Source organism: Nerophis lumbriciformis, linkage group LG01, assembly GCF_033978685.3.
Source record: "Nerophis lumbriciformis linkage group LG01, RoL_Nlum_v2.1, whole genome shotgun sequence".
NCBI classification, from domain to species: domain Eukaryota; kingdom Metazoa; phylum Chordata; class Actinopteri; order Syngnathiformes; family Syngnathidae; genus Nerophis; species Nerophis lumbriciformis.
In genome coordinates this window covers 60,237,378-60,309,466 of record NC_084548.2, presented here as the reverse complement: position 1 = coordinate 60,309,466, position 72,089 = coordinate 60,237,378, and the positions used below count along the sequence as shown (strand labels likewise).

At 41.0% G+C, this 72,089-nt stretch overlaps 4 protein-coding genes and 6 non-coding genes across 11 annotated transcripts in view; 3 read left to right on the top strand and 7 right to left on the bottom strand.

Moving 5' to 3' along the window:
* Positions 1-3,352, bottom strand: part of LOC140676654 (uncharacterized) — an 11,035-nt gene extending 7,683 nt beyond the window's left edge. For both annotated transcript variants that reach the window (XM_072914134.1, XM_072914135.1), the window contains exon 1: positions 2,896-3,352. In XM_072914134.1, the coding sequence (XP_072770235.1) occupies positions 2,896-3,016 (121 nt within the window). In that variant the 5' untranslated portion in view covers positions 3,017-3,352. The remainder of the gene's footprint in view (positions 1-2,895) is intronic.
* A 9,715-nt stretch (positions 3,353-13,067) lies between these two features.
* Positions 13,068-24,610, top strand: LOC133570516 (uncharacterized). Its single transcript, XM_061923200.2, has 4 exons — positions 13,068-13,165; positions 16,297-16,407; positions 16,501-16,527; positions 22,152-24,610. The coding sequence occupies exons 3-4, from the start codon at positions 16,503-16,505 to the stop codon at positions 23,726-23,728; spliced, it is 1,602 nt and encodes a 533-aa protein (XP_061779184.2). The 5' UTR covers positions 13,068-13,165; positions 16,297-16,407; positions 16,501-16,502; the 3' UTR covers positions 23,729-24,610.
* Positions 24,611-28,867: 4,257 nt separating this feature from the next.
* On the bottom strand, positions 28,868-37,367 carry LOC133570485 (uncharacterized). Its single transcript, XM_061923162.2, has 2 exons — positions 37,224-37,367; positions 28,868-30,194 (listed from the first exon to the last, which is right to left on the bottom strand). Exon 2 carries the CDS (start codon positions 30,142-30,144, stop codon positions 29,116-29,118), a length of 1,029 nt encoding a protein of 342 aa, XP_061779146.2. The 5' UTR covers positions 30,145-30,194; positions 37,224-37,367; the 3' UTR covers positions 28,868-29,115.
* Positions 37,317-44,936, top strand: LOC140679189 (uncharacterized). Its single transcript, XM_072914187.1, has 2 exons — positions 37,317-37,636; positions 42,880-44,936. The coding sequence occupies exon 2, from the start codon at positions 42,930-42,932 to the stop codon at positions 44,241-44,243; it is 1,314 nt and encodes a 437-aa protein (XP_072770288.1). The 5' UTR covers positions 37,317-37,636; positions 42,880-42,929; the 3' UTR covers positions 44,244-44,936.
* Positions 44,937-58,201: 13,265 nt separating this feature from the next.
* Positions 58,202-58,283, bottom strand: trnas-gcu (transfer RNA serine (anticodon GCU)). The gene has a single exon. It is a non-coding gene; the product is annotated as a tRNA-Ser (tRNA).
* A 1,552-nt stretch (positions 58,284-59,835) lies between these two features.
* trnas-gcu (transfer RNA serine (anticodon GCU)) lies at positions 59,836-59,917 on the bottom strand. The gene has a single exon. It is a non-coding gene; the product is annotated as a tRNA-Ser (tRNA).
* A 1,560-nt stretch (positions 59,918-61,477) lies between these two features.
* trnas-gcu (transfer RNA serine (anticodon GCU)) lies at positions 61,478-61,559 on the bottom strand. The gene has a single exon. It is a non-coding gene; the product is annotated as a tRNA-Ser (tRNA).
* A 6,895-nt stretch (positions 61,560-68,454) lies between these two features.
* On the bottom strand, positions 68,455-68,536 carry trnas-gcu (transfer RNA serine (anticodon GCU)). Its single transcript has one exon. It is a non-coding gene; the product is annotated as a tRNA-Ser (tRNA).
* A 1,237-nt stretch (positions 68,537-69,773) lies between these two features.
* trnaa-ugc (transfer RNA alanine (anticodon UGC)) lies at positions 69,774-69,846 on the top strand. The gene has a single exon. It is a non-coding gene; the product is annotated as a tRNA-Ala (tRNA).
* Positions 69,847-70,089: 243 nt separating this feature from the next.
* On the bottom strand, positions 70,090-70,171 carry trnas-gcu (transfer RNA serine (anticodon GCU)). Its single transcript has one exon. It is a non-coding gene; the product is annotated as a tRNA-Ser (tRNA).
* Positions 70,172-72,089: the final 1,918 nt, after the last annotated feature.

Genomic DNA, 72,089 nt, shown 5'->3' with positions numbered 1-72,089 from the left:
AGTTCTTTACTGACCCTGTAAACACAATGGGATGATTGGTGTTTTCATATGTGTTGTGTTAAATGTGTGTAACTAAACATCCAATAAAAACAAGGGAAAGAGTTGATTTTGTCCTAGCCACAAGTAGGGATGTCCCGATCCAGGTTTTTGCACTTCCGATCCGATACCGATATTGTTTTTGCATTTCCGATCCGATACCGATACTGACCGATACCGATACAGACCGATACTGGCCTATCCGAGCATGTATTAAAGTTTAAAGTTATTTAGCTTACTTAGTTGTCAGAATCATGTTGAAAAGGGTTTTAGTACTCTTGATAACAACTAGCCAGCTGAATTAGGGGAGTTTGAATAATACACAATGGTTGGTAACAAGAAACTGACCTGTTTATTCAAGGATAAACACAAAATAGACAAAATTATACATGACAAACAGAAATGGCATCATTGAACTAGGGCTGGGCGATATGGCCTTTTTTTAATATTGCGATATTTTAAGGCCATATTGCGATACACAATATATATCTCGATATTTTGCCTTAGCCTTGAATGAACACTTGATGCATATAATCACAGCAGTATGATGATTCTATGTGTTTTGATTGATTGATTGAGACTTTTATTAGTAGGTTGCACAGTGAAGTACATATTCCGTACAATTGACCACTAAATGGTAACACCCCAATAAGTTTTTCAACTTGTTTAAGCCGGTGTCCACTTAAATTGATTCATGATACAGATATATACTATCAGATATATACTATCATCATAATACAGTCATCACACAAGATAATCACATTGAATTATTTACATTATTTATAATCCAGGGTGTGGAGGGGAGCGCCGGATGTAAGTGTCAAAAAGACAGCCAAAAGAGTTTGCTATGAGAATAAATCTAAAGTTAAAATATAGGGTAGAAATGCACCCATTTGCAGGAAATGTAGTCTTGATTTTCAAAATTTTCTTTCAAGGCTTGCATGTCTACATTAAAACATTCTTCTTCATACTGCATTAATATATGCAACTTTTAAACTTTCATGCAGAGAAGGAAATCACAACTAAAAAAATCACTAATTTATTCATAAGGTGTTGATGTGGAAATTTTTGCCTTGCATTTTGATGGTGTGGACGTGTGGCACCGAATGGAGATAAGCGTCTCGACAGACGTCACAATATTTGAACAATGATGACGAAAACTGTTTTCTCTGTCGTGTCCGTGTGTCGGAAATTGTTATGCGCTTATTTTTTTATTTGATTTTGTGCGTGGCATAGATTTGCCGTGCGCAGAGGACGCTTGAGCAGGCGCGCACCTTAGCGGCTGCGCTAGCATCACAGCTAATGTTAGCCATGCCGCTACCTCGCTCTCTGCTGGGAGAGGACGTATACGTATGTGACGTATGACGTGACAGTATGTGACGTATGACGTGACAGTATGTGACGTGTTTAAGAAGGTGCGCTTGCTGTCTGTAAGAGGGAGACACAGGAAAGAGTGAGAAGAGCCTGTCGTGTAATGCCAGCAGCTAAAAGCAACTGTGTGAGAATTGTGGATGTGTTGAAGGTGTGCTGGAAAATGCGGAACGGAAATTACGGAGCAGCAGAAAAGTGGAATGTATTATTTAAATAGGTGCGTTGGAAAACACGGACCGGAGTTTTTTTTAAAACTGGATCTGGATCGGCATTTTCCCATGCTTTGCCGATACGCAATTTTTTAGCAAATATCGGCAGCCGATCCGATCCAAATATCGGATCGGGACATCCGTAGCCACAAGCAATTTTAAGGACGGGTCAGCATTGATCAAAATATTCCTAAAAACACTAATTACAACTTTATAAACCAAAGGTGTAAAGTGAGTAACCATTTTTTTCTGTATACATGTCAACTTTAACTTTGTAATGGTATAGTCCTAACCCAGACGTCCCCAAACCACGGATACAGATACGGTCCGCCAGTGTCCAAAATCCGGCCCGTGGGTAGTCCCGAGTAGAAAAAATACAGTTTTATTTATTTTTTTATTATCTTTTTAATCTGTCCTTTCTAGCCCATCCATCAATCCATTTTCTACTCTCGGTGTCTCCTAGCCGCTGAGGAAAATTATCCCTCCATTTTCTACCGCTTGTCTCTTTCAGGGTCGCGGGGGGTGCTGGAGCCTATCTCAGAAACATATTGTCAAAAAATGTATTTTCCCATCGATAACGCAAACCGGCAAGTGCGTGCTCTTTCAGTCAATTAGTGCACGAGGGCCTGGCCACATTTTTTTTAACCCAATGTGCCGCCCCCGAGTCAAAAAGTTTGGGGACCCCTGTCCTAACCATTAGTTAAATAGCACTGAAAAAACATCTAAAAAATGCTTAAAAACATTCATAAAATGTTTTTAAGTGATTTTGGTGGCTGGGCAAAAAGTGTACTATGTGGTGTTTTTATGAAGTATCTCCATCAACAGTTCTTCTTTAGAGCACAGCTCCCACATTCACTTGGAGACCACCTACGACACGCTGGAGGAAAGTCAGTCACCTTTATGTTCTTTTAATAAATCAAGTGTTGACTACTTATTGAAAGATGATTGACAATAAATGTTTACTTTCACTTCTTGATGCATGTAGGTCAGATATTAGTGAAATTAGCCATACAACTAAGAATTTACAATTTACAATGTAAAATATATTTGGTGTCAGTGTGAGTTTTGCGTAAACATGTTGATACACATTGTTATAAACTGAGAGGAACATCAACTTCTCATAAATGTTTTGTGTCTGAATTGAAACTGTCGTTTTTATGACCAATATACAAACAAAGCAGTGAATCATCCTCACAATAAAATGCGTCTTCCTAAGAACAATCTATTAAATAAATAAATATAAAGTTAGTAAACATGTGAGAGTAAGAAGTAAACAAACCTGTTCTGTGTAACACAACTTTAAGTTTCTTGAAAACAGCGGCCAGTGGATGTTGTCTCTTGTTCTCCTCTTTTGTTGGAGAAAGGTCCTCCTCGTACTCTGCTATTGTTCTTTCGCACATTTTCACACAATCACAACACTTTACACTCACACTTGATCTCTGCTTAGCGATGTGTTGATCACTTCCGCGTCTCTTTGTTAGCAGCTAAAGAGCTAAGCTAACTAGCAAGTTAAACGCGCACGGAAAGCGTAATTGATTGTAATTAGTGCACTTAGACTAAAGCATCCGACAAAAACAAACATTAACGATGTTTACTTAAAGAAACAGCATACATTTGCACATGTACATGCTGATGAAGAAAACAGAACAATATTAACCACAATAACGTATTCTGCGCCAGACGCCATCTTAATTTTTCTTTGTCCTATGTTGTTCACGCGCAGTGTCGTCAGATCTCGCGAGAGAAACAAACGTCAAATGTTCTCTCCATGAGACATCTTATAAGTAGACACAGCATTGGCTGCTGTGACGCGAGAATTTCGGCCGCCATCTTGAGGTGGTGAGAGGAGCCGGCGAGCAGCCTAAACTGACAGTTGACAGGTAGAAAACAAAGATGCAGGGATGGTGTTCAGCGTTTTCTGAGCGGACTGTTGAAAATAGGAATCGGGGGATTACTTTTCACAAGTAAGATTTAACATTAACGTACTATTGGTTGTATTTTGTGAAAAGAATATTACCACAGAGTTGAGAAGGAGCAAAGATCTTCAATAGTACTGAAATCGTAGCCGCTAGCAAACAAGAGTATGACCATAATAGAATTGCTTGTCAATGAAATTATTAAATTTAAAAATGACATACTTGAATAACATAAAGTTGAAATAAATGATTAGGATAAAGATTGTAAAAGTCAACAGGGGTAAACATACGACATACATAAAAATACATATAAAACAATCACTGTGAACATTATCATTTAAGGGAAGAATGTAACACAAAATAATGTATTAAAGCAGTGAACAATGTTTGTTGTGTATTATACGAGGTAAATACTATGAATACTAATATGTATTAAAGCAGTGAACAATGTTTTTGTGTGTAATACAATGTAAATACCACAAAATGTTAAACTAAGTCATTAAAGAATACTTTAAATGTTACGTACAGTGGGGGAAAGAGACGACACAATGGCAGAAATTAGTTCAACAGGTTTATTGAACTTGATTATGTGTTGGGGTGTGTATGCTAGTCCGGAGGGAAGTCCAAGGGAACGAGGTGCACAGCTCGATCACTGGATACGGAGGGAAAACTGCGGGGAACACAGAGGACATAGACGACACGGGCAGAGGGAAAGCACAGAGAGCAGGTACGAGGAGGGAAGCCAGAGACGGGATGCTTACTACGGAGAGTGAACTACGTTCCGGCACTGGATCTTCGGGTCCGCCGGTCTTTGTCGTCTGCCCTCATCAAATCCAGGTGCGTGGATTGACGATTGCCTACAGCTGTGCAGGCGCATGGCTTTGATGCGGGAAGAGCGAGCAGAGGAGTGTCCCGGGGTGCTCCTAGCGAAGCTGCCTGTGGCGCTTGCTGCTGATGGCATGAGGGATTGTGCATGCGCCGTGACATTAAAGTCTTTCAACAACTTCAGATCAAACCATAAACAAAGTTTGTCAGAAATGCTACTGAGAGTTTGGTCATGTTTGGGTTTTCTTGTGTTTGAATTCATGTCCAGTGTTTTTTGTGGTTTCTAACAAGTGCTCTTGTTTTGTCAGTATTTCCTGTTTGGTCTCTGTGTTTTGAAGCACCTTTACTTTCTGTTTCATGTCTTGTCAGCAGACCTGTTTCTCGTTCATTAGTTCTGTTTAGTTCCACCTGGGTCCCTCCTTCGGTGCTGGATCATTGTACTTTTGAGACTGATGCTTCCTGTGCTGTTTTTGTTTGTTCCATGCTTCCTGAACTATTAAATTAGTTTTACTTGCAAGCCGTCCGCTATTTCTGCATCCTTAGGGTCACGCTACAAGCAACGCTTACCAGATTCCTGACACAAAGTGAATATTTCCTTTATAGATTCTTTAATGTTTTTATGATGTGTCTGTCATCTGCAGTGGGCTTTCTGTATCATCGTAAAGTAGGCCTGGGTTTTGATAAATTATAATGATTTTGTAATCATCACACGCAACACTAATATAATTCTAAACACAATCCCACTACTCATCTTTATTGTCTTACAAATGTACATTTAAATTTTGCTGACTCCTCCCGTTCCCTGTTAAAAAAAGATTAAAAGGATTAAAAACCCATAAAATAAAGATGCAATGTAAATGTCTTGCTAATGTTCCATGATTAATTAAAATGGACACTAAAACAATAGTAAACTAGAGAGCCGATTATGAACTGTTGTTTTCGGGACCCTCAAAATAAAAAAAATATTGCCATAACTGATTTGAGGACTTTTTGTTCATGTTAAGGGCCTCAAAATAGTAACAATAACAAACATAGCAAATGCAATAGGGCCCTTGCGGTGCATTGCATCGTACCTGTGGTGGTTGCTCCACTGCCCTAATATTGTGCGATGCCAAGCAGTGCAAAAGTCCCAATTTAAAAGTAAGCCAGTTGAAATGTGCAAACAGCAAAACTGATCTACGATGTGCTTTGATGAGGTAGTTATGTAGGATGGAACGAACTAAAAGAGAGTCTTTGTATATTGTGCCCACGTGCAGTGTGTATGGGCGTCTTACAGTCCTAAACGGGGAGCAAAGGGAGGCAGGGGGGTGGGGTGGGCTCTAGAATGGAAGCTGTTCCTCAGCCTGTTAGTGGTGGATCGCATGGTTCTGAAGCGCTTGCTGATTGGTAGTGGTTCAAAGAGGGGGTTACCAAGGTGTGTGGAGTCTATGGATATTTTGTTGGCCTTCTTCCTCAGTCTGCTGGTGTAAAGTGTGTCCAGACCAATTATGTGCTGTGCTGCCTTGACCACTGTGCAGGGCCGTCCTTTCAGCCACTGCCAATATGCAACTTGCAAACCACACAATGATTTAGTTGGTGAGGATGCTATCAATAGTGCGCCGACAAAAATTGAGCATTACATTAGTGTCTGGGGAAGTTGGGCCTGCTTGAGCTTCCTGAGAAAGAACAGTCTCTGTTGAGCTTTCCGGACCAGGTTTAAGGTGTAAGCAGTCTCAAGACATCTAGCTGGAAACACCAACTAATAGGAATTTCAGGCACTCCACAATTTCCACAGCTTCTCTGTGGAGGTCTCTGTCATTTGTTCTTTGAAAGTCCATGATTATTTCCTTGGTTTTGGAGGTGTTGATTATTCTCACACCAATCAGCCAATCACCAATCAGATGTAGCGACGAACTGTAGTTACTGACAGTGGTTTTCTGAAGTGTTCCCGAGCCCATGTGGTGATATCCTTTACACACTGATGTCGCTTTTTGATGCAGTATGATCGAAGGTCCGTAATATAATTGCTTACATGCAGTGATTTCTCCAGATTCTCCGAACCTTTTGATGATATTACGCACCGTGGATGGTGAAATCCCTAAAACCCTTGCAATAGCTCGTTGAAAAATTTTGTTCTTAAACTGTTAGAGAATTCGCTCATGCATTTGTTCACAAAGTGGTGACCCTCGCCCGATCAATCAATCAATCATCAATCAATCAATGTTTATTTATATAGCCCTAAATCACAAGTGTCTCAAAGGGCCGATCCCTGTTTTTGAATGACTGAGCATTTCTTGGAAGCTGTTTTTATACCCAACCATGGTACTCACCTGTTCCCAATTAGCCTGATCCCCTGTGGGATTGTCGAAATAAGTGTTTGATAAGCATTCCTCAATTTTCTCAGTCTTTTTTGCCACTTGTGCCAGCTTTTTTCAAACATGTTGCAGGCATCAACTTCCAAATAAGCTATTATTTGCAAAAAATAACAAACGTTAAGTATTGTGTCTTTGCAGTCTATTCAATTGAATATAAGTTAAAAAGGATTTGCAAATCATTGTATTCTGTTTTTATTTACGATTTACACAACGTGCCAACTTCAATGGTTTTGGGTTTTGTACATCAATGAATGCTTTAACATTTTACTTGGAAAACAAGATGCAAAACTGTTGCGCGACCAGTCTTCCTGGCAGGGAATAACACTGGTAAATCCCAAGTTCTTTTTGATGACATATACTGTATGTTGAGTGAAGAGAACCACCGAGGTAGAACAGTATTTAGCCACGTTTTACTGATGCTTCAGGGGACCAGCCCTTCCAATGCGACAATAGCATCAGCAAAAAGTGGTCTAAATCCAAACAAAAATAGTCAGTTTATGTAAAGTGAAAACAGTCCCTATCGCCCAGAAAGGAGCACAGCTGCTTCTTCAAAACAGATAAGAAACTGGCCAAAACAGCTCTGTGGGCCGACAAACGGGGGGCCCTTAAGACAAAACAAAGCGTTTACTAGCCTACATAAGATAAAAGCAAGGAGGTCACGAGAAGATGCACTACATGGGAAAATACTAGCTGATTTAAACATGACTATGGATAAAGAAGGAACACTTAAAAACATATCATTCTCACAAACACTACCACTTTGTTTTGTCAGGGTTGATGTTGCACATTGCATCAACATAATCTGCAACTGGGGCTGCCTAAAGAAGAAAACAAACACAGGATTAAAGATTTTTGTAAGGTCTGTAGTGAAGCTTCATAAATCACAGTCAGTGAAGCATGCCAAATAACTATTATGTGTTATCACTACTCTGGCGTCAAGTGAAGCCAAAGGTAATGATAGTTCTGGAGTCCCTTTATCATCAGAAAGGTGTGAGAAATACCTGAAAGAACAACTTGCAGAAGAGTGTATCGCCTTTCCAGATGACAAGGGTGAGGAATATGAACAAGTGGATACATGTGTTCAGATCCACACTGACGTCCGACAGTGGGTAACAGAAATATGTGAGGGGAGCAGGTCACTTGCCATGGCTGATGGCGATCGCGATAACATCCACTTCCTCCCAGAGATTATTCCCTATATAATTCCACTTGCAAGTTACTTTACCACTCTGGACAGGAATGACAGTCTCACTTTTCCACAACACCAGCATCACTGCAAGTTTAGCCGCAGTTGAAGCAGAGTTCAAAAATATAAAACAAGGTATTTTCAAACATCAAAACTAACCTATAGAGCAGACCTGGGCAAATTAAGGCCCGGGGGCCACATGCGGCCCGTTAAGCTTTTCAGTCAGGCCCACCGGACATTCCCAAATAATTTTTTTAGATCTTTAAGATGGAAACTGTAGCTGCCATTATGATGTGCAGTTTTGTTTTCTAATGACCGTAAGTCTTGAACTATACAAAGTATTTCAATGGTTGGAATCTGCGCTTATGGATGATATACCAGTTACTATGGTAATCTAATTAGTTACTATGGTTATCTAATTAGTTACTATGGTAATCTACGTCACAGCAGCTCAGACAAGGCACCAAACAGTGTGGGCGGAAAGCGTTTCCACAGACGTGGAAAGAGCTTTTCACAACCAAGTTCTAAAGCTTAGTGATATATCAGATTGTAGGTGGGTTTATTTTGTACCCTTCGCGTTCATATTTCACTGTTTGTTGCATTTTTGTTGCGTTTCACTTGATTGTAAAATATGTCGATCGAAAGGGGGTGTGACATTCATATTTTGTCAATATTCAATGTTTTATCGTTCATAGAAAAATGTCAAATTCCATTACATTTTTTAAGGCGGTCTGTCATAACGTTTTTAGCATTCAATCAGACATTATTGTGAAGTTTTGTATTAGTGTCCCTAAAAATAGATATACCGGCCCCCAGACACAGTTTTTTTCTCTAAATGTGGCCCCCGAGTCAAAATAATTGCCCAGGCCTGCTATAGAGTGTGGATCGTTTTATTGCTCGCCATCTTTCCTTCGTCGAAGGAAACATGCGGATTTGCTCTGCTAAAAAATAAAATGGTGATGCTGCCATTGACCCTGCATCTACTGTGGAAGAGAAGCGACAAAAGGATATTTACTCCTGTGAGGAGTCTGATGCTGCCACAAACACACACCCAACAGATGAAGATGCCGTGGAAAACTGGAGAGGCCAAGTGGTTCCATGCAAAAAAAGGAAGATGAGTTCTCTCCTTGTCCAGAATGGCTGCAGGCAGTTCCATCTGCAGCCTCTTAAAGTCGACAAATCAAAAGTCTCCGTGCTAAACATTTGTGCATTTGATGCTTTTTGTCAGAGCTTATGTAATTCTTTCTGTGACAGTATTTATTTTGAAAATGTTGCAAGTTGCAATGAACACAGACTTAGACTTAGACTTCCTTTTTATTGTCATTCAAATTTTAACTTTACAGTACAGATAAGAACGAAATTGTGTTGCATTAGCTCATGGTAGTGCAGGATAAAAAAGCAATAAGGTGCAGATATAAATAAATAGATTACTGTACAGATAAATATATTGCACTTTTGCATATGCATCTACGTTTATGGATGTATGTTATATTGTCTTTATATTCCAGCGAGTTAATCCATTTTTGGGGGGAATTGAGGGGATTATTATGATGCGTTCAAGAGTCTTACGGCCTGAGGGAAGAAGCTGTTACAGAACCTGGAGGTTCTGCTACGGAGGCTGCGGAACCTCTTTCTAGAGTCCAGCAGGGAAAACAGTCCTTGGTGGGGGCGGGATGAGTCTCTGCAGATTTTCCCTGGTCAGGCAGCAGCTTTTTTGCAATCTCCTGGATAGGAGAAAGAGGAGTCCTGATGATCTTTTCCGTCGTCCTCTCCGCTCTCTGGAGAGACTTCCAGTATGATGCACTGCAGGCTCCAGTCCAGACAAAGATGCAGTTGGTCAGTAGGCTCTCTATAGTGCCTCTGTAGAATGTGGTGAGAATGGGGGGAGGGAGCTGTGCTTTTTTCATCCGACGCAAAAAGTGAATGCGCTGCTGAGCTCTTTTTACAAGAGCTCCGGTGTGCAGGGACCAGGTCATATTGTCAGTTATCTGCACCCCCAGGAACTTGGTGCTACCATCTCCACCCTTGTGCCGTTGATGGAGAGTGGAGCGTGGCTGGACTGGTGCTTCCTGAAGTCGACGATGATCTCCTTGGTCTTGTCGACATTCAGGACCAGGTTGTTGGTTCTGCACCAGTCAACCAGATGTTTCACCTCTTCCCTGTAGTTCATGTCGTTGTTGTCACGGATGAGGCCCACTAATGTCGTGTCATCCGCATACTTCACAATGTGGTTAGTAGTGGACCTGGCGCAGCAGTCATGGGTCATAAACGTGAACAGCAGGGGACTCAGGACGCATCCCTGGGGGGAGCCGGTGTTCAGGGAGATGGCACTGGAGGTGTTGTCGCCCACTCTCACAGACTGGGGTCTGTCTGTGAGGAAGTCAAGCAGCCAGTTGCATAGGGGGCTACTGAATCCAAGGAGGGCCAGTTTGCTCACCAAGTGCTGCGGGATGATGGTGTTGAACGCCGAGCTGAAGTCCAGATTAGAAACAACATCTGCACGTGTGTGTCCTCGCAACCAGTTCCTTGAACTGGTAAAAGCCATCGCCACACAGGGTGTGACCCAAGAGGTCAATGTAGAGAGGGCAAGACTGCCAAAGAAAATTTTGGAGAAGTGGGTAGGAGTGAGGTGTGATCTGGGGTGGAGGTCTAGAAGTAATCTGACTAGCTTGTTCTGGGATGTTTGGAGTCTAGATTTGAGGGTTTTGGAGGTGCTAGGGTACCAGGAGGTGCATTCGTAATCGAAAAAGGGTTGAACGAGAGTTCCCGCCAGAATCTTCATGGTGCTTTTGTTGACCAGAGAGGAGATTCTATAGAGAAATCTCGTTGGTTGGTTGACCTTTTTGATTACCTTGGTTGCCATTTTATCACAGGAAAGATTAGCCTCTAGAATGGAACCTAGGTAGGTGACCTCATCCTTCCTGGCGATAACAATGTCACCCACTTTTATAGTGAAGTCATTGACTTTCTTAAGGTTGATGTGGGATCCAAACAGGATGGATTCTGTTTTACCTAAGTGTATGGATAGCTTGTTGTCAGCGAGCCAGGTGCAAATTCTACAGAGTTCCGCACTCGGCTCGTGGGTGATTGTGTAAACAGCATTGCGTTCCTGACTACAATGTAAGCATATGGCTAATATAGCACTGTTATTCATGCTAAAATGGCTAAAAGGTGTTAAATGTAGCCTTAACTGAGTGTTTGTTTACAAGGAGGATATAATTTGCCAGCTCAACCTTTGCCCTTTTAATGGCGACATACTTACTGTGACACGGTAGTTACCCTATCTTACCACTAGAGGACAGCACATACCATGTTTAAAGCACTGTCTAAATCAACATTTCTTATTCTCCATTCATAATGGACTGTTTTAATAGTCCATGTAAATGTGTTTGTATATTTGTTTTATAACATATGGTAGAGTATATTATATTATAGATAATATTATACATATCATGTTATATTATTGTATATTATATTGTCTAAATGTATCCTAACCATTATTTGTATGCGTTCCCTTTAGACCGCACACACATACACCACACGTTAAACCCATATTCCGATTAAACAAAGGTCTTAACTCATTCTCTTTCTATGCCACATCAATGTGGAATGCGCTCCCAACAGGTATAAAAGAAAGGGCATCTCTATCCTCCTTCAAAACCGCAATAAAAGCACACCTCCAGGCAACGTCAACCCTAAACTAACACCCTCCCCGGATTGTTAATAATCAAATGTAAACAATCAAATGTAGATACTTTTTCATATGCCTTATGATCTCTCTCTCTCTCTCTCTCTCTCTCTCTCTCTCTCTCTCTCTCTCTCTCTCTCTCTCTCTCTCTCTCTCTCTCTCTCTCTCTCTCTCTCTCTCTCTCTCTCTCTCTCTCTCTCTCTCTCTCTTTCTCTCACTCTCTCTCTCTCCCCACTGCTTGCTGTACATATCCTACCAAGTCAGACCTACACTGTTTCAATATCCATTTCTCTGTTCTCAATTGTTGATGACCGATGATAACAACCAAACCTAACCCCCCTCCCCCTCCACACCCCAGATTGTAAATAATGTAAATAATTCAATGTATACACCCTGATGATTATCTTGTGTGATGACTGTATTATGATGATAGTATATATGATAGTATATATATCTGTATCATGAATCAATTTAAGTGGACCCAGACTTAAACAAGTTAAAAACTTATTCGGGTGTTACCATTTAGTGGTCAATTGTGCGGAATATGTACTTCACTGTGCAACCTACTAATAAAAGTCTCAATCAATCAATCAAACAAAACACACACAGATTTGTCCAACTTCAAGAATTAAAGAGTGCCTGAAAGCCTCTCTGCCCTACTCTCTCACCGGGGTCCTTGTACTTAGAAGCCAGGGGCGACGCTAGGGATTTTGGGCCCCATGAAAAGAATCTTTACAGGGCCCCCAACACAGTGTCATTATTTTTTCTGTATTATAATTTCATCATCATTAGGGGACTCTCTGGGCCCCCCTCCATCATGGGCCCCTAGAATCCGTCTCCTTTACCCCCCCTTTTCGGCGCCCCTGTAAGAAGCCATCAGATCAGAATTCTGCATCCAGAGTAATCTTCTCTATCACAGATACAGAGAACATTGCAAAACACTGCAAGTGCTCTCTACCGACTCCATTTCGTCTGACTCATATATCGGTACCGCTTTCCCGCATCTCTGTCCGTCTGTCTTTTGTTCGTCTTATTACCCATCACCATCTGCTGGTCACATTATGCATTACAGTCAGTTGAGCCTCATATCGTGACACAAACCACTTGGAAGATTCCTGATTCTCAAACCTGAGGCAGTATAAAGATGGATTTTCCATTTTTCATTGGCGGGGTCAGTGTCTACTATTTATGGCAATGGAGGAGACATTGAAAAGGTAAATAGTAACAGTAGGTTAGAAACGTGAGAATGACACGTTAGTGTGGTACACTCAAAACTAGGCCACCATTTGCGTTTTGATAATTTATTATTTATTCATATGGTGGAGTATTTTATTTTACAAATATTTTTACGGTTTAATATCGTTGTAAGGACCGGGGGTAATTATTTATTGCATTATTTGGTGTGAAACAAAACATTAATACTGGAGAAACGGGAGGGCGGAATCCAAGTGTTGGCGCCTGCGGCGCGCGCCGGACTTCTATGTTTGAGGACACTTCCGCCTCCTCGCTGGACTGATGTCGGAAGACAAAAAAATAGCTTCAGTGCTTCATTCCTGTGTTAACATCTACCTTCTTTTCAGGTTAGTATACGGTGAAATTCAAACATTTTTATTTTCATGAATATGGACGTTCTATGACGAATGTAAAATGTCGAGTGAATTACTTTGTGGAGATGTGGCAGCAAACGGCGGTGTTTAAAATGGCTGCGGCCGTTTGCAAAATACATTATTGTGGAAACCCACCCAGCATAGAGAGAATGATTAAGTTCACTTTGGCCCGTAATATATGACATATACGTATGAAGCGGTTATTTACGCTATTTATTATTCGACAAAGTCACTTTAAACATGTATAGTTTAAAGTAAAAGAACAATGCTAATATGATGTGTGATGCAGACAAATCATCCACATAGTTCATTTATGTTTGATGTAAATTTCCTAGATACTGTGTTTAATGTCTTAACTGAGAGAACCCGTCTTTGAAAGTGTATTTTGTTAAAAGCCTAATATGTTTATGGTGGCATTTCACCGATATTACACAGGAACAAAACTGTATTTAATTGCACTATTTGAAATTGCTTTAAAAAAATTCCAGCAAATAATCTGGAAACAGGCACTTCCACTTGAAATAATGTCAGTTTGGAAAAAGTGTTGTGTGCTATTCCTCTTTTATTTGGCAGCCAACCATTTGATATTTAAACAGACATGTAAACCAGGAAAAATGTGTCATTATTTTTGTACCTGTGGAATAAAGAGACGGATGTCGGAAGAAGAAAGAAACGCTTCGGCGCTTCATTCCTGTGTTAGTATTTACCTGCTTTTCAGGGAAGGAAGAACACCCTTCCACCAACTAAGATTTCTATTTGTTAACCCCGTCCTGGTTAGGGATGTCCGCCGATATTTGCCAAAAAATGCGTATCGGCAAGGCATGGGAAAATGTCGATCCAGATCCAGTTAAAAAAAAACTCCAGTCCGTGTTTTCCAACGCACCGATTTAAATAATACATTCCACTTTTGTGCTGCTCCCTAATTTCCTTTCCGCATTTTTCAGCACACCTTCAACACATCCACAGGTCTGTGGATTCTCACGCAGTTGCTTTTAGCTGCTGGCAGTACGCGACAGGCTCTTCTCACTCTTTCCTGTGTCTCCTTCTCACAGACAGCAAGTGCACCTTCTTACACACGTTTTTTTCTTTTTTTTTTTTTTTTTTTTTTCTTTTTTCATGTATATATTCATTTCACACCATATTCATTGCACTTCTACATTTTTTATATTTTTATATATTTGCACATTGTTTTTCTAGCATGCACACATCGCACTGTATGGAATGGCCTCAATCTCGTTACCTTGCGTAATGACAATAAAGCTGATTCTGATTCTGATTCTGATACTGTCACGTCATACGTCACATACGTATACGTCCTCTCCCAGCAGAGACGTAGCAGCATGGCTAACATTAGCTGTGATGCTAGCGCAGCCAGCGTTCCCTCTAAGGTGCGCGCCTGTGCAATTGCGCACTGCTCAAGCGTCCTCTGCGCACGGCAAATCTATACCACGCACAAAATCAAATAAAAAAATAAGCGCATAACAATTTTCGACACATGGACATGACAGAGAAAACAGTTTTCGTCATCATTGTTCAAATATTGCAACGTCTGTCGAGACGCTTATCTCCATTCGGTGCCACACGTCCACACCATCAAAATGCCGAGGCCAACATTTCCACATCAACACCGTATGAAAAAAATAGTGATTTTTTTCGTTGTGATTTCCTTCTCTGCATGAAAGTTTAAAAGTGGCATATATTAATGCAGTATGAAGAAGAATGTTTTAATGTAGACACATAGAATCATCATACTGCTGTGATTATATGCATCAAGTGTTCATTCAAGGCTAAGGCAAAATATTGAGATATATATCGTGTATCGCGATATGGCCTTAAAATATCGCAATATTAAATAAAGGCCATATCGCCCAGCCCTAGTTCAATGATGCCATTTCTGTTTGTCATGTATCATTTTGTCTATTTTGTGTTTATCCTTGAATAAACAGGTCAGTTTCTTGTTACCAACCATTGTGTATTATTCAAACTACCCTAATTCAGCTGGCTAGTTGTTATCAAGAGTACTAAAACCATTTTCAGCATGATTCTGACAACTAAGTAGGCTAAATAACTTTAAACTTTAATACATGCTCGGATAGGCCAGTATCGGTCAGTATCGGTATCGGATCGGAAGTGCAAAAACAACATCGGTATCGGATCGGAAGTGCAAAAACCTGGATCGGGACAGCCCTAGTCCTGGTCACTTGGGACCCGTAACATTAACAATGTTAGCTCAATTTGTAGTGCAGCTTTAAGCTTAGTCTTTTAATGTAGAACATGGGTGTCAAACGCTGGCCCGCCGTGTAATTTCACTAGGCCCGTGAGGCGATATCAAATTAACACGAGCTGGCCCGCCGATCATGTACAGCGGCGGTGCCACGGTACACGCCAATTCTCATACTTGCCAAACCTCCCGGGAGACTCCCAAATTTCAATGCCCCTCCCGAGATTTGTAGCTTCCCCTTTTCGTCCAGTCCAACAAGTGCTGGCCCAGTTACATAATATGTGCGGCTTTGGCACGCACACAGAAGTGAATGCAACGCATACTTGATCTTCAGCGATACAGGTTACACTGAGGGTGCCAGTATAAAAAAAACTTTAACATTGTTAGAAATATGCACCACACTGTGAATCCACACCAAACATGAATGACAAACACATTTTGGGAGAACATCCGCACAGTAACACAACATAAACACAACAGAACAAATACCCAGAACCCTTTGCAGCACTAACTCTTCCGGGACGCTACAAGGTGTGTGTGTGTGTGTGGGGGGGGGGGTTTGGAGGTAGAGGGGGTGTATATTATATATATATATACAAAGCTGGGATAGGCTCCATAAAGAGCAAGAAATTAGATGGATGGACATTTAGCATCATTATTATATCAGGCTTTTTTTGGTTTTACTAAAGAGTGTACAATCTCTGGGTTTGATCATTTTAATAATAATGTTGTTTTTTTAACTTCCACATCATTTTTGCTGAGTGAATAGCTACAAAAAGTTGATTTAGTTAGCTAACAGTTGCAGTAATGTTCGTGTGCAAGTGATATTGAACCCAAGTACCGGTAATGCTCAAAAACTGCTTTGTTAAATGTGTTTCCACAGAGAGATACAAAAAGCCAGCAGACAGAGGCTGCCAGACACAATCACCAAAGACATGCTCAGTTGGGACACAGTTTTCCATAAAGACTCTCCAACCGCATGTCAGAAGTACAGGTTTGTAAAGTACTGTAACTTCTAGTAGTAGAAGTAGGCAACACAGTTTCCTTAGTGTCACTGTAACTAATGTTTCTTTTTTTCTTTGTACAGGGATGCAGACAACCCCGCACTATACAGGTGAGTGGAGGTCAACACAGGATGTCACAATTGAGAGGCTACAGACAAAACAAAATTTCACCCTTTGTGTAGAAATGAGGTCTGACTCCCCAAGTACCGAGTAGTGCTAAAAATATGAATAGAATATAAACCAATTTGACATCTAGAAGGGTCATCCCCACATCTAGGTCTTTTCTCAAGGTTTCTTCTTTTTCCCTAACTGGAGTTTTATTTAGTTTTTCCTTGCCCTGATGTGGTTTGAGATCAGGGGATGTCGTTGTGAGCTAACCCACATGAAATCCACATACAAAAATCATGTTAACCAACTTAATGTATGTTTCGAATTTTTTTCCTTATTCAACATCTCCCCATTTCTCAAAAGAAACTCCAATGTTTATACTAGTTTGAGTCTGAGGGCCAGTCCCAATACACTCCCCTCGCCCTACTTTTAAAGGGGAACATTATCACAATTTCAGAAGGGTTAAAACCATTAAAAATCAGTTCCCAGTGGCTTATTTTATTTTTCGAAGTTTTTTTTCAAAATTTTACCCATCACGCAATATCCCTAAAAAAGCTTCAAAGTGCCTGATTTTAACCATCGTTATATACACCCGTCCATTTTCCTGTGACGTCACACAGTGAGGCCAATACAAACAAACAGGGCGGATAGAACAGCAAGATATAGCGACATTAGCTCGGATTCAGACTCGGATTTCAGCGGCTTAAGCGATTCAACAGATTATGCATGTATTGAAACGGATGGTTGTAGTGTGGAGGCAGGTAGCGAAAACGAAATTGAAGAAGAAACTGAAGCTATTGAGCCATATCGGTTTGAACCGTATGCAAGCGAAACCGACGAAAACGACACGACAGCCAGCGACACGGGAGAAAGCGAGGACAAATTCGGCGATCGCCTTCTAACCAACGATTGTTATGTGTTTGTTTGGCATTAAAGGAAACTAACAACTATGAACTAGGTTTACAGCATATTAAATACATTTGGCAACAACATGCACTTTGAGAGTGCAGACAGCCCATTTCAGGCGCGCTAAGAACATATATTTTTCCACGATTTCAGCACTCAGGTTAACCATACCTAAATAGACACAAAATACTGCATTACACAAGACTACCCGAATGTACTCGAATGATTGAAAAAAATAAATGTTTTTAAGCTAAATTACTGGTAAACACAGTTTATGTATAATAATTTACGTAAAACCGCGAGTAATGAATAAAGTTTTCATCAATTAATACATTCTGTAGACATACCCTCATCCGCTCTCTTTTCCTGAAAGCTGATCCGTCCAGTTTTGGAGTTGATGTCAGCATCTGCTTTGAGTGTCGCAGGATATCCACACATTCTTGCCATCTCTGTCGTAGCATAGCTTTCGTCGGTAAAGTGTGCGGAACAAACGACTGACCATTTCGTCGGCTTTCCCCACAGCCTCGTATTTTGAACACATTTCGTCCAATTTCTTGCCACTTTCGCATCTTTGGGCCACTGGTGCAACTTGAATCCGTCCCTGTTCGTGTTGTTACACCCTCCGACAACACACCGACGAAAGTGAGAAAATGGTGGATTGCTTCCCGATGTGACGTCACGTTGTGACGTCATCGCTCCGAGAGCGAATAATAGAAAGGCGTTTAATTCACCAAAATTCACCCATTTAGAGTTCGGAAATCGGTTAAAAAAATATATGGTCTTTTCTCTGCAACATCAAGGTATATATTGACGCTTACATAGGTCTGGTGATAATGTTCCCCTTTAAGCTCTATCCCTACATTTTGTGCGTTCCCGTGAAGGTAGTGGTGTCCCAGTGACTCTTTGCATGTAGGGCCAGTGGGTATGAATCTAGCCCTACAGAGTGAGGGATTTCAGATGTTGACTCACTCGGGTAGGACCAGAGAAAATGCCCCAATTTTTGCGTAACTTGTAAAATATATTACACCTTAGTTTGTAGTGTTAGCCAGCTAACCACATGAGCTGACGTTAGCCTAAAATGCTTACGAAAAGCTTGCGAATGTGAAAAATACAGGGTTTCCTTTCGATTGCCATTATATACGTGGCGGTGGGGGCGTGGTCAAAATGATGTCATATACATGATATGATCATTTTGATTTGCAATGATGCATATATTTTCATTAAAAAGGCTAAACAATTGTCTTATGTATATTTAAAAACAAATGTGTCATTAGTCACTAATAATACCATTAATCATCATCAACCATTAGTCGACAATAAAATTTGTCGCCGACAATTCAATTTGTTGACAATAGTCGTGATGTCATCACTTGCGTTTTTCCGGGCGAAAGTGGGTCACTTGCTAAAGCATTGCCAGTGATAACATGTAAAGTGTAAGGATATTTCATCTTATTCTTCTTAAAAACATGAATACCATGTTTTTATGGCGGTACATCTGTGATACGCCAGCATTTATAGCAGAGACATGACATTTGGAGGGAGGATTCCGTCTCAACCTCTGTAAGAGTAGCTTATTCCTTGCTAGCTAGCTAACAAGAGTGAGACGAAGTTGAGTGGAAAATAACTTTTAACTATCATTTTAGCCAGCTAAACTTTGTCTACTTTGTGTAGAGAGACAGACCGGCACCAATGCGGAGGAATCATAAGATTAACCTACAATCTATTAAGCCAATATTTGAAGAATGAATCAAATATAGAATTGTACACATTGAGTCAATTTGTAATGCCGTAAAAAAGGCACTTCAACAAACGCGTGCTTGTGCGCGCGCACACACACACACACACACACACACACACACACACACACACACACACACACACACACACACACACACACACACACACACACACACACACACACACGAACACAGAGACAGGCACCAATGCAGAGGTATCATAAATTTAAACATACAATCTATTAAATAGCCAACATTTTAAGAATTAATCAAATATATAATTCTACACATGGAGTCTATTAGAGTGCTAAAATTGCCAAGAGGTCATCACTAAATGCTTTTCTTTTTGAGGAAGGTAGATTTTGTGTTTTTCAATGCTGCTATTCCTCGCTGCTTTTTTTAATACATAAACAAGGTTAATAGTTTTGTTTTTTTGCACTTTGCCTTTTCTTTCTTTTGAATGGACAACATTTTAATAATTTACATTTTTGAAACCGCTGAATGAGCTGCACAATTACAGCATAAATAAATATTTATGAATGAATTAGTCATCTATGTTGTTCGTATTGCCTAAAATAATAATAATTAATAATAATAATAATAATTTCATTTCTTTTATCTTTAACAATGTGTGTTTCACCTGCTACATATTCTATATGTGTAGTTTTAGCCCTATGGTTTTCAGTATTTACTAATTATAGACACGATTTTTCTTAAAGCACGTATCAAAATTAGCAACTATAAAGCATGAAGCCTTTAATACAATGTAGAGCTCTAACAGTAAACAGTAAAATGATAAACTACAGTACAATTTGAGCTGGTTAGTCATTTTTAATTCCAGAAAAACTGTCCTTTTGTTATTGCATTTTTGGCAACACCCTTTACTTCCTGGAAACGGAGTCACAGCAGCGCCAGTGCATGTACGTTTGGCTTGAAACATCGACATCCCACTGGGGTGAGTTTTTCCTTGCCCTTATGTGGGCTTTGTACCGCGAATGTCGTTGTGGCTTGTGCAGCCCTTTGAGACACTTGTGATTTAGGGCTATATAAATAAACATTGATTGAAACATGGCGGAAAGAAACTACACAGATTTCCTCTCGGAGTAAACGGAACCAAGGGCTTAATTTAACTTAATTTCCCATGCTTCATTTTTGTGGAGTCTCGGTGTGCGTTTAAGAGCGCACTGCTGCTATTAGATGACAACAGCTGTGGACAATATTGGAGACAGACTCATTTGTCCCACGCTAAAAGTATACCGTGGAGAATATGTTTTCATTTTCCCAACACCGCGTCCTGCTGTGGCTGAGAGTTAATGATGTGATGACATATGCAGCAGGCGATGTGTAGGGAATGTTGCCACAACTTGTTTATAAGGTCTTTAGTTTGTTTACTGAAATGCTCACTCATCCTTTATTTAACTGCCAACTTTGTCAGTGTTCTGATAACATCAATACGAGCTAAAATGTTCTGTCATCTCTGCAAATTGAATGCGGGCTTTGACGATTGTGTATCAGATGTGAGAGGTATCACTCCTGTTTATTTTTGTTGGCCAAACTGTTGCACTGAACCACTTGGTGTTGTTAGAGAAGAACAAAGCTTATTAGACTTTATTTTCATTAGCAAACTGCAATGTGTTTATATTAATAACTAAAAGTAAACACTATGTGTTTACATTTTGTGGGGTTTTTCATTTCACAATTTACTGTAAAAATCATTCATGTGACATAGCACTTTGTAAATGTTTTATGGTGTATTGTTAATTCCTTTACGATATATTTCGTCTCAAACTCCTAATGGATCTGTCCCGATACAGCATGTACATGTACATACATTTAGTACATGTAAATGTACATAACTTAAAAAAAGACTTATCTTTATTAAAATATAAACATAGAGATAAAGGCATCGTGTAATGAGAAAAAGCTGACATGTTGATACTGTTGATGTATAAATAAATGCTGTGCTGTGTTACGTGCATAGATCAGCTCATGGCCATAGACCAGAATTGCTCACGACGTCCACAAGATATCGCCAAGGTTGAAGCATCAAAATTGTTACAAATGTGAAATATATTTGAAATCAATCAGTGGGCTAAATCCCTCATTAAACTCTGGTAATTTGAACACCACCATTCTGAGCTCGGTTTACGGCCGAGGGAGAATCCCTAGGAACGTGGGATAGTCCCGGCCCGTTGAGGGAGAAATACGGCTCTGGCCTGTAGTAGTCACAGTCCTGGGGCCCCTACAGGCTCTACACCAGCCCCCTGCGGCCCTCTTATAGCTCCGCCTATGATGTGTACATTCTATATCAAATCAATGTAGTGATAAATTACATGTACAATCGTGTTTACTTAATATTTAAAATGAATTGAGTTATTTATTACATGTACAATCATGTTTACTTTATATTTAAAATTAATATAGTTATTTATTACATATACAATCATGTCTACTTAATATTGAAAATCACAGCAAACTTACACGGAGAACAATGTCTTAATTCCCCGTGTGTGTTAGAAGACGCACATGTCTGCTGCTGGACGAATTGAAAGCACCACTGGTAAGTAAATAACTTTGTGTCGTGTTATTAAATTGGCTTTAAAACATGAGATAATGTTGCACATTATACTAAACACATTTGTGTTTGTGTATAATCACATGTTACATACATGTGTGTGTAGGAGACAGCCGTGTAGAAGTGTTTTAGGATAGGATGGACTTTATGTACCCCCAATGGGGAAAGGATGTGGTTGCAGTGTAGATAAAAAGTATACAACAATAAGATTTAAAAAAAATAACATGAAAAGAAGAGAGAAACATTATAGAACGTAAAGTAAGACAATGACACTTTTTCTTTTTCTTTTTTATGCATTTTAACTTGAGACCCTCATGACATTATCGGAACACATGAAGGACAATGTCTCATGTGACTGAGCAAAGCTGGACTTTTCTAAACCATGTGTTTGTTTTCTTGTGTCTCGTAGACATCTGTGAAGAATATTTTCCCAAGCAGCAAGAGTGGACCTCAAGGATGGAGCAGGATGAGCCCCAGACCCCCTATATTAAAGAGGAAGAGAAGGAGCTACAGTACCCTCACATTAAAGGGGAAGAGGAGGAGCCAAACCAACCCCATACTAAAAAGGAGGAGGAGCCACATACCTCTTATATTAAGGAAGAAAAGGAGTCGGAGCCCTCCCTTATTTTGCAGAGAAAGAGGAGTCATAGTGCTGCCCACATTAAAGAGGAAGAGGAGGAACACAGCATCAGTCAGGAGGGAGAACATCTTGAATGGTTGGAGGAGTTCCCAGTGATTGGTGTGATTGTGAAGAGTGAAGATGATGAGATCAAAGGTGAAAGTGAGGAGAAGAGAGAGGCGGAGCCTCCAAGCAGCAGCTCAATTCAACACATGACAACAGAAGCTGATGGAGACCACTGTGGAGGATCACAAGCAGACAAGCTCTTAGCTCCACTATCAGATAGTGACGACATAACGTCTCACTCTCCTGACACTAATGATGAAGACTCTGAAGATGATAAGACATGTCACACTGACAACACACACTTTACCTGTTCTCACTGTGACAAAACTTTTAAACACCATTGTCGTTTGGTAAGACACATGAGAATACACACTGGAGAGAAACCTTTTTCCTGCTCAGTGTGTGGTAAAGGTTTGGCACATAAAAGTGTGCTGAAAGAACATATGAGAATACACACTGGAGAAAAACCTTTTTCTTGTTCAATTTGTGGAAAATATTTTATAAGAAGCTACTATTTGAAAGCACACATGACAACACACACTGGAGAAAAACCTTTTTCCTGCTCAGTATGTAGTAAAGGTTTTTCACATAAAAGTGTGCTGAAAGAACATATGAAAATACATACCGGAGAAAAACCTTTTTCTTGTTCAATCTGCGGTAAAGATTTTCCTCGCAGCTACCGTTTGAAAGTACACATGACAACACACACTGGAGAAAAACCCCTTTCCTGCTCAGTATGTGGTAAAGGTTTTGTACATAAAAGTGCGCTGGATGGACACATGAGAACACACACTGGAGAAAAACCTTTTTCTTGTTCAATCTGCAGTAAAGGCTTTGCTGAAAGGCATCGTTTAAAAACACACATGACAACACACACTGGAGAAAAACCTTTTCCCTGCTCAGTATGTAATAAAGGTTTTGTAGACAAAAGTGTGCTAAAAGTACACATGAGAACACACACTGGAGAAAAACCTTTTTCTTGTGCAATCTGCAGTGAAGATTTCAGTGAAAGACACCAGTTGAAATCACACATGAGAATACACGCCGGAGATGAATCTTTTTCCTGCTCAGTATGTGGCGAAAGTTTTACACATGCCGGCGGATTAAAAATACACATGAGAAGGCACACTAAAGACAAGTGTTTTTTTTGCTCGTTATGTGGTAAAGGTTTTGCACGAAGTGGCGGATTGAAAATGCACATGAGAATGCACACTGGAGAAAAACCGTTTACCTGTTTAATCTGTCGGAAAGGTTTTGTTCAAAGTCAATATTTGAAAGAACACATGAGAACACATTGGTGAAAAAACATATCCCTGTATAAACCTCAACAAAAAGCTTTGGTGAACAAATAAAGTTTGTAGTACACAGAATAGACAGTGTAGAATTACAGTGTGTGTGGTGAAAGATTCGCTACTAAGTATCAGTGTAAGAAACACAAGTGTGCTGGTGAGAACAGCAGCAGCAAATGAAGATGCAGGATTTAAAATAAAACTTTAAACAAAACAAAGCTTTGACTTTGACTTTCTAACAACCTCAGCACATATAACATGTGTGACATCATTGTTGTGTGTGTAACACAATCTTGTCAATATGTTTCTAACATTTATAGATTATATATGTTAGATACGTCCTTTTAGTAAAGTATATGAATTATGTAATATTGTGTACTTTGATTTTAAATTGAACAGAACAATTCAACAGAAAAGGTGTAAGTTAACAGTACAAAACATTGTACACACAAACACGTGTATATAGATACTTATAATTCACTTCTATATTTAATCACAATAGTGTTTTATATAGGCTATTGTAATGAAGTGTTATTTTATTTAATTTTTTCGTTGAATATTTCATGCATGAACTCCATTTATATAATGTACATATTTGTTTTACATTTGTTCATACCTTTGCTTTTGAGTACACATAAATCCCTCTTAGTTCATTTTTACTGACACAACTTCTGGACCACTTCTGGAAGCATATTATTATTTACTTTATACATCATTTGAGCAGTTGTATTTTATACAAGATAATTTACTTTTAAAATGTGTGATTGTATGAATTATTGGGTTTCGTTTATCCATTCTATTCATTATCTTTATTACTCTCTTGTAATATGAATATTGTTTTGTGATTGTTTTATATGTATGTCCCCAGACCTTTATGCAATAAACAATGTATGCTTTAACAAAACACAGTTACAATAAATGTAGTTCATGTTTATAAGTATGTTGTTTTGTTTTTATTTAATATTGCAATCATTTTTGATATTTTGTTCCTTATATGAATTATATGTAGTTCCCAGATTATTTCATCACCTATAACTCCTAAATATGTGATTACTTAAACTCTTCCCTTCCCCCCGATATTATACATCATAACTCGAGTTTTACATTTGAACTATATCCACATTTTTTATTGCTGTTTTATTGAATCTTTTTATGGTCAAGTTCTCTCTAGATAAAACAAGATCAGAGTTAATTCAAGCAGTAGTGAAGATGAAGAATGAAAGGTTATTTCATGATCCCCTCACAGGTTGACAGTGGCCTCGCGCAGCAGTCCCAGCTGCAGTCAGAACAGATAGGAAAGCCTCATTAGATGAACATGGTTCATGTTAATGAGCCAATCAATAGATTATGTTCGCTCATCAATGTTATAACTCTCCAGTCTTTTGATCAAATGTGATATTCTAACATTTAACAATGCTTATTTACATATAAAGAAAAGACAAATAATCAACAGGAGAGTTTATTTGAAGTTTTAATCATTCTTAAAGTCACTTTTTTATCTCTACCGTGACATTATTCCTCTCTCCTACAACGTTCACTGCGGTAGATTATGTAAATAAGGCGATGACGTCTTCTAAGGACTTAAGGGACAGCCAATATTTCAGTCAGTGTACAGGGTTACAGAACAGGAATGCTGATGGGTCGCCACGAGGTGCCCCGTAAAAGATGGGAAAAGGGGGGAGTTGGGTCCCTGGAGGTCGACTGCTGCTGTGAAGCGCTGATCCTACTAGTTGTTGTGGTCAAACACGAGTGACAGGCTCTTTGACTGACTTGCAGTTAAACTGGTAGGATGTTTGGCAGGAAACAACAACTGTACTGTGAACGTATCCAACATGGGTGATAGTACAGATGGAAGGAATGGATCGTTTACTTTTAAAATGTGCGTCACAGAAAGAACAAAACCGCATCTTCAAAAAATTGGTTTCTTACCTGCTGACTGTTTCGACAGCTCTGACAAACACAAGAATCATTCGTCTGAACATAATAATTTTGAAGACATTTATTTGAGAAGATTAACGCAATAGATTTACTTAGAAATCAAATTTAATTTGACCATGATAGCAAATGTCTCCCTCAAGCATTAGTAAGTTGTACTTTAAAACAAATGACACATCAAATGTTAAGGCGGGGCGATTGATAAAAAAATAATCAAAACCGACATTTAGAGCTTTTATCTGACGGAAACTTATTTGTCAATTGCTTTGATTTTCACGCCCTTGTAATGGTATCTCTACTAATACACCATCCCCTTAAAATACAGTACTGATTGTGAAGTTACACCACAGGAAGCCAGGTGTTTAATCGCATGAAGGCTGCCAGAAACCCAGCAGAAGAAGAAGTAGCAGCCAAGTAACGTTTTGTTGTTTCTTTTTTGATATATGCTCTAATCACAATGGCTGGGTAAAAAAAAAATCACAATGATGGATTATGGATTGAGGTGTCAAAATGTCTCTGCAAACATTATTTTGGCAACAGCAAACCAGTCAGTAAGCCATGCTCCTTCGCACTTAAGGATAGGACTTTATTGTCATTGCACAAGCACAACAAAACTATGTTTTCAGCACAAATCCGTTCAAGATTAGACAAACAAACAGTGTACAGGGTTACAGAACAGGAACGCTGATGGGTCGCCACGAGGCGCCCCGTAAAAGATGGGAAAAAGGGGGAGTTGGGACCCTGGAGGTCGATTGCTGCTGTGAAGCGCTGCCAGCCGTCCATCACTCCGAAGAGGAATCAAGCGGTGGTGAAGGCGTGGGGTGGGGGAGTGGGTGTGTGTGTGTATATGCCCATTGTCTTGGGTGTGTTGATGTAGTGTCCATAGACCTGGGGCCGTTCTGCATGCAAGCAAAAGTTTGACTCCAGGTATCGTTGAGGAGGGAGAGAGGTCAAAAGCGTTCATCATTGAGGAGTCCTTGGGGGATGTTTTCAGAACAGCCTGCTCCTGTTGTTGCAGCGTCAAGGCCATCCGAGGGAGTCAAATCGTAGATTAGGATTTTTGTTTTTCCGTGAGCAGACATTACAATGTCTTGTCTGTTCTATTGCTGGCTCTCATATCCAATTGTTCCCTTTCAACCAGCTTTTCCATGATGTGATCCATCTTGCGATTCCGTTCAGAAATCGCCCCAGTCTGTGATCCCACAGCCCGGCCCAAACCTTCCATTGCGACGAACAGCTTTTGGGCTCCTTGAGTGGCTGCCATCGTCTTACGAATTTGACGATACACCAGAGAAATGCCCAGCCCAATCAGTAGGTGCCCCGCGATCACGGTTCCAAATAGGTAGATGTCTTCCACGTCCTCAATGGAAAAGACTGAGAGGCACATGATTCTACATTTATTCCAGGAATCTCTCACGTACCCCGCAGCAATGGTTCTATCAGGGCAGCCAGGCTCCCCAGAACCTCTTTTCCTCGTCAAAAAGATTTTGTCAATTGAGTCGAGAGTCCAGCTGATCATTTCCATGTCTGATGTTTAGATTTGGAGGACAGCGCAAAGAAAGAGGCTTCAAAAAGGTGTAGACAAGACAAAACAAAGAGAGCAAGCAGGGAGAAGAAGGGAGCGGAAAAAATGCGACCGCCCTCACAAGAGGCAAGACAGAAAGAGACTTAAGATGTATTTAGACACTTCCTGGTGGGTTAGAGCAAAGTTGGCCCGTAGATTGTTTTTATTGGCCCTCGACTGATTATTAAACTAAAATAAATGTATTATAAATGAGATTTGTTTTTAGTAGTGGTGTCAAATGATTAATTTTTAAAATCAGCACTTTTGAATTTGGAATGATCTTGATTAATCAAAAGTATTACTGTTTTGTTTTTTTATAACTAATGCGTGCATAATTTTAGTTAACGCAAACATTTCAATAATTTAAAAAAGGACCCCACTATTTGGACACAATTGTTTTGTTGGAGTAGATTATAATGTGCAGTCAAACTAAATTGTGTGATTAATCCGTGTGTGTACATGATTAAAGCAACATTTCTTGTAATCAATCACAATTGTTATTGACAACCCGAGTTATCACAGACAGTATTACATACATTTGTTCGTCACCTATAACACAAAGCTAACGTGGATCAGCTACTTTAGCATATATCGACATACATTTGTTTACGTTTAGCATCTTTCAGAATTTTAAAAATGTACATTGTTCAATTTTTATCTTGAAGATGAACATCACCATTATTTTCTTTTCAAACACAGTCCAGTATAAACTTCATAAAGATTATATAGAGTCACCCGGTCACAGCATTAAGTACACCAGCACACTCTGAGATCGATAGAAAGCTAAATTAAAAAGCTGCTTTTAGCAGTATTCATGTCATGGCATGTGATGACATGCCTTCTCTCATATACTAGAAATGCCCAAATAGGTAATGAAGAAGAAGTATTTAGTAGTCTTTGTTTTTTGGCAACAACTTGTAGTCACAATAATGAATTGTGTTAAGCAAGTTGAATGATGTGGACATGTTTGTTACTGGATACTTTCTAATACGCTTCTGTCTCTGAGACTTTGTATGTGTAAGTAATATGCAACTATATTTGATACTTGTTTATATAAACAAATGTACTGCTTTATTGTTCAATGATTATTATGTACACTGAACAAAAATATTAAAAAAACATGAACGCAACACTCTTGTTTTTGCTGCCTTTTTTCACAAGTTGAACTCAAAGATGTAAAACTTTTACTATACACACAAAATACGTATTCCGCTCACAAATTCTTCACAAATCTGTGTTAGTGAGCATTTCTTCTTTGCCAAGATAATCCACCCCACCTCACAGGTGTGGCATATCAAGATACTAATTCAACAACATGATTATAGTGCAGGTGTGTCTTAGGCTGACCACAATAAAAGGCCACTCTTACAATTACAAATATAAATATGTAACGCTATTTAAAAAAACTGTATAAAAACACTATTTTGAATAGTACAAAAGTGAATAATGATAATGTATACACACTTAAATTTGTATTGTTATGTAACATGTTTTATACTGTTAACTCTCCCCCTTTACAGTTAACTTCATTTTTAAATAACAGTACATATTGTTAGATAGTATTCCATGTACTTGACCGAAAAAATAACCTATGTAAAATATCCAATCTATAAATGTTAAAATCATATTAACAAGATTGGGTTACACACACAACAATCATGTCACACATGTTATATGTGTTGTTGTTAGAAAGTGAACGTTTATTTCAAATCCTGCAGCTTCATTTGCTGCTGCTGTTCTCACCAGCACACTTGTGTTTCTTACACTGGTACTTAGAAGACAATCTTTCACCAAACACATTGCAACTCAACTCTTTCTCTCCTGTGTGTGTTCTCATGTATACTTTCAACTCACCACTTTGTATGAAACCTTTACAACAGACTGAACATGGAAAAGGTTTTCATCCAGTGTGTGTTGTTGAGTGTCTTTTCAAACTGTGACTATGTGTGAAACCTTTACCACATACTGAACAGATAAAAGGTTTTTCACCAGTGTGTATTCTTGTGTGTCTTGTCAGATGTGCCTTGTGGATGAATCCTTTACTACAAATTGAGCACACGAATGGTTTTTCTCCAGTGTGTGTTCTCATGTGTAAGTTCAAATTGTGTCTTAGTACAAAATCTTTACCACATTCTGAGCAGGAAAAAGGTTTTTCTCTAGTGTGTATTCTCTTGTGTACTTTAAGATCACCATTTTGTACAAAACATTTACCACATTCTGAACATGGAAAAGGTTTTTCTCCAGTGTGTATTCTCATGTGTACTTTCAAATGCGGCTTTTGAGTAAAATATTTACTGCAGATTGAACAGGAAAAAGGTTTTTCTCCAGTGTGTATTCTCATGTGTACTTCCAGATTACCACGGTATTTAAAATTTTTGTCACAGTGAGAACATTTAAAGCGTGTGTTGTCAGTGTGACATGTCTTATCATCTTTAGAGTCTTCATCATCAGTGTCAGGAGAGTGAGACGTGTCGTCACTATCTGATAGTGGAGCCAAGATCTTGTCTGCTTGTGATCCTCCACAGTGGTCTCCATCAGCTTCTGTTGTCATGTGTTGAGTTGAGCTGCTGCTTGGAGGCTCCGCCTCTCTCTTCTCCTCACTTTCACCTTTGACCTCATCATCTTCACTCTTCACAATCACACCAATCACTGGGAACTCCTCCAAATGTTCAAGATGCTCTCCTTCCTGACTGATGCTGTGTTCCTCCTCTTCCACTTTAATATAGGGGGTATTTGGGTACTCCTCTTCCTCTTTAAAATGGGGGGTCATTGGGTACCCCTCTTCCTCTTTAAAATGGGGGGTCATTAGGTACTCTTCCTCTTTAAAACGGGGGGTAAGTGGGTACTCCTCTTCCTTCTTAGTGTGCAGGGTCTGTTGCGCATCTTCTTCCTCCTTAATGTGGGAGGTCTGTGGCTCCTCCTTCACCATCCTGAAGCTTCACTTCTGTTGCTCAGGGAGAGGATGTTCTTCACAGTTGTCTGCAGGAAACAAGAAGACAAACATGTTTTAGAATCGTCCAACTTTGCTCAGTCACACAATGCATTCAGTAAGTTTACATGCACTTAAGAAAAAAAAAGTGCTTGTATGAACCGTCTTGACATCTCAGTGACACACAAACACGCTGCTCTTTATTCACAGGAAATAAAAAACAAGCCGGGGCAGGAAAACTGTATTTTAAAAGTTTTCCCGACCCGGTCAGCTTTTTTTAGACAAGTCACACCAGGAAGCTACGAAATATTTAACGAAGGCTGAAGTGTCAGCAGGTAAAAAACCTTTCTTACAAAGAAAAAAAAGATTTGTCTGAACACGAAACATTTGAACATAATGGACGATATGGTTTAAAATTGATTTTGCAATAAATTATTTCGGTATCACTTTAGTATGGGGAACACATAATCACCATGAATTAGTTGCTTATTAACATGCAAATTAGTAACATATTGGCTCTTAATTAGTCATCATTAAATACTTATTAATGCCTTATTCTGCATGGCCTTATTTTACAACCAGTAAGCCACTAACTAAGAGTCTTCCCTCAATTACCTCAGAATTATTGCTTATTAGTAACCCTAACCCTCACCCTTGTATGTTCCCGTAGTGTCCAAATAACTCTAAATTAAGTTTTTGTTACTTTAATAAGCAACTGATTAATGGTGAATATGTTTCCCATGCTAAAGTGTTACCATTATTTCATTTAAGATTACAAACAGAACCATTTTAAAACAGGCTACAAAAGTCTCCAAATTTAGTTGCTGAAATATGCAATAAAATATTACATCATTTTCAGTATTATTTTCTCAAAACTGTTATTAATCTACTTGGTAATTTGCTGTTAATGGTTACTTTGACTTAATTAGACTCAACACGGGAAACCTCATCCGGCCCGGACACGGAAATGATTTACAGATTCGTGAGAGGAGCCAGATGAGGTGGTTCGGGCCTCTGGTCAGGATGCCACCCGAACGCCTCCCTAGGGAGGTGTTTAGGGCACGTCCGACCGGTAGGAGGCCACGGGGAAGACCCAGGACACGTTGGGAAGACTATGTCTCCCGGCTGGCCTGGGAACGCCTCGGGATCCCCCGGGAAGAGCTGGACGAAGTGGCTGGGGAGAGGGAAGTCTGGGCTTCCCTGCTTAGGCTGCTGCCCCCGCGACCCGACCTCAGATAAGCGGAAGAAGATGGATGGATGGGCTCTGTCTCGATAAAACTTCCTGTTGTAACATGGTTAAGTATATCTACACTTCAGTTAAAATGGACTAAACACGTATTCTCCTGATTGATCCTTTGCATTATTTGTGGGTGATACTAAAAACGTGGGTATGGATCGAATACGAAGTAGCTACAGGGGCAGTATCAGTCATACCAATGCTGATACTGATACTTCATCTTCTCAAAATCATTGAATGATTCCATTTTTGATCACAAATATAATCAGACAAAAACACAGGATGGCGTTGCAGCCACGTTTTGTACCAACTGTAGTATTTTAATGCTAAACATAGGGAGACCTGAAAATAATACGTTACAGTAATCGAGACAAGACTTAACAAACGCATGAATAATGATCTCAGCGTCGCTGGTAGACAAAATGGGTCAAATTTTAGCGATATTACGGAGATGAAAGAAGGCTGTTTTAGTATCACTCTTAAAGGGGAACATTATCACCAGACCTATGTAAGCGTCAATATATACCTTGATGTTGCAGAAAAAAGACTATATTTTTTTTCAACCGATTTCCGAACTCTAAATGGGTTGAATTTTGGCGAATTAAACGCCTTTCTATTATTCGCTCTCGGAGCGATGACGTCACAACGTGACGTCACATCGGGAAACAATCCGCCATTTTCTCAAACACATTACAAACACCGAGTCAAATCAGCTCTGTTATTTTCCGTTTTTTCGACTGTTTTCCGTACCTTGGAGACATCGTGCCTCGTCGGTGTGTTGTCGAAGGGTGTAACAACACGAACAGGGACGGATTCAAGTTGCACCAGTGGCCCAAAGATGCAAAAGTGGCAAGAAATTGGACGTTTGTTCCGCACACTTTACCGACGAAAGCTATGCTACGACAGAGATGGCAAGAATGTGTGGATATCCTGCGACACTCAAAGCAGATGCATTTCCAACGATAAAGTCAAAGAAATCTGCCGCCAGACCCCCAGAAAAAGAGAGCGGATGAGGGTATGTCTACAGAATATATTAATTGATGAAAACTGGGCTGTCTGCACTCTCAAAGTGCATGTTGTTGCCAAATGTATTTCATATGCTGTAAACCTAGTTCATAGTTGTTAGTTTCCTTTAAACAAACACATACCAATCGTTGGTTAGAAGGCGATCGCCAAATTCGTCCTCGCTTTCTCCCGTGTCGCTGGCTGTCGTGTCGTTTTCGTCGGTTTCGCTTGCATACGGTTCAAACCGATATGGCTCAATAGCTTCAGTTTCTTCTTCAATTTCGTTTTCGCTACCTGCCTCCACACTACAACCATCCGTTTCAATACATGCATAATCTGTTGAATCGCTTAAGCCGCTGAAATCCGAGTCTGAATCCGAGCTAATGTCGCTATAAACTTGCTGTTCTATCCGCCTTGTTTGTTTGTATCGGCATCACTATGTGACGTCACAGGAAAATGGACGGGTGTATATAACGATGGTTAAAATCAGGCACTTTGAAGCTTTTTTTAGGGATATTGCGTGATGGGTAAAATTTTGAAAAAAACTTCGAAAAATAAAATAAGCCACTGGGAACTGATTTTCAATGGTTATAACCCTTCTGAAATTGTGATAATGTTCCCCTTTAATGTGTGACTCAAACGAGAGAGTTGGGTCGAAGATGAAAAGGTTGTGAGGGGCAGTTGGTCAGTAGGCTGTGAGGAGGAGGCGTCAGTAATGCTGTAGTCTCGTGAGACCGTAAGTGACGCGGGAAAAAAACAGTCAAGCGGATCACGAGCCTGTCAAACAATTCTGAGTCATTCAGACATCTGCCAAAATAAACTAAAACAAAAAAGCAAACATTAAAATATCAAAATCTGGAGGCGCTCGAATACTATATTGAAGAGTGCTTCGATCGTCTACTCAACCTGATAGATTATTCTGTTATTCATGATTTAAAAACCGCTGTTGTTTCATTAGATGCTGAAAAAGCGTTTGATAGAGTGAATTGGAATTTTCTTCTAGCTATTCTACAGAAATTTGGATTTGGAGACTCATTTATAGCAGGGATCAAGGTTGTAAATAGTTTCCCTACAGCTTCAGTTAGAACAAACAGCCAAATCTCTTCAAGGGTTCATCTTATGAGGGGCACTAGCCAAGGTTGTCCACTTTCTCCGTCACTGTTTGCTATATTTATTGAACCTCTTGCAACCACAATTTGACAGCATGACAATATTAAAGGCATCCACACTGCAACCGTTCATCATAAAAATAAGCCTTTATACTGATGATGTATTACTTTTCCTACAAAATCCACATTCTTCTCTTCAAGACAATCTCACTCATTGATAAATTCAGTTATATTTCAAATTACTCCATCAACTGGTCCAAATGTAATATGTTACCTACTAATTTTGACTTTCAGAGCACCTCATTGATTCCACTGCACAAAGGGAACATTAAATATATCAATATTTCCTCCACATTGTCAGATCTGAATCGCTTGAATTACTCCCCAATCTTAAAGTTGACACCTTTTTGGAATAATCCTGATTTTCTGTTTCACAAGAAACCATTGAACTTTCCAACATGGTATGATAAGGGAGTCAGATGCCTTGGAGATAGCATCAATGGAAACAGTTGTATCTCTTTTAAATGTTTAATAACACAATATGCAAATAATCCTAACAAATTCCTAGAATATATACAAACCAAATCTGTAATCAGCACAAGATTCAACAAAACAACATGGGAAAGTAATCCCACTACCACTAAATTCTTCAAAATATCTGCCCCCGAAGCTTTATCCAAATGATATGCTTTATTATCAAGAATAGATAACACAATAGGTATCTCAACTTCCAAATGGTTTGATTGATTGATTGAAACTTTTATTAGTAGGTTGCACAGTAAAGTACATATTCCGTACAATTGACCACTAAATGGTAACACCCGAATAAGTTTTTCAACTTGTTTAAGTCGGGTTCCACTTAAATTGATTCATGATACAGATATATACTATCATATATACTAACATCATAATACAGTCATCACACAAGATAATCATCAGGGTGTATACATTGAATTATTTACAGTATTTACAATTCGGGGGGGGGGGGGGGGGGGGGGGGGGGGGGTAGGTTTGGTTGTTATCATCAGTCATCAACAATTGCGAACAGAGAAATGGATATTGAAACAGTGTAGGTCTGACTTGGTAGGATATGTACAGCAAGTAGTGGACATAGAGAGAGAGAGAGAGAGATCAGAAGGCATACGAAAAGTATCTACATTTGATTGTTTACATTTGATTATTAACAATCCGGGGAAGGTGTTAGTTTAGGGTTGAAGTTGCCTGGAGGTGTACTTTTATTGCGGTTTTGAAGGAGGATAGAGATGCCCTTTCTTTTATACCTGTTGGGAGCGCATTCCACATTGATGTGGCATAGAAAGAGAATGAGTTAAGACCTTTGTTAGATCGGAATCTGGGTTTAACATGGTTAGTGGAGCTCCCCCTGGTGTTGTGGTTATGGCGGTCATTTACGTTAAGGAAGTAGTTTGACATGTACTTCGGTATCAGGGAGGTGTAGCGGATTTTATAGACTAGGCTTAGTGCAAGTTGTTTTACTCTGTCCTCCACCCTGAGCCAGCCCACTTTGGAGAAGTGGGTAGGAGTGAGGTGTGATCTGGGGTGGAGGTCTAGAAGTAATCTGACTAGCTTGTTCTGGGATGTTTGGAGTTTAGATTTGAGGGTTTTGGAGGTGCTAGGGTACCAGGAGGTACTCAGATGTATCCACAAGCTGTGACCCAGAATTCTGGAAACAAATAGGCCTAAATTCTTCACGTTTGATTAAGATTCCAAACTTACGGCTGATTCAGCTCGAAATACATTACGCCGGTCTAAGAATGTATACAATGGGTTTAGCTGACTAACATTTGTGTACACTGCTCACATAATAAGATAGGAAAACTACTTGTATTTCGTCCTACGTGTCTGTGTCCGTGACGTAAACAAGTTGACAGATAGTTAACATGAAGATCCCAAGGAAAAGAAAGAAATAGTACAGGCCTTTTATCTTTAAGAAGCTTTCGTGGTTTTTCACAAAGAATACACTTTTCCTTTCCTCTTGTCTAATTGGTAATTTCTTTCTTTGTTTTCTCTTTTCCTTGTTGTTGTTTCGTTTTGTAAAACTGTATAGACACAACATATATCTCAAATAAACACTAACAAGTACGGTAACTACATTTCCATACATGTCTGCTGCATAACATCTTTTCACACATACACACACAGCCCATACAATAGCATGTAAACAGTGCTCATAAACGTATGTTAAAGGCCTACTGAAACCCACTACCGACCACGCAGTCCGATAGTTTATATATCAATGATGAAATCTTAACATTGCAACACATGCCAATACGGCCGGGTTAGCTTACTAAAGTGCAATTTTAAATTTTGCGCAAAATATCCTGCTGAAAACGTCTCGGTATGATGACGCCGGCACGTGACGTCACGGATTGTAGAGGACATTTTGGGACAGCATGGTGGCCAGCTATTAAGTCGTCTGTTTTCATCGCAAAATTCCACAGTATTCTGGACATCTGTGTTGGTGAATCTTTTGCAATTTGTTCAATGAACAATGGAGACAGCAAAGAACAAAGCTGTAGGTGGGAAGCGGTGTATTGCGGGCGGCTGCAGCAACACAAACACAGCCGGTGTTTCATTGTTTACATTCCCGAAAGATGACAGTCAAGCTTTACCATTGGCCTGTGGAGAACTGGGACAACAGAGACTCCTACCAGGAGGACTTTGAGTTGGATGCGCAGACGCGGTACCGTGAGTACGCATGCAGCTGCGGCTTCCAAACATTTGATCGCTTGCCCGTACGTGCATGCCGCTATGTGAATGTCACATACGTAACTTTGGGGACTTTGGGGAAATATATGTGCTGTATAAACTTTGGGGAGGTGAACGGTACTTTGGGCTGTGGGATTGAGTGTGTTGTGCAGGTGTTTGAGTTGTATTGGCGCGTTATATGGACGGGAGGGGGGAGGTGTTTGTTATGCGGGATTAATTTGTGGCATATTAAATATAAGCCTGGTTGTGTTGTGGCTAATAAAGTATATATATGTCTTGTGTTTATTTACTGTTTTAGTCATTCCCAGCTGAATATCAGGTCCCACCCGCCTCTCACAGCATCTTCCCTATCTGAATCGCCCCCACTGCCCTCTAGTCCTTCACTCTCACTTTCCTCATCCACAAATCTTTCATCCTCGCTCAAATTAATAGGGAAATCGTCGCTTTCTTGGTTCGAATCGCTCTCGCTACTGGTGGCCATGATTGTAAACAATGTGCAGATGTGAGGAGCTCCACAACCTGTGACGTCACGCGCATATCGTCTGATACTTCCGGTAGAGGCAAGGCTTTTTTTTATCAGCGACCAAAAGTTGTGAACTTTATCGTCGATGTTCTCTACTAAATCCTTTCAGCAAAAATATGGCAATATCGCGAAATGATCAAGTATGACACATAGAATGGACCTGCTATCCCCGTTTAAATAAGAAAATCGCATTTCAGTAGGCCTTTAATAGCCCATGAAACAGTCAAAGCCACACATGCATAATATTTACATGTAAAATGATTGCAAACAACATGGGATAAGATACATTAAATACTATGACTGAGGAGGAGAGACACAAACATTGCACCCTCCCTTAGAGGAGTGAGCTAGCGAGCAAAGAAGCTACATGCTAAGTAGCAGCAAGCTAAACAGGATAACACGCTATCGTAGCACTGTATTATTTCTACATTTGCACACAACGTCTACGTGACACTCATAAAACAGACACAGGACTTACAGACAATGTTTCCAAGGCACTTCGTGGGAAGAAACAACAAACAGGAGCGCTGAAACACGTAAATACGTCTCGGTTGTAAACTAGTGAGCGTCTGACTCAGACATCTTATGAAGGTACGTGTACCGTGCGCATGCGCAGAACGACTGTGTTTTCCAGTGTCGTAAAACGCAACATAGCAGTGCGGTCTTTAAGTCTACATTATTCTTTCATTTTTATATTTGTACTTAGTCGTCCATCGAATAACTGTATTAGTTATTCGTGTCAGGATTAACGCAACTCCTCACAGTGGACTTTGAAGCGTCTCTTCTCAGGCTTAGCTTGCTAGCTAGTGGAGCTCGCTAGTTAGCTTAGCTTGTTAGCTGTTAACAAAGAGAGGCGGAAGTGATCAACACATCGCTAAGCAGAGATCAAGGGTGAGTAGGAAGTGTTGTGATTGTGTGAAAATGTGTAAAGTAGCAACGATGAGAGTGTTGGTGAATCAGCGACGAACTGGCTGTTAAAGAACTATTTGTACTGTTAGTGTTTATTTGTAGTGTCACTGCTTGCGTTAGCTTACATGGAAGCCATCTTTATTGTTGTACTCGCGCACTTGCAACACTGCGCAACATTTGTGCGCATGCTGTGGGAACGTTGCAGTCAAGACGGTCACCGCTTTATGCATGCATGCACACAACACATTACAAAACTAATATATTATATAATAAGAACAACAGCATTGTTTGACACATGGCAACGGACCGTTTACACATTTGTCGACTGGTGTGCACGTAATCACCTGCACTTGAACACCAGTGAAACAAAAGCTTGTGATTGACTCCTGGCGGTCAGTTCCAGGGATAGAAATATTGGACTCAAATAAATACCTGGGTGTTCACCTCAATAATAAACTGGACTGGACTCACAATTTAAACAGTGTGTACTAGAAGGGTCAAAGGGGTCCTTCGGGGTGTGCGGGTCACTGCCGCACATTGTTTTACCACACTATGGTGGCTTCTGTGGAGTTCTATGTCGTCTTTTGCTGGGGTGGGGGCAGCCCGGTCAGGGACAGGAATAGACAGTAACAGTAGAGTGGAAAACAAGTTGCCTCTGCATTGAAGCTATTATCATATACAAACCCCGTTTCCATATGAGTTGGGAAATTGTGTTAGATGTAAATATAAACGGAATACAATGATTTGCAAATCCTTTTCAACCTATTTTAATTGAATGCACAACAAAGACAACATATTTGATGTTGAAACTCATGAACTTTGTTTTTTTTGTGCAAATAATAATTAAATTAGAATTTCATGGCTGCAACACGTGCCAAAGTAGTTGGGAAAGGGCATGTTCACCACTGTGTTACATGGCCTTTCCTTTTAACAACACTCAGTAAAAGTTTGGGAACTGAGGAGACACATTTTTTAAGCTTCTCAGGTGGAATTCTTTCCCATTTTTGCTTGATGTACAGCTTACGTTGTTCAACAGTCCGGGGGTCTCCGCTGTGGTATTTTAGGCTTCATAATGCACCACACATTTTCAATGGGAGACAGGTCTGGACTACAGGCAGGCCAGTCTAGTACCCACACTCTTTTACTATGAAGCCAGATTGATGTAACACATGGCTTGGCATTGTCTTGCTGAAATAAGCAGGGGCGTCCATGGTAACGTTGCTTGGATGGCAACATATGTTGCTCCAAAACCTGTATGTACCTTTCAGCATTAATGGGGCCTTCACAGATGTGTAAGTTACCCATGTCTTGGGCACTAATACACCCCCATACCATCACACATGCTGGCTTTTCAACTTTGCGCCTATAACAATCCGGATGGTTATTTTCCTCTTTGGTCCGGAGGACACGACGTCCACAGTTTCCAAAAACAATTTAAAAAGGGGACTCGTCAGACCACAGAACACTTTTCCACTTTGTATCAGTCCATCTTAGATGAGCTCAGGCCCAGCGAAGCCGACAGCGTTTCTGGGTGTTGTTGATAAACGGTTTTTGCCTTGCACAGGAGAGTTTTAACTTGCACTTACAAATGTAGCGACCAACTGTAGTTACTGACAGTGGGTTTCTGAAGTGTTCCTGAGCCCATGTGGTAATATCCTTTACACACTGATGTCGCTTGTTGATGCAGTACAGCCTGAGGGATCGAAGGTCACGGGCTTAGCTGCTTACATGCAGTGATTTCTCCAGATTCTCATAACCCTTTGATGATATTACAGACCGTAGATGGTGAAATCCCTAAATTCCTTGCAATAGCTGGTTGAGAAAGGTTTTTCTTAAACTGTTCAACAATTTGCTCACGCATTTGTTGACAAAGTGGTGACCCTCGCCCCATCCTTGTTTATGAATGACTGAGCATTTCATGGAATCTACTTTTATACCCAATCATGGCACCCACCTGTTCCCAATTTGCCTGTTCACCTGTGGGATGTTCCAAATAAGTGTTTGATGAGCATTCCTCAACTTTATCAGTATTTATTGCCACCTTTCCCAACTTCTTTGTCACGTGTTGCTGGCATCAAATTCTAAAGTTAATGATTATTTGCAAAAAAAAATAAATCAGTTTGAACATCAAATATGTTGTCTTTGTAGCATATTCAACTGAATATGGGTTGAAAATGATTTGCAAATCATTGTATTCCGTTTATATTTACATCTTACACATATCATATCATATCACATCTAATCACAGCCGTGATTGACGGTCAGAAAAGCCAACATTTCATTCGGTCTGTGTGGAAGTGTTTTACAAAGTTTGACAATAACAAACATTTATGTACTACTCTTAAACCGCTGTTGCTAACATATGTTAGCCTTTGGTGGTGGTCTTGTATATTTTGCTTTTAAAAATGCCATTTTGATTTTCAAGATCATATTGATCACAGTTATAATCAGACAACACAAGTTAAAAGTGTATCAATAACGATGAAATATTTTATATTATTGGCTCTGATTTAAATTAAAGTCTTAAAAGTTTTGCTGTGTCCAGGGACTTATTTCCTGAGTTTGTGAACAATAACAAAACCGACAAAAGATGTTGTGCTAATAAAAAAATAAAAAAATAAATCTAATCACTGTAGTATCGAGCATAAACTGATTCTATACTTGCTGTCAATTTCTTTATCGAGGCTCCTATCGTTGCTTTTTTACACTCAAGAGCTCTCTAGTCCGGTTAAAGGTCCTGATTAAAACAAAAAAACGTCTTTTGAGGTAAACAAAAAGCAGTCAAATAGCGTCAATAACAACAAAACAAGACCAAGGCTATATAGCTTCCCCAGAAAGAAACATACGCCTATTAGTTTTACTCTGTTTTTATTCCATTGTGTATACAAAATAGTTTATGTCAGAATGAGGCTGTTTATAGTTTTTAGAGCATACATCATGTCATGTATTTAAAGTGTTTTCTTTGAGAAGATTCTGTCACTTATTAGACGGGTAAGTTTTTATTTGATCAGATACTTAAAAAATATTGACTTGTTTCAGCTTCTATATCTTTATGTGTATTCTTGTTCGTGTAAACTAGGGCTCTTCAACTTAATCGTTCTGGGGGCCACATTTTCTCACATTCTCCCTTCACTATTATTCTTATTTTGAGAACCGGCGTCCTCTGCAGTGGATGTTTGTTTTTGCTCTATTTCTTTTGTCAGTTACACATTTCTGAAGAAAATAGTCCTGTTATACAAAATACAAGTGTCCTCTATAGTGAACATTAAAATGTCAATACAAGGATATGCTAATGTGTTCACATGGTCCAAGTTCCTCTGTACAACAGGAGCACTCTAGTATTTTTAAGAAGTTACTGCAAAAATGTTTGTCCCCCAAGTTTTGAACTGAACACGGGGACCCGTGTGGTGTCATTCCAGGGACCAATTTGGCCCCCAGCTGCCAGGAGAGTAGCCCTGCTGTAAACAGTAGGGTTATCTAATAAAGATGCTATACGATATGAATGATATTATTTTCGGCCCACAATAGAGCTTTTAAGACTATCATAGTAATAATAATTGTTGATGACAGATTGTAGCTGTCGGCAAATCTTAAAGCGACAAGCGAACAAATGCGTCCTCAACATTCTGTAGCATTCTATCGAGCGAGCTAACATCCCTCCACAGTGCATAGCCTCTTCTAAGATCGCAATCCTCGCCTCCATGGCGACAAATTAACTACATTTCTTACAGAGGAAGCTAGAGTTCTTGAATGTAAACAAAGCTGGATCGATATAAATATGGAAAATAACAAAAAGTATGTTATCAGTATAGATATCAGGTTAGATTGATGTTTTTTTTATATTTTCATAAATGTTTTGTCTTTTTTGTTTATAAACTAATGAAATAAGACCGTGGACACAGGAGGAATTTAAGAGCCAAAACCAAATTAATTGGCAGGAATTTTTTTAATATTTAATTATTATTGTTACAATGCCATCCTGTGTTTTTGTCTGATTATAATTGTCATCAAAAATGTAATCATTAAGTGATTTTGAAAATATGAAGTATCTGTTACGGTACAGGGAGAAGAAGATGGCACAGAATGCTGGGACGTAGTTTTAGCTCATTTTTTTCTATTAACACAAGTATGGGGTGCGAAACTAACCCAAATGTGTGTGGTGTGCGACTATGTGTAGTGATTAGCTGTTGAGTGTTACCGGTAGTGTTGAGCAGAAATCCAAGGGGGGCAAGGCAAGCTCGGAGATCCGTGGGCAGGCGTAAGGTCAAGGGCAGGGGCGAGGCGTCAAAGTCCGTTTCCAGACTGGAGGTCGAGATCCAAGAGGCAGCCAGGGAACCAGAGGGAATACGGGGAGACAAGACACACAGCTCGTGATGCAGGAATGGAGGAATACTGCTGGAAGACGACAATGGACACGAGATAAATGAACACGGAGAGGGAGAAACACGGAGAGAGAGAGTGTGCATAAAGCTGGAGCTATTTGGCTTACTGTACTGGAACAGGTAACTACGTTCTGGCCCGGAACGCAGGTTTGCACTGGCTTAAGAAGCCCAGTAAGCTCATCGGCGACATGTGTGTAAAGTTGATTGATTGGCGATTGAATGCAGCCGCTTGCTGCATCGGGAGTGGCGCGCGCTTGCGCACGCTTGGAGGTGCGCTCCACAGAGCGCACGGATAAATGCGCACTGGAGTGCGCCCGGGCCGTGACAGTATCAGTATCAACATTAGTATGAGCGATACTGCCCCTGTAACTACTTGGTGGTGGATCCATACCCACATTTTTAGTATTACCCACAAATAATGCAAAGTATCAAACAGAAGAAAATGTGTTTAGTACATTTTAACGGAAGTGTAGATAGAACCATAAAGTAGCAAGTAGATTAATAACAGTTTTGAGAAAATAATAGTGGAAATGAGGTAATATTTTACTGCATAATTCAGCAACTAAATTGGGAGCCTTGTAGCTCATTATAAAATGGTTCCATTAGTAATTCTATATTAAATCATTTATTGCAACGTACATTTCTTTGTAAAAAGTCCACCTTTTCAGAGTCTTTAACTGTAATTAATGTTGTAAAAAGCAGCGTGTTTGTCCACCACATAGATTTCAAGACAGTTCATACAGTGACTTGGTTTTCTTAAGTACTTTAAATGTACCAAATGCATTGTGTGACTGAGCAGAGCTGGACGATTCTAAAACATGTTTGTCTTTTTGTGTCCTGCAGACGTCTGAGAGGAACATCTTCTCCCTGAGCAACAGAAGTGGAGCTTCAGGATGGTGCAGGAGGAGCCACAGCCTTTCCATATTGAAGAGGAAGACGAGATGCCACAGACCCTGCAAATTAAAAAGGAAGAGGAAGACCAACCGACCCCCCCTTTGAAGGTGGAAGAGGAGTTCCCATTGAACCTCCATTTTAAAGAGGAAGAGGAGTACTCACTGACACCCTATTTTAAAGTGAACAAGGAGGACCCACTCACCTCTCATTTTAAAGAGGAAGAAGGGGAACACAGCATCAGTCAGGAGGGAGAGCATCTTGAAGGACTGGAGGAGGTTGATGTCACCAAGATGCCATTGACTGGTGTGATTGTGAAGAGTGAAGATGATGAGGTCGAAAGTGAAAGTGAGGAGAAGAGAGAGGCGCAGCCTCCAAGCAGCAGCTCAACTAAACACATGACAACAGAAGCTGATGGAGACCACTGTGGAGGATCACAAGCAGACAAGATCTTAGCTCCACTATCAGATAGTGACGACACAACGTCTCACTCTCCTGACACTGATGATGAAGACTCTAAAGATGATAAGACATGTCACACTGACAACACACACTTTACATGTTCTCACTGTGACAAAACCTTTAAACACCATTGGGATCTGAAAGTACACATGAGAATACACACTGGAGAAAAACCGTTTTCCTGCTCAAAATGTGGTAAAGGTTTTGTACAAAGTGGTAATCTGAAAGTACACATGAGAACACACACTGGGGAAAAACGTTTTTCCTGCTCAGAATGTGGTAAAGAGTTTGTACTAAGATACAATTTGAAAGTACACATGAGAACACACACTGGAGAAAAACCATTAATGTGCTCAATTTGTGGTCAAAGATTCACCGACAAGGCACGTTTGATAAGACACACAAGAATACACACTTGTGAAACACCTTTTATCTGTTCAGAATGTGGCAAAGGTTTTATGCAAAGTCTCTATTTGAAAGCACACATGAGAATACACACTGGAGAAAAACCTTTGTCATGTTCAGTCTGTCATAAAGGTTTTATACAATGTGGTGAGTTGAAAAGACACATGAGAACACACACTGGTGAAAAACCTTATATATGTTCAGTATGTTGTAAAAGTTTTTTACAACATAATGGTTTGAAAAGACACATGAGAACACACACTGGTGAAAAACCATATATATGTTCAGTATGTTGTAAAAGTTTTATACAAAGTCAGCATTTGAAAGAACACATGAGAACACACACCGGAGAGAAAGTGTTGAGTTGCAGTGTGTGTGGTGAAAGATTCTCTTCTAAGTACCAGTGTAAGAAACACAAGTGTGCTGGTGAGAACAGCAGCAGCAAATGAAGATGCAGGATTTGAAATAAACTCAAATTGTTTGACTTTCTAACAACATCAGCACATATAACATGTGTGACATCATTGTTGTGTGTGAAACACAATCTTGTTAATATTCTTCTAACATTTTTATATTAGTGCTTTTTTCAGTCACGTACATGTTTTAATACACCACATTGTGTACTTTTATTTAAAAATGAACGTAACACTTTGACTGAAAAGGTGTGAATAAACAGGACAAAACATGTTGCAAATACATTTTCTGTGTATATAGATATTCAGAAACCATTTTTATTTTTGTTTTTAACTGTTAATGTTATAGATGAACTCCTTTATATGATATACATATTTGTTTTACATTTGTTCATACATTTGTTTTTGTGTACACATAAATCCCTCTTAGTTCATATTTACTGGTTCACGTCTGAAACAACTTCTGGACCACTTCTGGAAGCATATTATTATTTACTTTATACATCATTTGTTCAGTTGTGTTTTATAGAAGATCATTTACTTTTAAAATGTGTGACTTTATGTATCATTTGTTGGGTCTCGATAATCCATTCTATTAATTATCTTTATTACTCTCTTTTGTAATATGAACATTGTTTTATATGTAAGTCCCCTTCATGCAATTTGTAGATTAGAGAAGATGGCAACATTACCTGTATATGTGGAAGGTTATGAAGGATAGTTTTGTTTTTATAATCTACATTTCTGAATAAAATTACACATGACAATTATTGTTTCTAAAAGTTTTTCATGATTTTTTCCCCTTTCTCAGAATACCTTAAACCAGTGTTTTTCAACCACTGTGCCGCAGCACACTAGTGTGCCGTGAGATACAGCCTGGTGTGCCGTGGGAGATTATCTAATTTCACTTATTTGGGTTAAACATATTTTTGCAAACCAGTAATTATAATCTGCAAATGATGTGTTGTTGAGTGTCGGTGCTGTCTAGAGCTCGGCAGAGTAACCGTGTAATACTCTTCCATATCAGTAGGTGGCAGCAGGTAGCTAAATGCTTTGTAGATGACGGAAACAGCAGGAGGCAGTGTGCAGGTAAAAAGGTATCTCATGCTTAAACCAAAAATAAACAAAAGGTGAGTGCCCCTAAGAAAAGGCATTGAAGCTTAGGGAAGGCTACGCAGAACGAGACTAAAACTGAACTGGTAACAAAGTAAACTAAAAACAGAATACTGGACGACAGCAAAAACTTACTGTGGAGCAAAGACAGGGTCCACAAAGTACATACGAACATGACATGACAATCAACAGTGTCCCCAAAAAGAAGGATAAAAACAACTGAAATGTTCCTGATTGCTAAAACAAAGTTGATGCAGGAAATATCGCTCAAAGGAAGACATTAATTTGCTACAGGAAAATACCCTCAAATAAGAAAAAAACACCAAAATAGGAGCGCAAGACAAAAACTAAAACACTAGACCTATATTGATGCATGCTTGGTTATGGTTTAAAGTCATATGCAACAATTGGGACAATGACTTTTTACTGTCAACTGAGTTTTATTTTTTAATGATTTCTGCTGGTGGCGTGCCTCCGCATTTTTTCAACGCAAAAAATGTACCTTGGCTCAAAAAAGGTTGAAAAACACTGCCTTAAACAATATCAATTTCAGAAAACATGGGAAAGTTTGGAATGTTAGGGAAAAGTCAATAACGTACATCATCCCACAGAGCTTTACTGTACATCCATCCATTTCCTACCACTTTTACCTTTCATTTTACATGTAAAGCCTTTAATCACAAACTTGTCCGCCAAAGGGTTTTGCGTTTTGGAGAAACTCCTTCTGTCAGAGTGCTGTTCAACACAGTAGAGAGGAACCCAAGGATGTGGACGGATGCTGAGTAAAACAGTTTTACTGCATAAATCTACACACAAAAACAATCCAAACAGAAGGTAACAAAAACGCAACAGTGCGAAAAAGACAAGACAAAACGTGCACCGTGGAAAAAAGAACCAAAGCTACCATATACAAAAATAAACTCAACTTGGGTTGGAGTTGCAAGACGTGAAAACTACAAAACAACACCAAGCTGGATGGCACTGGGAATGGCCAAGGTAGCAAAATACTCAAAGCATAGAATAGACAGGCGTGGAGAGCCGAGAAGTGGAATCGCCAAGTGCCATCCAGCTATCAAGGTGCTGCTTAAGTAGCACCAGGGTCAATTGGAAGCAGCTGTGCATGTCCCACAACTCTGCCCACAAGGGCAACACAGGAACTCTAGGGGGAAGGAGAACTGTAAGAAAAAGGTCAACTGCACCAAAAGAGGCAAACTCACAATACAAACCGCAAGGTGGGAGTAGGCAGTGACAATTTCCCTCAAATTAATTTGGAACAAATTGGACTGAGCATAACAGATAAATCATCACAAATAAAGTTAAATAATTATACATCAAAATAATTAAAAAATGTTACCCTTGTGACTCACTTCAATCAAAATTCCTCCAGGATGTTTCCCCAGACTGCTCCATTGGAGAATGCTGTCAAACTGTTATGTCTACTAGGAAAATTCCATATTTACATATCCAGAGTCATGTCATGTAAACCAAATATTTTTTTGTTTAATTCTGTCATTATATATATATATATATATATATATATATATATATATATATATATATATATATATATATATATATATATACATATATATATACATATATATATATATACTGTATATATATATATAAAAAATTTTTTTTGTAGTAATATTTAAATATTTAATAATGTATTGAAACTTCAGTATAGCATAAGAAAAGACAAAACACCAAAGAGAAACAAAATAAAAAATTACACACACTATAATATATATATATATATGTATATATATATATATATATATATATATATATATATATATATATATATATATATATATATATATATATATATATACTGAAGTTCCAATACATTGTTAAATATATATATATATATATATATATATATATATATATATATATATATATATATATATATATATATATATATATATATATATATATATATATATATATAACAAAGTACATTTAAAAAGAACATGAAAACCTCCCACATTCTAAGATACATTATAAAAATGATTAGCATCAAAGAAAAAAAAAAGAATATCATGTGTGTAATATTTATTTTGTCTCTTTTGGGTTTTTACTTTCCTTATGCTACTGTTGTTTCAATACATTGTTAAATATTTGAATTTCATTACGAAAATAAGTTGTATGTATTTGTTTTGAAAATTGACAATAGACACTTTTCTTTTTCTTTTCGGGTTGTTAAAATATTTGCACTTTGGGGACTCGTTCCTTGCACAATGGAGTAGCGGACTGTCTGTCACGGGTGCTTGTCAGTGATGTACACCTGGGTCTCGACTTCCCAGAGATGGCAGCGGATCAGAGCAAGGATCCAGATCTTCAGGCCGGGCGCACAGCGGTAACCGGTTTGCAGTTTGTGGATGTCCCCTGCCATGGCAATGGTTCCACATTGCTCTGTGACATTTTTACTGGTCTACCTCTTCCGATGGTTCCTGCGGCTTGGCGCCGGTGGGTGTTTGACGCCTTGCAAGCTCTCTCTCACCCCGGCGTGAAGGCATCTGTGAGGCTGGTTAGCACCAAATTCGTCTGGCCAAGCATGCGGAAGGATGTCAGGGGGTCGGCAAGCCGTATGTCCTGCCAGCGGGCCATGGTCCACCTACAAGGTGCCAGATCGGCGGTTTGACCATGTGTGTCTGGGTGCACTCATCTCCTCACTATAGTAGACAGAACTACCAGATGGCCAGAGATAGTTACACTCTCGTCCACAACAACGAACAAGACTGCTCGGGCTTTTATTTTCAGCTGGGTCACGTGGTTTGGCACACAGTCTGACCTGATCTCAGGCAGGGGAGCTCAGTTCACTTCAGAGCTGTGGAATGCAATCGCTGTCGGACTGGGGGTACAGCTGCATCGCACTACTGCTTATCACTCTCAAGCAAACGGGCTCTGTGAAAGCATACTTGCCAACCTTGAGACCTCCGATTTCGGGAGGTGGGGGTGGGGGGGCTAAAAGGGGAGGAGTATATTTACAGCTAGAATTCACCAAGTCAAGTATTTCATATATATATATATATATATATATATATATATATATATATATATATATATATATATATATATATAATATATATAAGAAATACTTGACGTTCAGTGAATTCTAGCTATATATATATATATATATATATATATATATATATATATATATATATATATATATATATATATATATGTATATATATATGTATTTTATTATATATATATTTATTTTTTATATATATATATATATATATATATATATATTTATATATATATATATATATATATATATATATATAAAAAATAAATACTTTAATTTCAGTGTTCATTTATTTACACATATACACACACATAACACTCATCTACTCATGTTCTATTCTCTGTCACTATTTTTCGAACCATGCTGAACACCCTCTCTGATGATGCATTGCTGTGTGGCACGCACAAAAGTGCTTTCATCAAATGCACTAGATGGCAGTATTGTCCTGTTTAAGAGTGTCACAACATTTACGGCAGACGAACTGCTTTACGGTATACAAAAACGTGACTGCTGTTGTTGTGTGTTGTTGCTGCGCTGTGAGGATGTTAATGAAACTGCCTAACAATAAACCCACATAAGAAACCAAGAACTCGCCCTCCATCATTCAGTTATAACGTTATTGGGCAGGTATGCTGTTTATGTTGTGGGTTAGCGGATTCAGGTCCTCGTGGACCTGAGTCCGCCTGAATTTCGGGAGACTTTTGGGAGAAAATTTGTCCCGGGAGGTTTTCGGGAGAGGCGCTGAATTTCGGGAGTCTCCCGGAAAATCCGGGAGGGTTGGCAAGTATGTCTGAAATATTTCATTGCTCGCTATAAGCTGCCCTGCAGGCAAGTCTCACAGACAGTGGATGGGTTGACCGTTTACCGTGGGTAATGTTGGGCTTGCGCTCTGCTCTGAAGGATGACCTCCAGGCCACGGCTGCTGAATTGGTCTACGGTCAGCCCCTGAGGGTGCCAGGCGACGTCCTGCCCACAACCTCGGGTCAAGGGACAAAAGTGGCCCAGCGTCCTGCTGCTCAGGGGGCCACCAAGTCAATAAATGATAAATAAATGGGTTATACCTGTATAGCGCTTTTCTACCTTCAAGGTACTCAAAGCGCTTTGACACTATTTCCACATTCACCCACTGATGGCAGGAGCTGCCATGCAAGGCGCTAACCAGCAGCCATCAGGAGCAAGGGTGAAGTGTCTTGCCCAAGGACACAACGGATGTGACTAGGATGGTAGAAGGTGGGGATTGAACCCCAGTAACCAGTAACCAGCAACCCTCCGATTGCTGGCATGGCCACTCTACCAACTTCGCCACGCCATCCCCAATGGTGCCTTTCCCCATGCATCACTGTTTGCCTCATTTCCATATGCCCAAAGACCTCCTGCCGACAAAGTTTGTGTTCCCCCGTCATAGTGGTCATCGCTCCCCACTCCAACTTCCTTTCGACGGCCCCTTTCGAGTTTTGAAACTAGGGATCAAGAACTTTGTCATAGACTTGGGGGTTTGGCATGAGCGGTCGATCGGATAAAGCCTGCCCATCAGGACCCGGATGGCGTGACGCTACCTGCACTCCCACCTTGTCGGGGCCGGCCGCTTGCATCTGTTCTGGACCCTGTTACCTCTTTTGACAGACGGTCTGAATTGCCCACTGTTTCGGCCCAGGCTCGCCAGCGTCGAGGTCGGCCCCCAAGGGCAACATTGTCTCTACCCATGGACACTGTGCGGACTAGCCGCTATGGGCGTCCTATTAGATCACCTAAAAAAAACCTAGTTTGGTGGTTTCTGTGTTTTTGGTTGTTTTTTTTCTCTCTGCAAAGTGTGTTTTGTGTTACTGGCAAATCTGGTGTTTCTGGGGCGGGGGCCTGTGTAGCGTGGCACTAATTGTTCTTGCCACCAGATTGGGGATTGGTGGATAGGTCGGATGTGACCAGTTATAAGGGGACACACTTCCGGGAAAGAGTGTTGTTGTGGAAAGAAATTTGAGAATAAACTCACCGGCTCAGAACTACTGCTCTCTCGCCTCATTGTTTCGACTGCCACAATTTAATTATTATTGTTATAATGCCATCCTGTGTTTTTGTCTGATTATAGTTGTCATAAAAAATTTAATCTTTGAGTGATTTTGAAAATATAAAGTATCGGTATCAACATTAGTATCAAACAGGAGAATAAGTGTTAAGTACATTTTAACGGAAGTGTAGATAGAATAGAACCATTATTAATAATAATTAATAATAGTTTTGAGAAAATAATACTGGAAATGAGGTAATATCTTACTGTATAATTCAGCAACTAAATTAGAAGCCTTGTAGCTCATCATACAATGGCTCCATTAGTAATTCTACAAACCTTGTTTCCATATGAGTTGGGAAATTGTGTTAGATGTAAATATAAATGGAATACAATGATTTGCAAATCATTTTCAATCCATATTCAATTGAATGCACTACAAAGACAAGATATTTAATGTTCAAACTCATAAACTTTTTTTTTTTTTTTTGCAAATAATAATTAACTTAGAATTTCAAGGCTGCAACATGTGCCAAAGTAGTTGGAAAAGGGCATGTTCACCACTGTGTTACATCGCCTTTCCTTTTAACAACACTCAGTAAACGTTTGGGAACTGAGGAGACACATTTTTTAAGCTTCTCAGGTGGAATTCTTTCCCATTCTTGCTTGATGTACAGCTCAAGTTGTTCAACAGTCCGGGGGTCTCCGTTGTGGTATTTTAGGCTTCATAATGCGCCACACATTTTCAATGGGAGACAGGTCTGGACTACAGGCAGGCCAGTCTAGTACCCGCACTCTTTTACTATGAAGCCGAATCGAAGGTCACGGGCTTAGCTGCTTACGTGCAGTGATTTCTCCAGATTCTCTGAACCCTTTGATGATATTACGGACCATAGATGGTGAAATCCCTAAATTCCTTACAATAGCTGATTGAGAAAGGTTTTTCTTAAACTGTTCAACAATTTGCTCACGCATTTGTTGACAAAGTGGTGACCCTCGCCCCATCCTTGTTTGTGAATGATTGAGCATTTCATGGAATCTACTTTTATACCCAATCATGGCACCCACCTGTTCCCAATTTGCCTGTCCACCTGTGGGATGTTCCAAATAAGTCTTTGATAAGCATTCCTCAACTTTATCAGTATTTATTGCCACCTTTCCCAACTTCTTTGTCACGTGTTGCTGGCATCAAATTCTAAAGTTAATGAGTATTTGCAAAAAAAAAAAACGTTTATCAGTTTGAACATCAAATATGTTGTCTTTGTAGCATATTCAACTGAATATGAGTTGAAAATGATTTGCAAATCATTGTATTCCAAACGGCAGCTCAGAGTACCCACCCTTTTTGGATTCGCTCGAGGGAGTAGTTGAGAGTGCTCCCCCGGGTGATTCCCTCGTTCTACTGGGGGACTTCCATGCTCATGTTGGCAGCGACAGTGAAACCTGGAGAGGCGTGATTGGGAAGAATGGCCGCCCGGATCTGAACCCGAGTGGTGTTTTGTTATTGGACTTTTGTGCCCGTCACAGATTGTCCATAATGAACACCATGTTCAAACATTAGGGTGTCCATATGTGCACTTGGCACCAGGACACCCTAGGCCGCAGTTCCATGATCGACTTTGTAGTTGTGTCATCGGATTTGCGGCCTCATGTTTTGGACACTCGGGTGAAGAGAGGTGCGGAGCTTTCAACCGATCACCACCTGGTGGTGAGTTGGCTGCGATGGTGGGGGAGGATGCCGGACAGACCTGGCAGGCCCAAACGCATTGTGAGGGTTTGCTGGGAACGTCTGGCAGAGTCTCCTGTCAGAGCAAGTTTCAATTCCCACCTCCGGAAGAACTTTGAACATGTCACGAGGGAGGTGCTGGACATTGAGTCCGAGTGGACCATGTTCCGCGCCTCTATTGTCGAGGCAGCTGATTGGAGCTGTGGCCGCAAGGTAGTTGGTGCCTGTCGTGGCGGTAATCCTAGAACCCGTTGGTGGACACCGGCGGCGAGGGATGCCGTCAAGCTGAAGAAGGAGTCCTATTGGGTTCTTTTGGCTCATAGGACTCCTGAGGCAGCGGACAGGTACCGAGAGGCCAAGCGGTGTGCGACTTCAGCGGTTGCGGAGGCAAAAACTCGGACATGGGAGGAGTTCGGGGAAGCCATGGAAAACGACTTCCGGACGGCTTCGAAGCGATTCTGGACCACCATCCGCCGCCTCAGGAAGGGGAAGCAGTGCACTATCAACACCGTGTATGGTGAGGATGGTGTTCTGCTGACCTCGACTGCGGATGTTGTGGATCGGTGGAGAGCATACTTCAAAGACCTCCTCAATCCCACCAACTCGTCTTCCTATGAGGAAGCAGGGCCTGGGGAATCTGTGGTGGACTCTTCTATTTCTGGGGCTGAGGTTGCTGAGGTAGTTAAAAAGCTCCTCGGTGGCATGGCCCCGGGGGTGGATGAGATCCGCCTGGAGTTCCTTAAGGCTCTGGATGCTGTGGGGCTGTCTTGGTTGACAAGACTCTGCAGCATCGCGTGGACATCGGGGGGGGTACCTCTGGATTGGCAGACCGGGGTGGTGGTTCCTCTCTTTAAGAAGGGGAACCGGAGGGTGTGTTCTAACTATCGTGGGATCACACTCCTCAGCCTTCCCGGTAAGGTCTATTCAGGTGTACTGGAGAGGAGGCTACGCCGGATAGTCGAACCTCGGATTCAGGAGGAACAGTGTGGTTTTCGTCCTGGTCGTGGAACTGTGGACCAGCTCTATACTCTCGGCAGGGTCCTTGAGGGTGCATGGGAGTTTGCCCAACCAGTCTACATGTGCTTTGTGGACTTGGAGAAGGCATTCGACCGTGTCCCTCGGGAAGTCCTGTGGGGAGTGCTCAGAGAGTATGGGGTATCGGACTGTCTGATTTTGGCGGTCCGCTCCCTGTATGATCAGTGTCAGAGCTTGGTCCGCATTGCCGGCAGTAAGTCGGACACGTTTCCAGTGAGGGTTGGAATCCGCCAAGGCTGCCCTTTGTCGCCGATTCTGTTCATAACTTTTATGGACAGAATTTCTAGGCGCAGTCAAGGCGTTGAGGTGATCCGGTTTGGTGGCTGCAGGATTAGGTCTTTTTGCAGATGATGTGGTCCTGATGGCTTCATCTGGCCAGGATCTTCAGCTCTTGCTGGATTGGTTCGCAGCCGAGTGTGAAGCGACTGGGATGAGAATCAGCACCTCCAAGTCCGAGTCCATGGTTCTCGCCCGGAAAAGGGTGGAGTGCCATCTCCGGGTTGGGGAGGAGACCCTGCCCCAAGTGGAGGAGTTCAAGTACCTCGGAGTCTTGTTCACGAGTGAGGGAAGAGTGGATCGTGAGATTGACAGGCGGATCGGTGCGGCATCTTCAGTAATGCGGACGCCGTATCGATCCGTTGTGGTGAAGAAGAAGCTGAGCCGTAAGGCAAAGCTCTCAATTTACCGGTCGATCTACGTTCCCATCCTCACCTATGGTCATGAGCTTTGGGTTATGACCGAAAGGACAAGATCACGGGTACAAGCGGCCGAAATGAGTTTCCTCCGCCGGGTGGCAGGGCTCTCCCTTAGAGATAGGGTGAGAAGCTCTGTCATCCGGGGGGAGCTCAAAGCAAAGCCGCTGCTCCTCCACATCGAGAGGAGCCAGATGAGGTGGTTCGGGCATCTGGTAAGGATGCCACCCGATCGCCCCCCTCGGGAGGTGTTTAGGGCACGTCCGACCGATAGGAGGCCACGGGGAAGACCCAGGACACTTTGGGAAGACTATGTCTCCCGGCTGGCCTGGGAACGCCTCGGGATCCCCCGGGAGGAGCTGGACGAAGTGGCTGGGGAGAGGGAAGTCTGGGCTTCCCTGCTTAGGCTGCTGCCCCCGCGACCCGACCTCGGATAAGCGGAAGAAGATGGATGGATGGATGGATGGATGTATTCAGTTTATATTTACATCTAACACAATTTCCCAACTCATATGGAAACAGGGTTTGTATATTTAATCATTTATCGCAGCATACATTTCTTTCTAAAAAGTCCACCTTTTCACAGTCTTTAACTGTGAATAATGTTGTAAAAAGTAGCGTGTTTGTCCACCACAGAAATTTCAAGACAGTTCATACAATGACTTGGTTTTCTTAAGTACGGTAAGCTTGGCGTAGTGGGTAGAGCAACCGTGCCAGAAACCTGAGGGTTGCAGGTTCGCTCCCAGGCCTCTTACCATCCCAAAAATCTCTGCCCTTGTGTCCTTGGGCGGGACACTTCCCCCTGTGCCACTCACACCGGCGAATTGAATGATAAATGATAGGTGGTGGTCGGAGGGGCCGTTGGCGCAAATTGCAGCCACGCTTCTGTCAGTCTACCCCAGGGCAGGTGTGGTTACGAAAGTAGCTTACCACCACCAGGTGTGAATGATTGATGGGTTCTACATGTAAAGCGACTTTGGGTACTTAGAAAAGCGCTATATAAATCCTGGGTATTATTATTATTATTATTATTAAATGTACCAAATGCATTGTGTGACTAAGCAAAGCGAGACGATTCTAAAACATGTTTATCTTTTTGTGTAATGCAGGCGTCTGAGAGGAACATCTTCTCCCTGAGCAACAGAAGTGGAGCTTCAGGATGTTGAAGGAGGAGCCACAGCCTTTCCACATTGAAGAGGATGACAAGGCGCCACAGACCCTGCAAATTAAAAAGGAAGAGGAGGACCTGCTGACACCCCATTTTAAAGTGAAAGAGGAGGCCCCACTCACCTCTCGTTTTAAAGAGGAAGAAGGGGAAGTCAGGAGGGAGAGCATCTTGAAAGACTGGAGGAGGGTGATATCACCAAGATGCCATTGACTGGTGTGATTGTGAAGAGTGAAGCTGATGACGTCAAAGGTAAAAGTAAGGAGAAGAGAGAGGCGGAGCCTCCAAGCAGCAGCTCAACTCAACACATGACAACAGAAGCTGATGGAGACCACTGTGGAGGATCACAAGCAGACAAGATCTTAGCTCCACTATCAGATAGTGACGACACAACGTCCCACTCTCCTGACACTGATGATGAAGACTCTGAAGATGATAAGACATGTCACACTGACAACACACACTTTACATGTTCTCACTGTGACAAAACCTTTAAACACCTTTGGGATCTGAAAGTACACATGAGAACACACACTGGAGAAAAAATGTTTTCCTGCTGTAAGAACAAGATCAACTGCACCAGAAGAAGCAAACTCACAATACAAACCGCAAGGTGGCAGCAGGCGGTGACAAATTCCCTCAAATTAATTTGGAAAAAATTGGACTGAGCATTACAGATAAATCATCACAAATTAAGTTAAATAACTACACATCGAAATCATTCAAAAAGTTTACCATTGTGACTCACTTCAATCTAAATTAATCCAGGATGATTCTCCAAAATGCTCCATTGGAGAATGCTGTCAAACTGTTAGGTCTACCAGGAAAATTCCATATTTACATGTCATGTCATGTAAACCAAATATTTTTTGTTTTAATTTTTTCATTGTATATTGTATATATATATATATATATATATATATATATATATATATATATATATATATATATATATATATATATATATATATATATATATATATATGTATATATATATATATATATATATATATATATATATATATATATATATATATATATATATATATATATATATATATATATATATATATATATATATGTATGTGTGGGAAAAAATCACAAGACTATTTCATCTCTACAGGCCTGTTTCATGAGGGGGGGTTCCCTCAATCATCAGGAGATTTTAATGGGAGCATTCACATACCATGGATTATATAGGGCACAGTGGGTACAGGCTGGTGTAGGGGCGTGGTGATTGGCTCATGTGTTACCTAGGAGGTGTTTCCGTATGTGGCGGCATGCTGTTACAATTTCGCTGCGCTTGTTGAGGGATGACAGGTCTGGACGATAAATAATAAACAGTTTTTCTTTCAAGCATAGGTTGCATCTTTTATTACCACTATTGTAAGGTGTGCTGGATGCAAGAATTTGCCATGTTATTGAATATTCAACATTATTGTCTTTGAGGTCCCAAATGTGTTTGCTGAGTTCTGTGGGATTCCGCAGGTTTTGGTTCCTGAAAGAAGCCTTGTGATTGTTCCATCTGGTTTTGAACTCTCCTTCAGTTGTCAACTTCCTTGACGTCACTTTCAACCTGAGAAATAACAGCTACCAACCATTCACGAAACCCAACACAACACTCCAATACGTGCACCATGACAGCAACCACCCACCCACCACCACGAAAAGAATACCTAACGGAATTAATAAAAGGCTATCGATGCTGTCATCTAGCAAAGCTGAATTTGACCAAGCAACGCCCCCGTACCAAAAAGCCCTTGATGAAAGCGGATACAATTTCACCCTCACCTATGAACCCACGCCAGGAAACCAACCGAAAAAGAACAGAAAACGAAACAACATCATCTGGTACAACCCCCCATACAGCAAAAACGTCTCAACTAACATTGGACACAAATTCCTCAACCTGATTGACAAACACTTTCCCAAAGACAACACCCTAAGAAAAGTATTCAACAAGAACAACATTAAATTGAGCTACAGCTGTATGAACAATATACGACAAATAATCTCAAACCACAACAAAACAATTGCAAATGAGCCGTCGGCCCCCGGACAGAGCGACTCCAAAACCAACAAAGGTTGCAACTGTCGAAAGAAACCTGATTGCCCTCTCAACGGGGGGTGCTTACAAACATCAGTTGTCTACCAATCTAAGGTAACACGCAAGGACATTAACACATCCGACACATATGTAGGATTAACTGAAGGAGAGTTCAAAACCAGATGGAACAATCACAAGGCTTCTTTCAGGAACCAAAACCTGCGGAATACCACAGAACTCAGCAAACACATTTGGGACCTCAAAGACAATAATGTTGAATATTCAATAACATGGCAAATTCTTGCATCCAGCACACCTTACAATAGTGGTAATAAAAGATGCAACCTATGCTTGAAAGAAAAACTGTTTATTATTTACCGTCCAGACCTGTCATCCCTCAACAAGCGCAGCAAAATTGTAACAGCATGCCGCCACAGACGGAAACACCTCCTAGGTAACACATGAGCCAATCACCACGCCCCTACACCAGCCTGTACCCACCCACTCTGTGCCCTATATAATCCATGGTATGTGAATGCTCCCATTAAAATCTCCTGATGATTGAGGGATCCCCCCCTCATGAAACAGGCCTGTAGAGATGAAATAGTCTTGTGATTTTTTCCCACACATACATATATTGCGCTCTACTACGTTATAGAGCACTATTTTTTGGATAACCTTATTAAGACATATATATATATATATATACATATATATATATATATACAACAAATTAGCAGAGCAACACTTTAAACTCTCTGCCACCTCATCGTATCATTTGTGTTTCCATTTGAATTCAACATCCTGTAAGTGGGGTCTTCCTCACAGAAAATATTAAGGCCAAACCTTGAAAGAAGTGGAATTAGCTCAAATAGTGGAGCGCTCGCTTTGCATGTGAGAGGTAGCGGGAGCGATACCTGCATCCTCCAAGTTTTTTTTATTGTCAACGAAAGGTTTTCTTTAAGTAAAAATAGGTAAATGAGCATACTTTTTTCTGTTAAAGATGAGTAGTCATTTTGAGGAAACATGCAGAAAGGTCAGTAGTCACCTCAGCTCTCGAAAGTCGTTGACACATGACAGTGTGATACTCTGTAACCACAGTCAAACATTGTTTTTCTGATCCACGCGTTCACAACCTTTCGTCAGTTGAGGCCAACTAAAGAGAAACACAGCTCGATGAGGATGGGATTCAAACCCACACGTGTAGAACACAATGGATAAGCAGTCCATCGCCTTAACCACTCGGCCACCTCATCTTAGTTTGTTTATGTCAAAACTTGCTGAGAGGCGGCAAATAGTTTTTATAATCAAGGTCTATGTCACAGCATATAACCACATGGACATAGAGAGGAATTAAGATATTGTTGTGTTATTTTTACAACATTAAAAAAATAGTAAACTGTATAAATATTTGGGGTTTTGGCACCAATCGTTGAACTTAATCCGACCAATCTAAGTCTATAAATCTTACCATGTGACTTGTTGAAGGGTGGACTAGCAAAGTAAGATTTTCATTGTACGGCAAACTGTCTGTTTAACTGTGCATATGACAATAAACAATCTTGAATCTTAAATCTTGAATCTTGAATAAGCACAAACTGATGAAGCCTACTTGGATGAGAGGCGAAACGTCAAGGTCAACCTTGACATTGATGACTGAACAGAGGAGGTGGTCTGCGAAATCACCTATTACCCACATACAACATTGTTTTTTCAACCGTTCCTAAAATACTCTGCAATTTAGCCTCCAGCAAATAACAGGAAATAGAAACACCCTGGTCACAGATAATTCTTTGTGCCTTTGTTACAACTGAAGGAAATGCTAACAAGGGTGAAGCTGACTATGTTGGGCAGATAGTGGTCGATCCACAGCGATACTTCTGCCACACAATACCACAATGCGAAGAAGGGAAATTCCACTTCAATGACTGTCGTTGCTGGGATGAGTTGGTGACTTGTCCAAGGTGTACACCGCATTCTGCCCAAATGCAGCTGAAATATGTTCCAACACTCCCTGTGACTCCAAAAAGGACAAGCGTTAGAAAATGGATGGATGGATGACTGTCGTTGGCACTGACAGTGGGATTGCTCTTCTGCATCTCAACAGATGTTTTTTCTCACCACGATAGGGCAGTACCATCTTTGCCCAGGCAAACCCTCCTTGTGTTGGAGGATAAAAATTTGGGGTTTTGGCAGAAGACACTAGACTAGATCTGACCAATCTAAGTCCAAGACTAGATCTGACCAATCGGAGTCAAAGGTTAAATCTGAACAATCTGAGTCTAAGAATAGATCTGGCCAACCTGTGTCTATGAGCATGAACTGATCGAGCCTACTTGGATGAGAAGCGAAACATTTTTGTAAGACACACCAAACAGTCCAGTTGCAATGGATTGAATGCCTTGAGATTACAATGACCTGGATGAATGAGAACATCCATAGGCATTGATATATTGAAGAATAGAATTTCTACGTCTATGTCTCAGACAGAGGGGGAATTAGCTCAAATGGTAGAGCGCTCGCTTTGCATGTGAGAGGTAGCAGGATCCATACCTGCATTCTCCAAATGTTTTAATGTCAAAAAAAGGTTTCCTTTGAGGAGAAGTAGGTAAATGAGCATACTTTTTTCTGTTAAAGATGAGTAGTCATTTTGAGGAAACATGCAGAAAGGTCAATAGTCAACTAAGGTCTAGAAAGTCTTTGACACATGACAGTGTGATACTCCATAACCACAGTCAAACGTTGTTATTTTGATCCACGCGTTGACAACCTTTCGTCAGTTGAGGCCAACTAAAGAGAAACACAGCTCGATGAGGATGGGATTCAAACCCACACGTGTAGAACACAATGGATAAGCAGTCCATCGCCTTAACCACTCGGCCACCTCATCTTAGTTTGTTTATGTCAAAACTTGCTGAGAGGCGGCAAATAGTTTTTAGAATCAAGGTCTATGTCACAGCATATAACCACATGGACATAGAGAGGAATTAAGATATTGTTGTGTTATTTTTAAAACATTAAAGAAAATAGTAAACTGTATAAATATTTGGGGTTTTGGCACCAATCGTTGAACTTAATCCGACCAATCTAAGTCTATAAGTCTTACCGTGTGACTTGTTGAAGGGTGGACTAGCAAAGTAAGATTTTCATTGTACGGCAAACTGTCTGTTTAACTGTGCATATGACAATAAACAATCTTGAATCTTAAATCTTAAATCTTGAATCTTGAATAAGCACAAACTGATGAAGCCTACTTGGATGAGAGGCGAAACTTCAAGGTCAACCTTGACATTGATGACTGAACAGAGGAGGTGGTCTGCGAAATCACCTATTACCCACATACAACACTGTTTTTTCAACCGTTCCTAAAATACTCTGCAATTTAGCCTCCAGCAAATAACAGGAAATAGAAACACCCTGGTCACAGATGCTTCTTTGTGCCTTTGTTACAACTGAAGGAAATGCTAACAAGGGTGATGCTGACTATGTTGGGCTGATAGTGGTCGATCCACAGCGATACTTCTGCCACACAATACCACAATGCAAAGGAAGAGAAATTCCACTTCAATGACTGTCGTTGCTGCGATGAGTTGGCGACTTGTCCAAGGTGTACACCGCATTCCGCCCAAATGCAGCTGAAATATGTTCCAGCACCCCCTGTGACTCTAAAAAGGACAAACGGTAGAAAATGGATGGATGGATGACTGTTGTTGGCACTGACAGTGGGATTGTTCTTCTGCATCTCAACAGATGTTTTTTCTCACTACAATAGGGCAGTACGATCTTTGCCCAGGCAAACCCTCCTTGTGTTGGAGTATAAGAATTTGGGGTTTTGGCAGAAGCCATTAGACTAGATCTGACCAATCTAAGTCCAAGACTAGATCCGACCAATCGGAGTCAAAGGTTAAATCTGAACAATCTGAGTCTAAGAATAGATCTGGCCAACCTGTGTCTATGAGCATGAACTGGTCAAGCCTACTTGGATGAGAAGCAAAACATTTTTGTAAGACACACCAAACAGTCCAGTTGTAATGGATTGAATGCCATGAGAGTACAATGATCTGGATGAATGAGAACATCCATAGGCATTGATGTATTGAAAAATAGAACTTCTACGTTTATAATGCAGACAGAGGGGAATTAGCTCAAATGGTAGAGCGCTCGCTTTGCATGTGAGAGGTAGCGGGATCGATACCTGCCTTCTCCAAATGTTTTAATGTCAAAAAAAGGTTTCCTTTGAGGAGAAGTAGGCAAATGAGCATACTTTTTTCTGTTAAAGATGAGTAGTCATTTTGAGCAAACATGCAGAAAGGTCAGTAGTCACCTCAGCTCTAGAAAGTCGTTGACACATGACAGTGTGATACTCTGTAACCACAGTCAAACATTGTTATTCTGATCTACGCGTTGACAATGTTTCGTCAGTTGAGGCCAACTAAAGAGAAACACAGTTCGATGAGGATGGGATTCGAACCCTCGCGTGTAGAACACAATGGAATAGCTGTCCATCGCCTTAACCACTCGGCCACCTCATCTTAGCTTGTTTATGTCAACACTTGCTGAGAAGCGGCAAATGACAGTTTTTATTATCAAGGTCTACGTCACTGCATATAACCACATGGACATAGAGAAGAATTAAGATATTGTTGTGTTATTTTTACAACATTAAAACAAATAGTAAACTATATAAATATTTGGGGTTTTGGCACCAACCGTTGGACTTAATCTGACCAATCTAAGTCTATAAGTCTTACCGTGTGACTTGTTGAAGGGTGGACTAGTAAAGTAAGATTTTCATTGTACGGCAAACTGTCTGTTTAACTGTGCATATGACAATAAACAATCTTGAATCTTAAATCTTGAATCTTGAATAAGCACAAACTGATGAAGCCTACTTGGATGAGAGGCAAAACGTCAAGGTCAACCTTAACATTGATGACTGAACAGAGGAGGTGGTCTGCGAAATCACCTATTACCCACATACAACACTGTTCTTTCAACCATTCCTAAAATACTCTGCAATTTAGCCTCCAGCAAATAACAGGAAATAAAAACACGCTGGTCACAGATGCTTCTTTGTGCCTTTGTAACAACTAAAGGAAATGCTAACAAGGGTGATGCTGACTATGTTGGGCTGATAGTGGTCAATCCACGGGGATACTTCTGCCACACAATACCACAATGCGAAGGATGGGAAATTCCACTTCAATGACTGTCGTTGCTGCGATGAGTTGGCGACTTGTCCAAGGTGTACACCGCATTCCGCCCAAATGCAGCTGAAATATGTTCCAACACCCCCTGTGACTCCAAAAAGGACAAGCGGTAGAAAATGGATGGATGGATGACTGTCATTGGCACTGACAGTTGGATTGCTCTTCTGCCGGGATGACGTCAGACTGATGACACAAAAGGAAGGGCAAGTGACCTGAAACGAGAGGAGAGTTACTTTTCAAACTAAAACATGCAAATCACAAGACAGAAAAACCTAAGACAAGACTTCCCTCACCGCGGTGTGACAATGGTTACTTATTATTTTCACCTGCCGCTTGTGTTCCCGACGCGCACCTGTTTTCCATCACTGACACTATTTAAGCCTGCCTTTCTGTTCACTCGTCCTGTGCTCCTTGTTTGTGGTAAGTTACAATCACGTTGGTTTGTTTTCATGTTCCTGAGTCCTGTGCTAAGTTTAGCCTTAGCTTCCCGTGCGCTCGGCACGTTTTTCTTTTGCTTGTTTTTCTGTTTGCCTATGATTTATGTAATTAAATCATCTCTTACCTTCACGTCTTTGTCCGGAGTGTCCGTGTTGTGCACTGAAGGAACGATCCCGCATGAATATGCGACCCCCACGTGACAGAAGGAGCGCAGCTGACAGTTCCTTCGCCCCGGGCTTCGAGGAGATGGAGACGCGCTGGCGAGGACGGAAGCCAGCCAAAAAGGCTTCGTTTCGCCGCCAAAATGCGTCGCTCCCCCAAACTCCTCTTCTGGACAGCAAGTCACCACAAACAGCCCAGTCTTCCTCCCCTCAGTTGTTTGGTAATCCGGTTACTCATTTTGCCAAACAATTTTTAGATTGGTCTGCAAGCCAAATTACCAGTAGCTCTGACAACATCATAACTCCATCCATTTTGAATGACGTCACTCCGCCCACTTCCGAGGACGTCACTGAAACGGGTGCGGCGATGACATCATTCCGCCGGCGTCGTCAATGGAAGACTATGATCAGGATTTTCTTTTTTTTCCGTCTGTCTCCCTTTATCAGCCACTTCCTAAAGACTTTTTTCAAAAAATAAAGTACCATCAAGACACTTTTTCTGAAAATAGATTCTGTCAACTTCAATCACCTCCGCCCCCAGTGACTCTGACTCCGCCCCTAAGGACTCTAGCCCCGCCCACGTCAAGGACGTTTTCCTTCTGCCATCATCTCCGGTGGGCTTGCAGACGCCACCATCATCTCCGGTGGGCTTGCAGACGCCACCATCATCTCCGGTGGGCTTGCAGACGCCACCATCTCCAGTTCCTGTGCCTCGGCTAGCACCAGCTCCAGTTCCTGTTCCACGGCTACCTCCAGTTCCTGTTCCTCGGTTAGCACCAGCTCCAGTTCCTGTTCCTCGGCTAGCACCTGTTCCTGTTCTTTGGCTAGCACCAGCTCCAGTTCCTGCTCCTCGGCTAGCTCCAGTTCCTGCTCCTCGGCTAGCACCAGCTCCAGTTCCTGCTCCTCGGCTGGCTCAAGCTCCAGTTCCTGCTCCTCGGCTGGCTCAAGCTCCAGTTCCTGCTCCTCGGCTGACTCAAGCTCCTGTTCCTGCTCCTCGGCTGGCTCAAGCTCCTGTTCCTGCTCCTCGGCTGGCTCAAGCTCCTGTTCCTGCTCCTCGGCTGGCTCAAGCTCCTGTTCCTGCTCCGCGGCTGGCTCAAGCTCCTGTTCCTGCTCCTCGGCTGGCTCAAGCTCCTGTTCCTGCTCCTCGGCTGGCTCAAGCTCCTGTTCCTGCTCCTCGGCTGGCTCAAGCTCCTGTGCCTGCACCACGCCAAGCTTCGCCTCCTGTGCCTGCACCACGCCAAGCTTTGCCTCCTGTGCCTGCACCACGCCAAGCTTCTCCGCCTGTGCCTGCACCACGCCAAGCTTCTCCACCTGTGCCTGCACCACGCCAAGCTTCGCCGCCTGTGCCTGCACCACGCCAAACTTTGCCGCCTGTACCTGCGTCCACGCCTGACTCGTCTGCTGCTGCGTCCACGCCTGACTCGTCTGCTGCTGCGTCCAAGCCTGCCATGACGGCGCCGACGCACCCACCTCCCCGTCGACCACGGATGTGGCTGCTCCTTGGTCGTCCGCCTCGCCAAGTGCGCCCACCTCCCAGTCGGCCACCAATGTGGCCATTCCCTGGGCGCCCGCCTCGCCGGCTGCAGCGTCGTTCCACTCGCCGCCGCCACTTGACTTTGCCTGGGTGGATTCGGGGACACTTGGCCTGGCGACCCACCGCCAAGTCCTTCCTCCGCCCTCCCGTGACTTTTGACCCTGCATGTGTTTTGTTTTCAGGACATCTAGAATCTGTCCTGTTTTCCATCACTGACACTATTTAAGCCTGCCTTTCTGTTCACTCGTCCTGTGCTCCTTGTTTGCGGTAAGCTACAATCACGTTGGTTTGTTTTCATGTTCCTGAGTCCTGTGGTAAGTTTAGCCTTAGCTTCCCGTGCGTTTGGCACGCTTTTCTTTTGCTTGTTTTTCTGTTTGCCTATGATTTATGTAATTAAATCATCTCTTACCTTCACGTCTTTGTCCGGAATGTCCGTGTTGTGCACTGAAGGAACGATCCCGCATGAATATGCGACCCCCACGTGACACGTTGCTGCGATGAGTTGGCGACTTGTCCAAGGTGTACACCGCATTCCGCCCAAATGCAGCTGAAATATGTTCCAGCACCCCCGTGACTCCAAAAAGGACAAGTGGTAGAAAATGGATGGATGGATGACTGTCGTTGGCACTGACAGTGCAGTGTTTTCCACAGGACAGGCATCTATTTGTGGTGGTGTGGTCGTGGGGTGGGGGGTGGCAGCGGCAGCGGCGATGACCAAGAAGAACGCGGAGTTGGAATATAAGATACAGATTTGAACAATTAGTGATTCACTGAAATATATTTATTAATTGTGGTTCTTACAAAAAATATATCTTATAAAATATAAAAGCTAAAATGTCTCTTAAAGCTCTGCCCCTTTAATTAGTGCATACTAAATAATTTAACTTTAGCCTACTACTACAACCATATTATTTACCAGCAATATAAAGTGAAACAGAGGCAGAGGTGTCCTGCCAGTCAGTCAACCTCCTCCTCCTCCTTCTCCTCCTGCTGCTGCTGAACAGGTCGCACTGGAGCTAGTCTCGCTCGCCAGACCCTCCTCCAGATAAGAGGGAGACACTGGAGCTTACCGTGCTGGGTGTTATACAGCCATGACTTAAATTGTGGCATTTTTAGCCATTCTGGATCGAACCCAGTCGCTCTATGTTTTGTCGTGGTCCTCTCTATAAGGCACATAAGAATATACAATAAAATAGGACCCTTTTCATGAGAAAAGTGCATTTCTGATCTGACCCTGCTTTATTTTTCAGTGTTTGCTGAGTCTCACCTGTTGCCTCCGCCCTAGCTGGCTCTACATGCTGCCTGTCTTCCTCCTCTCCTACAACATCTCCCTGCGTACTTACTATCCCTTCCTCCTCGCCCTCTCTTACTGCCTCAGCTGCGCAAGCTGCCACAGTTGCGGCACTAGTTGAAGCCTAGAAATAATGGAAGCAAATTAATTTTCACACTGATGGACGTCTGTTCACTTTCCTTATGAGATTTCTAAGTGTCTACACCGTTTTGATAATACCTCCTGTGGTCCGGACTGTAGGCCTACCTCCTCTCCAAGTCGAGCTCTTTTTGGCCGTTGAAAATATTTTTCTATACTCATCTGTGTGAAGGAGTGAACATCCAACATTAGAATTTATTACTAACGAGCAGAACCGCTCTATGTACAGTGCCGTCTAACCTTGAGTGGCAGCAGCTCAACACATGCAGGGTTCAACGTTAAGGTTTTTTTCTACTTGCCCGACTTCTCAAATCTACTTGCCCCAATATTTTTACTTGTCCTGTCTAGGTTTTTTTCTGGCTGTGTAGTGCTCATGGCTTATATCTTACTAAAATCCTTCCCGTTTACTATTTACAACACTACACAGTAATTATTATTATTATCTATAATTACATTTAAATGGCAGTGCATACATGTAAAATGAAATGCTATTTCACATTATTTGACCAGTAGCAGTTACACCCATCTGAACAGGTCAGCCACCTGTTTAAAGCCCGATCACAGTTAAAATCTTGAAATGAAGGGCCTTTAATGGCCAAAACATTAACCTGGACAACATTTTAACAGCTGGTTGGCTCAGATTTTATTATTTTCATTGCATTCACATGCTGCAGTGGACAGTGGACAATTTAGCGTCAGTATTAATGCAGTATCTGAAGCACCGTCTCCACGTGTGTTTATTGACAACAGGGTTATAACCTGGACACGTTAGCTCGTCGGTATTTTAACATGTGACTGTTACTACGGGCGTCTGCCCCGGCCCCCGAGTCAAACAACGACGGTGTCAATGAAGCAGCGTCAGGCTGCTCACCGTCAGTGAAACGCCCGGTGAAATCGCGGATTAACGTTAAATATATGACGAGCCGCGAGCGATGCAGCTCTAACCTATCTACCTATAACCTATATTACCCTCGTATTTTGATCCGGTTGGTCCGTTCTTCTTTTACTTCGTCTTCGTCGACGTCTTCTTCTTCTTCTTCTTCTTCTTCTTCTTCTTCTTCTTCTGGCCCACCAGGTGAATTAAGTGCTATTGGCGGAGTTACAATGCATAGTAGACTACCGCCACCTACTGCACCGGAGTTGTAACTACAAGCAACATTCACAGACAGAGTCCCATTGCTTTTATGAGCGGTCGAGCGAGTCAAAAGCCGAAAAATCCATTTGTGGCGGACGTAATTCTTTCGTGGCGGGCCGCCACAAATAAATGAATGTGTGGGAAACACTGCAGTGGGATTGCTCTTCTGCATCAAATGGTAGAGCGCTCGCTTTGCATGTGAGAGGTAGCGGGATCGATACCTGCATTCTCCAAATGTTTTAATGTCAAAAAAAAGGTTTCCTTTGAGTAGAAGTAGGTAAATGAGCATACTTTTTTCTGTTAAAGATGAGTAGTCATTTTGAGGAAACATGCAGAAAGGTCAGTAGTCACAATAGCTTTCGAAAGTCGTTGACACATGACAGTGTGATACTCTGTAACCACAGTCAAACATTGTTATTCTGATCTACGCGTTCACAACCTTTCATCAGTTGAGGCAAACTAAAGAGAAACACAGCTCGATGAGGATGGGATTCGAACCCCTGCGCGTAGAACACAATGGAGTAGCAGGCCATCCCCTTAACCACTCGGTCAACTCCTCTTAGTTGGTTTATGTCAAAACTTGCTGAGAGGCGGCAAATAATAGTTTTTATAATCAAGGTCTAAGTCACAATGCGAAGGAAGGGAAATTCCACTTCAATGACTGTCGTTGCTGCGATGAGTTGGCGACTTGTCCAAGGTGTACACCGCATTCCGCCCAAATGCAGCTGAAATATGTTCCAGCACCTCCCGTGACTCCAAAAAGGACAAGCGGTAGAAAATGGATGAATGGATGACTGTCGTTGGCACTGTCAGTGGGATTGCTCTTCTGCATCTCAACAGATGTTTTTTCTCACTACGATAGGGCAGTACCATCTTTGTCCAGGCACACCCTGCTTGTGTTGGAGTATAAGAATTTGGGGTTTTGGCAATAGCCACTAGACTAGATCTGATCAATCTAAGTCCAAGACTAGATCTGACTAATCGGAGTCAAAGGTTAAATCAAAACTATCTGAGTCCAAGAATAGATCTGATTAACCTGTGTATATGAGCATGAACTGATCAAGCCTACTTGGATGAGAAGCGAAACATTTTTGTAAGATACACAAAACAGTCCAGTTGCAATGGATTGAATGCCTTGAGATTACAATGACCTGGATGAAATCGAACAGCCATAGGCATTGATATATTGAAAAATAGAATTTCTACGTTTATGTCACAGATGGTAGAGCGCTCGCTTTGCATGTGAGAGGTAGTGGGATCGATACCTGCATTCTCCAAATGTTTTAATGTCAAAAAAAAGTTTCCTTTGAGGAGAAGTAGGTAAATGAGCATACTTTTTTCTGTTAAAGATGAGTAGTCATTTTGAGGAAACATGCAGAAAGGTCAATAGTCAACTAAGGTCTAGAAAGTCTTTGACACATGACAGTGTGATACTCTATAACCACAGTCAAACGTTGTTATTTTGATCTACGCGTTGACAACCTTTCGTCAGTTGAGGCCAACTAAAGAGAAACACAGCTCGATGAGGATGGGATTCGAACCCACGCGTGTAGAACACAATGGATTAGCAGTCCATCGCCTTAACCACTCGGCCACCTCATCTTAGTTTGTTTATGTCAAAACTTGCTGAGAGGCGGCAAATAGTTTTTATAATCAAGGTCTATGTCACAGCATATAACCACATGGACATAGAGAAGAATTAAGATATTGTTGTGTTATTTTTACAACATTAAAAAAAATAGTAAACTGTATAAATATTTGGGGTTTTGGCACCAATCGTTGAACTTAATCCGACCAATCTAAGTCTATAAATCTTACCGTGTGACTTGTTGAAGGGTGGACTAGCAAAGTAAGATTTTCATTGTACGGCAAACTGTCTGTTTAACTGTGCATATGACAATAAACAATCTTGAATCTTAAATCTTGAATCTTGAATAAGCACAAACTGATGAAGCCTACTTGGATGAGAGGCGAAACTTCAAGGTCAACCTTGACATTGATGACTGAACAGAGGAGGTGGTCTGCGAAATCACCTATTACCCACATACAACACTGTTTTTTCAACCGTTCCTAAAATACTCTGCAATTTAGCCTCCAGCAAATAACAGGAAATAGAAACACCCTGGTCACAGATGCTTCTTTGTGCCTTTGTTACAACTGAAGGAAATGCTAACAAGGGTGAAGCTGACTATGTTGGGCAGATAGTGGTCGATCCACAGCGATACTTCTGCCACACAATACCACAATGCGAAGAAGGGAAATTCCACTTCAATGACTGTCGTTGCTGGGATGAGTTGGTGACTTGTCCAAGGTGTACACCGCATTCTGCCCAAATGCAGGTGAAATATGTTCCAACACTCCCTGTGACTCCAAAAAGGACAAGCGTTAGAAAATGGATGGATGGATGACTGTCGTTGGCACTGACAGTGGGATTGCTCTTCTGCATCTCAACAGATGTTTTTTCTCACCACGATAGGGCAGTACCATCTTTGCCCAGGCAAACCCTCCTTGTGTTGGAGGATAAAAATTTGGGGTTTTGGCAGAAGACACTAGACTAGATCTGACCAATCTAAGTCCAAGACTAGATCTGACCAATCGGAGTCAAAGGTTAAATCTGAACAATCTGAGTCTAAGAATAGATCTGGCCAACCTGTGTCTATGAGCATGAACTGATCGAGCCTACTTGGATGAGAAGCGAAACATTTTTGTAAGACACACCAAACAGTCCAGTTGCAATGGATTGAATGCCTTGAGATTACAATGACCTGGATGAATGAGAACATCCATAGGCATTGATATATTGAAGAATAGAATTTCTACGTCTATGTCACAGACAGAGGGGGAATTAGCTCAAATGGTAGAGCGCTCGCTTTGCATGTGAGAGGTAGCAGGATCGATACCTGCATTCTCCAAATGTTTTAATGTCAAAAAAAGGTTTCCTTTGAGGAGAAGTAGGTAAATGAGCATACTTTTTTCTGTTAAAGATGAGTAGTCATTTTGAGGAAACATGCAGAAAGGTCAATAGTCAACTCAGGTCTAGAAAGTCTTTGACACATGACAGTGTGATACTCTATAACGACAGTCAAACGTTGTTATTTTGATCTACGCGTTGACAACCTTTCGTCAGTTGAGGCCAACTAAAGAGAAACACAGCTCGATGAGGATGGGATTCGAACCCACGCGTGTAGAACACAATGGATTAGCAGTCCATCGCCTTAACCACTCTGCCACCTCTTCTTAGTTTTGTTTATGTCAACACTTGCTGATAAGCGGCAAATAATAGTTTTTATAATCAAGGTCTACGTCACTGCATATAACCACATGGACATATAGAGGAATTAAGATATAGTTGTGTTATTTTTACAACATTAAAAAAAATAGTAAACTGTATAAATATTTGGGGTTTTGGCACCAACCGTTGTACTTAATCTGACCAATCTAAGTCTATAAGACTTACCGTGTGACTTGTTGACGCGTGGACTAGCAAAGTAAGATTTTCATTGTACGGCAAACTGTCTGTTTATTTGTGCATATGACAATAAAAAATCTTGAATCTTAAATTTTGAATCTTGAATAAGCACAAACTGATGAAGCCTACTTGGATGAGAGGCAAAACATCAAGGTCAACCTTGACATTGATGACTGAACAGAGGAGGTGGTGTGCGAAATCACCTATTATTCACAAACAACACTGTTCTTTCAACCATTCCTAAAATACTCTGCAATTTAGCCTCCAGCAAATAACAGGAAATAGAAACACCCTGGTCACAGATGCTTCTTTGTGCCTTTGTTACTGTAGCGGCCTACTTGGATTAATGACACAAGATGCAGAGAGCTTCGACTGGTGCAACTTTAATTCTCTCCTCCTTTTCTCCTCACCATTTTGACACCGTGAAAACTATGAAGATGGACAGAAAATACAAATGCCATATTCCCACAAACAATACATAAATCATGTTTACATTTTCAAACTTATAAACAAATCTTTTTAGTAAACTTAAATAATGAATTTTCACATGAATTAAGCTTAATTACAAGTTACAGCTCTTATTTAAATACAAATACTGACATTTTCCTGTTTGTTTTAAATGAAATGAACCACTTGTTTTACAATAAATAAAACCATTAGTCTCCTCCTACCTCCTTCCGCTTCCAAGGGCGCTAAGTTTGCTCCGCTAGTTAGCTTAGCTTCCACACACAGCTCGGAGTGACTCTCCTTAAATGTGACATATAAACAGCACAAACACGAAGCACAATAAAATATTCTCTCACAAATGTTCACACAGAATATGAGAAATATATCTTTGTCAGCATGTTTTACCAGTCCTGGAGTAACGTGAGTATGCTGTTGAAGTCAGACAGAACGGCAGCAGGAAGTCAAGTATCAGCAATAAAGGAAGTAACAGAATAAGAGTGGGCTCTTCAAAATAAAGGCACAAAAACGTAACATGCCAGAACTGCAATTATCTCCTGAACAAAATTTGCTGCCATTTACACTCCCACCAAATCCTGATACAAGGAATGAACAAAATACACAAAGAGCAAATGAAATGTACAGGATTTTTCTTGACTGTGATAAATGAGTAACTTCACATTTAACTATCAGTGGTATGTGAACTGTACTGTAATCGTACACGATAAACAATTGTCAGTCTGTTTGTTCCGATCAATTCTCAAGGAGAAGCACTAATTTTTGGATTGGTCTCTCAATAACTGAAGGTTTAGAGGGGGGATCTTGTTTTCTTTGAGGCTTTCGCTACAATAAACGGTCCAAAACAGTCCATGCCGCTGTACGTGAACGGTGCTGAGGCTTCAAGACGTTCTTTAGGGAGTTCAGCCATCCGCTGACTCTCTGTCGGCCGTCGAAGTTTCCTGCAAAGCACACAGGTGCGTATCAACTTGGCAACCAGCTTGCTCCCACCAATGACCCAGAATCCATTGCTCCTAAGCTCCATTTGTGTCTGGCTTCGACCTTGATGGCATATCTTGGCGTGGTAGTGGGACACAATCAGCTTAGATATGTGACTGTTGTTTGGTAAGATGACTGGATGCTTCACTTTGTGACAGAGAGATGATTGTTTTAATCTCCCACCAACACGGAGCAGTCCTTCAGACCAGATGGGATCCAGACTGAAGAGAGAGCTTGAGTTTGGAA

Bases quoted from the DNA above. Each gene is read 5' to 3' on its own strand.
- LOC133570516 (XM_061923200.2), top strand. From the start codon at position 16,503: ATGCAGACAACCCCGCACTATACAG. The intron at 16,528-22,151 runs GTGAGTGGAGGT...TGTGTCTCGTAG, and splicing joins GACAACCCCGCACTATACAG to ACATCTGTGAAGAATATTTT.
- LOC133570485 (XM_061923162.2), bottom strand. From the start codon at position 30,144: ATGGTGAAGGAGGAGCCACAGACCTCCCACATTAAGGAGGAAGAAGAT.
- LOC140679189 (XM_072914187.1), top strand. From the start codon at position 42,930: ATGGTGCAGGAGGAGCCACAGCCTTTCCATATTGAAGAGGAAGACGAG.